Genomic DNA, 72,089 nt, shown 5'->3' with positions numbered 1-72,089 from the left:
CAAAATGGCTTGCATTTTTCATCTAGAAATTTAAAAAAAATTCCTAAATCCAAAACACCATATAATTAACGACCCTTAAGAATAAACTTTAATCATACATACATCCATCCATTCATTCACACATATTATGATAACATAAGAATGCATATTATGCCCACACAGTAATTAATGTATGCATATATTAATGACCGCTATGGTACTAATTGTTAGGAACGAGTTTCCTAATATGCAGCGGAATGGTGGTGGGTTGGCCCAGTGTACAACAAAATTTTTTGTAACATATTTAAACTGCCTTTAAATATGCAGATCCATTAATGTACATATATTAATCATAAGCAAGAAAAGAATAGGAAATGTACCTCTTGATGTCTATCAAGTGTCCTCGCTATCTTTTCGTAAAATGATCAAATTTCCTATCCAAGCTGCTCCCAAGTACTCACACCAAGATCTTCCACAATATTCTCTACATCTCAAGAAGTGTGTGGGCACTCAGAAAATAAATGATGGTTTATTTATGATTTAACTTGATGTACTCAACACATGAGATCAAGATAATAGGCTTGAGATTGGTTATGTATATTTTTCAGGGAGAGATAGAAAAGTATTGTTCTTTTCTTAGAGCGAATAAATTTAGTATTGAGTATTCTTTCTTTTTATTTTCTAATAAGTCTAACTTAAATAGAAAATAATTTAAATTTAAAAAATAAATATGTAACCAATTTATTATTTATCTTTTATTTAATTAATTATCTTATTAATGAAAATATCAAAAACTAACTTTTGAATTTTCCATTAATTAATTAATTAAATAAATAAAAGTGAAAAATATATCCCTGATTTTTTTTACATTGCTCACGTCACACAAAATCCAGGGACTGTGTGTGTCGTGTAGCACCCTATAAATTAGGGATATTTGATTTTTCCACAATTATTTAATTATTTATTCAAACTACCTCATCAAATAAAATCCAACAACCTGATAATTAATTAAAATTTGAATTTATTATCTTTTTAACTAATTATCAAATATAATTAATTATTTGAATAAATATCAATCTTTTAAATTCAAATCCAATTTGAACTTATCAGATTATTATCTCTCACTAAAATAGAGATATTTAATTAATTCTACCAATTAATTAAAACCAATTTTAATTAAAACTAATTTCGAAAATTAAATATTAATTTTATTATAATTTCGAAAATTATAATTAATTATTTAATATAATTTCAAAAATTATATAATAATTAATTATTAATTAATTTTGTTAATTACAACTAATTTGTAATTAATTAATTAATCAGTATTATCACATAATTGCATATTTGGCCCGAAGAACAAATTTCTTCTTAAATATGTCTTTTAACTATTTTTCCATTTATATCAACTATTGCCTTGAATAGTGTTGATAGAGCCGTTGTGGGGACCTTTGGACCTATAATTTCAAACTCCAATATATTTGATATTATTTATTAAACTCTTTAATTAAATAATCTTAATTTATTAATCTCATTATTACTCCACTATAAATATGAGACTGTACTCTTGTAATTATAGACATTTCATTTACTGAGTACTTTATAATAATAAAGCATCCATTGATATAATCATTACATAGAAATTTACCCTCTAATAATGGTTCATAATTAATCAGGAATAAAATTACCATTTTACCCTTTTAATTATATCTTTTTTCCTTAAGTATTATTGACTTTACTAGTGAAGGTTAATTCATAACTAAATTATGAATTTGAGCTCAATAACCTTTCAGTCCCAAAAGTCAACCCTTAAGAGAACCATTATTCAATCTCTTACGAGAAGGTATAGATTCCATATATATATACTATGTCCCTAGCCATTTACATTAATGAGTTCCCAATACAAAAGTTTCTAGCCTGATCATTCTGTTAGACCCTAACGAGTGAATCAAATACCTCATATAACATAAACATGAGTTCATAGTAACTTCAGGATTAAGATCTATTTGTATATGATCATGAGTTGATATATTTAATTAATACTTCAAAACGGTATTTAAATAAGTATTAATAAGCATATCTGGTCCAGTTCTATATATTCTCTAATATATAAAATGCCTCCACTAAAGTGTCCTACTACACCAGTGATTCGGATCAAGATCACATATATTAATAATACTAGTGGACCGTACTTGCAGTAATTAATCTAATGATTCCATAACTTTATTTTTCTGCGAACTATTCAAGTTTATATATATCAAACACAATCATCCCGTACCAATACATGGTTGAGATCACATATATGAACTTAGGAATTTTCATGATATTTACTTAATATTATCACAGAATAATATAGTCCGTAAAATATATGCATAACAAATTCAACTTATTTATTTATTTCTTAAGACAATGTCTACTACATATGCTTTCAGGGCACAATTCCCAACATTAACTTGGAGCAAGAGCCTTCGATAAGAAGTGGAGGATTTCTTCCTGGCCGAGGAGCATTCCTTTGTTAACAGCCTTGTTGTTTCGACAGAGCTCCCAGATGCTCCCGAGCTTCCCATCAACCCGGCCCTTCCTGGGGAAGAGGATTCAATCATCCTGGAGGAGAGAATGAAGATGGTGACCAGGGTCTGAGACAAGGGGTGCGATAAGAGAAACGAGGGAGCTTGGACCTTGATCCTCCATCAGAAGGTGGAGTTTTCTGAACATCCGAAGGCCTTCAATGCCCTTCAGCAGATCGTGGATCGGCTGGCAGTCGAGATGGGGTTTCGGCCTAAGTTGGGGCAAGACACGACCCCACTCGCTGCGGACTTGCTGGCCCAGGTGGGGTCTACCATTTCTACTCTTCGGCTCAAACGCTACGCCACCTTGACAAGCAAAGAGGCACTCTTTGTCTACCAGTCCATTCTTCATCAAGTCATTGTGATAAGCCACTTGTCTATCTTGTTTCTTTGATATCATTGTTTTTTTGTGTTTTCTAACTCTATTTTGTTCCACGATGCCTTGCTGGCTCACAGGAACGCGGAGTTGATGGCTGAGCTTGCGATGAAGTTAGAGATGAACCAAATGGAGATGGAGGGGGCTGTCAATCAGTGAGAAGCTGCTGAGGAGGCCCTCGCCAAGGAGGCTGCCCGGGTTGAGCCTAAGCATGAGGAGGCTCTGTCCCAAAGAGATTCCAAACAAAAGAATTTGGTGAAGAACCTAGAGGCGGAGCTATCCCGTGCTCGCAGCTCAAAGGCTTCTACCAAGGTGCTCTTGGAGGCGGCCACAGCCCAACTTCGCCAGGAGCGGGAAAAAGGGGTATCTCTTGGGGCACATAACCAGTCTTTGGAGGCCACGACCTAGAAGGAGATGAAGCAGAGCGAGGAGGCTCGTAAGGAGAAGGAGCAGGCTAACTGTAACGCCCTGGTTACCCCAGAACAGTTACGGTGAACGGTGAACCGGAAATTTGACCCGCTACCCGAGTCCTTTGGTTAAAAACGTGATCTAAGTGTTATTATCAGGTTAAGGTAGAAAACCAGTAAAAAGGAAAGGGTACATTTCATTAAGTAAATAAACTGCTCATGAGCCTTTCAAAATATTTACAAGTGGTTCGTAATACAAAAGAGTCGCTACAGTTCCAAATTTACAAACTCTGCCGGCCTAAGCGGCAAAAATAGGGTAAACCCCTAGTCCCTCCGAGAACTCCTTGACCGTGGTGGTCAAGCGGCCCTGTATGTACACAACACCGCCCAAGCTCTCCACTCAGGGCTGGCCAAGTTTTTCCTTTCCTTTACCTGCACCACATAGCACCCATGAGCCAAGGCCCAGCAAGAAAACATAATAAAACGTGATATAGTACCAACAGCGATCATAGTAACCATTCAGGACTATCAGTCCAACAAATAGGTGACAATAGCCAAAAGTCACAGTAATGAGCATCATTCCCTCTAGCCATGTGACGATAGGGTCACCAGGGCTTGACGGTTAAGTGATTCTTTCATATGTTCGATCAGGACAGGTGCATGGTGGTTAGTCACCAACATAACCCTCCTCACGACTCTAGAGTCGAAGCTATGGACAACGTCCCTTAGCCACGTGACTAACGGTCACCAGGGTCGTATACCTTGGCTATAGACATCTGGTCGTAGACCAGGCAAGCGCTTATAAGTTCTGCGACCTTAGGGTCGGTCCCGCATTAATGCCATAGAGCCATTCAATGTGTGATCGTCGACTTTAGAGTCGGTCCCTGACTAGTCAGTGTCTTAAACAGGTAATCAGCATTCGTTAGCATTTAATATGCAATCCACGTTCACATATATCAACCAACAAGCCTCAATATCAAACCATGCATGTCATATACCTGTACAGGGTGCAACTGTATCCATACACTGTTTTCTTACCTCAAGTTCGAGTGAGAAGTATGATAAAGACGACCCCTAAGAACGATCGATCTTTTAGTTCCTTAGCGGTTACCTAATCATAACCAATTATAACCTCCATTAATGAGAATCCACAATAATAGGGTCTTAACCTAAGCACCACCCTCGGGACCTCGAAACATGCCCACACGGTGAGTAGAATCGATCCCGGGCCTTAAGGATTGAAACCCCAAGTCAAAAACCCTTAAAAACACTCAAAACGGGGTTTGGAAGGAACAGGGTAGCGCTACAGCGCTCAACCCCTAGCGCCACAGCGCTCTACTCAGAACCTCCCAAAAGCCAAAAACCCTCCTGAGGAGCGCCATAGCGCCCTAGGGTGGGCGCTGTAGCGCTACCTCCAGCCCAAAACACCCCTGAACCGACCTTCTTCATCTCCTTCATTTCTAACTCGATCTCCAATCTTCCAAAGCCTATTCTTGATGCCAAATGAACCCAAAAACCATCCCAACACACCCCAAACACCACAAGTGTAACGACCCAAATTCGCTAATAAGGCTTAAGGGCCTTGATTAGTGTGCCAGGAGGGCATGTTGGGATTTATGTGTGATTTTATGAGTTAAATGCATGGTTATGATTTAAAGCGTGTTATGTGACTATTTGATTATTTGAGATGCATGACTATGTATATTAGTATGCATGTAGGCCCGGATTGTGTTAGAAGGGCATAATTGTAATTTTGGCCATGTTGGGCATAACTGTATTAATATGTGATGATTGTTGAGACCACAGTGGTATGTGGGTATATCCGTGATGTGTAACTTTCGGCACGAGGCGATCCTAGAGAGCAAATTAACTTAAAAGTCACAACGGGATTTTATACCCGGCTCGGGAGGAGCCTAGGGGTACCTTGGGAATTTTATGGTTAAGTTGAGATTTAGCGGGTAATGGTTATTGGAGATTTAGTAACCTGGGTAACCATTAGTTACTGCTGAGAGTAACAAGTTTTAGAAAGAAAATGGTAGAAATGAAATAGAAATGAAAGGACTTAAGTGCCCTTGAGGTTTAAGTAGGAAAGGATAGGCAAGGAGGGGCAAAATGGTCATTTGGTTGGGAAATAGATAAATGGCAGCTGGGATTTGGGGGTATACGGTTTGGGGCATTTATGCCACTTGAGGCTGGATAGAAATTGAAGAGAAGAAAGAGAAGGAGAAAGAAGGTTAGGGCAAGAAGAAGAAGAGAAGGAGAAGTGGGAGTCTAGGAGGAGATCAAGGACTTTGTGTGGGTTCTCCATTTGAGGTAAGGTTTTTAGACACATCTAAGTTTTGATTGGTAAAATCTAGAGCTTGAGTTGTTTTTGTTGAAGTTTTGAGTTAGTTGTTTGAGTTTTGGTTTGGGTGGCTGAAAATAGGAATCAAGGGGTGGATTCTTGGGTGTGTTGATGCTTTGATCTTGTATATAGCGCCTATAAGTTGTTAAGTTGTTCATATGAGGTTTGGAATTGAGTTTTGAGATTGAGATATGTGTTTGGGATGGTTTAAGGTGAGGTTTAGAGATTAAAATGGTGGGTTTTTCAGGGTTCGAAGGATCGGGCCGCGGCATGGTTCTTGGAGGGCCGCGGCCCTTGAAGGCTAAGTTGTGCTGAGGATGGAGGGCGGGCCGCGGCATGGTCCTTGTAGGGCCGCGGCCCTTACCTGTTTCTGGGCATTTTGTGGCTCTGTTTGGGGGCCATGCCGCGGCGCTTAAGGAATTTTGGGATTTTGAGAATTTGGGCTTGGGAATTTAACCTAGGGTGCTCGAGGTTGAGTCTTTTACAATGTTTGGTGAATTTCAACGTTCTGAGTACTAGAACTTGGTTTAGAAACTCATTTGAGATTAATCTTATTGGTATCCATTATCTTGGTTGTGACTAGGTGTTAAGCTAGTGCTCGGGAAGTGGATCGTGCTCGGGGGCCGTCATTTTCTATTTAAAGCATTTGGAACTAAGGTAAGAAAACTATAACACCCGTAGGATAGGGCATGGGCCCATAGTGTGATTGCCGGGCATGGCCCTATATTGCATGTTGCATGATGAGATGATTGCAGGGCATGGCCCCAGATTGTGTTGTGTGCAAATGTTTAACCTTAAATGAATCATGATGTGTGAATGATTATTTTGAATGTAGTATATGTGTGATTATGATGAAATGAACGGCAAGTGCCGAGAACGGCGTAGGCCGGGGCGGCCGTGGGCCGAAAGTAACACCTAGCACATGGGATGCTATATTCAGGGTGGGGCCCAAGGGATACATGAGTTATCCTCGCGGTGAGAACCGATACCCCAGGGCTTTGGTAAGGTTCTGGGGCGGCATGGCCGTGTTTGCTTAGTCTATTGATTGACTTGTTTATCTGTGGATTATCTGTTATGATAAACTGTATTAACTGCATATGTTATGTTCTGCATGAGTTTTCTTGCTGGGCTTCGGCTCACGGGTGCTCCGTGTTTCAGGTAGGGCAAAGACTGAGTCAACCAACCATGAGTACGGAGAGCGTGAAGCGACGCGTACATGTTTGGCCTGCCCGATTGCTTTGGTTGGGGGATTATTTGAAATTGGCTGTAATAATCTATGATTTTATAACTGATCAACTGTAAACTTACTTCAAGATGAAAATGGTTTTCAAACCTTATTTTTGGGATCCCAATTGTTTAAAACTAGAAGTTTTTATTGAGTCAACGCATTTTCAAGGATTACAGCCTTAACTTTTATTAGTCACACTTTTGCCTCAAAACCTCGGTTAGCGAGTTCATTGCACTGTTTTGTCTTAAAAATTCACTTAGTAACGGCTCTAAGGGAGTAGGGCGTTACAACAAGCATGGGAACCCTAGCTAAAACTCCCAACAAAAACCACAAATTCACCCTAGAAATCTCAGCTGTAAAGTAAAACCAAAACAGAGCAAACCAGAGAAAATCATGGTCAAAAACTTACCCAAAGCTCGGCTTATGAAGCTCTTCAATGGTGGAACACACTCCCAATCTCCCAAGGCTTGCTTCCTAAGCTTGAATCCTCAAAATTGGTTCAAAAACCACAAAGAACAGTGAGGAGAAGAAGGTACGGGAGAACTCTAAAATACACTCTGTTTTTCCACCATTTCCTTCAGTCAACAAAGGTTATATCTATCCTAGGGGTGAAATGTCCATTTTACCCCTAGGTCAATTAATACATTCTAAAGGCTCCCAAGGGCATTTTGGTACTTCCCTCCTAACTCGTTAATCATAATTAACGCTCTCCAATTCCCGCTATTCTCAAAAATCATAAACACCAATAATTCACATCCCGTTACCCTTTATCTTCCGGTAACGCTCTAATCATCAAAGTCACCCCGAGACTCAACCCAAGTCCCGACACTTAAACCTGTTGTGAGTAAACCGCTAATCAATATCCTACGATCGTCTCATGTCGAATAGCTCGAACAAACCCACATCATAATGTGGTCTCAACATATATCATCGACATGCATACAATTAACATTATATTATAATATAATTCTCATAAACATGCGTAAACACATTTAATGGCATAATTAAACAATTATGGCCCTCCCAGCCTACAAATCCAGCCGTTAAACCACATTAGGGAATCCGGGGCATTACACTAACGAATTGTTGGTGGCCGCTTTTGACGAGGTCGTTTACATGGCCCATCTCCAAGATAAAAATACAAATCTCCTCCTCTATCTAGACCCGATTGCGAAGAGGGCTGATTTTGAAGCCAAGGAAAAGGACGATGCAGAATTTCTTGCTGGGGATTAGCAAGATGAGAACACTGCAGACGTCCCAGACCAAGACGAAGCCCAGGCCTAAGCCCTTGTACTTTAATTTGGGGCACCCTCTTTCATTTTTTTTTTTTTGTAAAACATATTTTTTTTATGGGTGCAAGTGCGTCTAAGACAAGTTCTTATTTGTTTGTAGTGTTATTATATTGGTTTTTTGTCTTTGCACAATGATTCCCGCTGTACATTCATTTATTTTTCCTCATAAATTCACTAAGTGTTTTACCACTGTGCATGAATTAGGGTTAGATGTTGAGTCCTGGTTCCAATGGCGAGGACCATCAGGAAAAATTGTAGACGATAATTACTTTGTCCTAAGACCAAAGTCTAGGTCTCGACAGCCTGGATCGTCTTGAACTTACCAAATATAACTCCACTAGTTTAACCATACTCTACGGTTCATATTCCAACTTCCTAGACCATTATGGATTTATTAATTGTCATCTGTTTAATCGGTTCTGACTATGATGTTCAGGTTCCAACGGCCTGGACCGTTATGGACTTTTCAGACATGACTTAAGTTTAACGACCTTTACCGTGAAAAATATGACTTAGGTAGAAATTAGTTTATTAACTTAACTCGAACCCGAGGTTTAGGTTCTAACAGCCTGGTGATAACTCTACAAAATAGAGTAATTTTACCACTTTTTATGTGCTAATTGTTGCTTAATTCTTGAGTTTTTAATTGATTTATTAAGTTTTAAAGTAATTTTGAATTTATTGGGTTTATTTTGATTTTATATATTTTTGTGTGTTTTTATAGTTATTTTGTTGTAAAATATTGTAGTTAATTATTTAAATTATTGTGTCTAGTTATAAGTAAAAAAAATGTGTGTTTTATTGAAACTAAATTTTAAATTAAATTAATATTTTCAATGAATTAATATGATTTATTGGATAATTGAAAATATTTAATTTTGATTTAATTTATGTTTATTTTGTTAGGGATATTGGTATATTTTTGCTCTTGAAAAGCAAGAATAATGAAGAAAAAAATGGCATTTCAAGGAAAAGAAAGTAAAAATGTGGCATTTTCTCCAAGCCCACAACCGAATCCAGCCCAATTTGGCCCAGCAGTCCAAGGTTACTCTTCAGCTCAAGCTCCCCAGCTGTACGCCTGCTATCATCTCCACAGCAGCCAGCTCCTTCTGCGCCTGGGCTTCCTCCTCACCAATTGGGCCGAACCATCTGAAGCTTCACTCCTCAGGCCCAACCGAGCCCCACGGTTCCAGCTGCCTTCAGCAATCACTCCTACCACCCAGCAGCTCCTACGTTCTGCCCCCTGCTCCACACAGTCGTCCCAATTGCCTGCCTCCTTCAGCTCTTTAGTTTCCAACAGCAACAACACCAAAGCTAGTCACGGCCCATCGCTCTTCATCAGCCCAGCTGAACCCAGCAGCCAAATGCTGCATTTTCCCCATTTTTTTGAGCCCAACAACATTTCTTTGTCCCCTTTGCCAAAAATACCACTTTTTACCCAAACTTTTCTACACATTTTACCCCAAAACATCATCATTACACCCTAAAATATACCCCTATTTGCCATATTATTATTAACTTAATTAATTTAATCAATTTAATTAATTTAAATTGCTTCTTTTAATACTCATTTTTGGCTATAAATAAGGGATTTGGTGTGCATTTTGAAAGGAGATTACCATACCACACTACACATTCTACACTTTCATGACCTCTCCATTTTCTTCTTCTTCTTCTTTTTCTTCTTCTTCTTTGTTGTAAATTTTCTATGTGTTTTTAGAGGAAAAATTTGGGGGTTCATCCTCCAAATTTTCCTATCTATGTTTGTAATTTTTTTGTTTGTATTTTCTATTCTAGTTATGAGTTTCTAATCTTTATAAGATTATTAAGGTGATGATGAAACAATTTGTAACTAGATAGTATTTATTGTGTATGTTGATTTCCCATTTTGTGCAACAAAGTTTATGGAATTTTCTTCTTCAAATATCTTCTTTCATCTTAAATATCATGTATTTTTTATTGTTAGCACATATTTACAGTTTGTTCTTCATTAGTGCAAAAACATAATATTCTTTGTGTAAGATGTGTCATTAAATTGTACACATCCATGCTTAGAACAAAATATTATGTTTTGCCTTATAAATAATGTTCATTGATTTATTTGTTATTTCATTAGATTGATTTACACTAATTGCTTTGATATTAGAATTTTGAAAAGTAAAGAAAAATCTTATCTTTTCAGAAGTAATTTGTGCTTAAAATTATAAATCTATTTAGAAAATGATAGTTTGATTTATTTTAACTATCACTAAAACTTGGGAATCAATGTACTTATAAATATTATTGAACTTATATTTTGTGGATTCTAATCCTTAATAATCTTATTTTACCATCTTGATTTCTAATATTAATTTATTTTTATTTATTGTCTTAATTTTCTTTATTATTGTCTCTTATTAGATTTTATTGTCACAAATTATCATCAATCTTTGGAGCTAGGTTAGAATTTATTAATTTTGGTTTAAAATAGTTTTCTTTTTTATTTTAGACAACTCCTTTGGGTTCGATCTCATGCTAACACGAACACCATATTCCATATACGATTCGTGCGCTTGCGAGTTATAAATATTTAAAACATACTCGTTTTGGGTCCATCACCTGGACCATTTACAAGACTGAATTTAATTGATTTCAAACCAAAGATTTAAGTTCCAATGGTCCTAGACCGTTCTAGGGGAACCATGATTAGATTATCCTAAACCACGTAAGGTCTGGACCAATCTTTTGGGAGTTGGGTTTTGAACCCCCCAAACCATATGGATCCGAGTTAGGACTGGGCTTTGAGCCTTGCATCCTTTTTTATGAGTTGGGATTTGAACCTTTTGGACAATATGGGGCCGAGCTAGGACTGGGATTTTAGCTTGCGTCCCTTTTTTGGATGAACCTCCCGGACCACACGAATCCGGGTTAGGACAAGGCTTTGAGTCTTGCATCTTCTTTTGCTGGGAGTTGGGTTTTGAACCCCCAGTCTATATGAGTCTAGATAAGGACTAAACTTTGAGCTTTGCATCCTTTTTTGTTCATAATCCTGGACTTGTATAGATGGTCTTACACCTCAAGTGATCAAAGAGTGTAGTCTTAGGTCACTTGTTCGTGTAAAAATTAAAGACGGACTTGAAATTTTTATTTTCTTAAAACATTTCTTATGGTGTTTTGTCCACACCATTTTCATTAAATAAGAGATGGCCCTGGGGCATACTATTATCCCTCAAAATTCAAGAGATGACGTGGCGAATGAGAAAGCAGCACGTGGCATCACAAGTCATGGAAAAAAGACAAAGTATTGAAAAAAGGCCGATGAACAAAAATGGGTAGGTCTGGGACCTATATGAAAGTCGACTAGGCTAGCCCTAGCCACTAGGGGTGGTCGGCCTGACCCCAACCCTTACGGGTGGTCAGCCTGACATGCTCAAGGACTAGATGAGATAGTCGGCCCACCCTTTTCTTCATAGGGTGGTCGGCTTAAACTCCCAAATACACTTAACTAGATAAAGTTCACGCTCGTTCAAGCTGAAATCAATAAGCCTGTCACCCAAAAGATCCTCAGGCCTATCACCCAAGCTCTAAAGGGTCATCGGGCCTAGCACCTAAGTCTCATAGACATACCGAGACTTAGCGTTTTCCCGAAGGATTTAATCGTGCATCGTCAACAACGATCCAGAGAAATGACGAGAAGGCCCATGATCTCATATTCATGGGGAGGAGGACACGTATCTCCACTACCCAATGATCGTGTAGCAAACCCCGATCACCAGACTTGCTGACCATGTAACAGCTCCTGGGTACTATAAATAAAGGACCCAGGGCTTCATAAAAGGAGAATTCTTTGACTAATTTTTTTGGAGGAAACTCTGGGGAAATTTGTGACGAATGAACTCTTCAGTTCATCTTTGTAATTGTCAACTGAGAGATTCAATACTAAAGACTAAGTGGATTAGGCTATTATTGTTCATCAGAACACGACTGAACCACTATAAATTTCTGTGTGTTTGCTTAGATATTCGCACTCTGTCATGCATTTATATTTTTCTTGTTAAAAAGGTGTCGTATACCATACATATGACCATTGGCCAATTTCACAGGTTAACATTTTGTTGCTTTCATTGAGAGAGCGAAACTAAGAAACACATTTCCATAAGTTTTACCATGCCTCCAAAACCAAGTCAAACGAAGAAGATGGATCCCAGGACTTCCACCACTTAGGATCTCGTCAATCCCATTAACGCACCTCAGGTGGAGGTTGGAGATCAACCTGATGCGGAGAATCCACAAGACGCTCATCAGGAGGAGATGGCACAATTTCTGGCGAGGAAGGAGGCCTTTGCTGCAGAAATTGCCCTCCAAAAGGAGACTATGGAATGAAAACAGTGAGAGATAGATGAGCAGGTCCAGAGGATGATCAAGGGGGAGTAGGAAGCTAACTGGAGACACTAGGAGGCTACTGTGGCCCTGGAGGCAGCTACCCAGTTAGCCCGAGCTAACGCTGAAGCTGCTTCTCAGGTGATGAGGGAAGCTCGAGCCAAAGCAGTTGGGATGCGAGACAGCAGTAATAGGAAGTCCTAGGGGAGGATTCGAACCCCAAGGATGCTCTCAGAGCCACTTTCCCAGAGACAGGATGAAGAGGTGCAGTCCAAGATGGCCTCCTCCATGACTAAGAAGAATAACACTTCCTCTCGGAGTAAGAGTGTTACCAACCCGAAGGACCCCACCCAAGGGATAGATGAAATAGCACAGGAGAGGAAGGACAAACATCTTAGAGGCGTGACAGGATTGGAAATGGCCGCTCAAAGTCTCAAAGTAATGTAGGAGGAGAGGCTCGGGGGCAAGATCGCACCAAAAAAAGCAAGGCGGACCTACCACCCCTACACCCTCAGTCCCGTAAGGGAAAGGAACCAATGAACAACACAAATACCATGTTCGATAGGCTTGGGAAAGATGCACAACCTTAAGATATTAGGGAAGTCATCAACAGGAGGACCAACGCTCAGGTGGGGGTGCTAGGGACATCTACCCCACCTGGAGCAACGATCCCCCCAGTAGTGCAAGCTCAGATAGATGCACTCACCATGGTTGTTCAGGGCATGACAAAGAAACCTTCTAATATCAAGCAGGCTCATAGAAGTGGGAGTCCCTTCAGTGCTAAGATCCAAGCTACTGAACCACCACCGAAGTACAAGACCCCGAAACATCCAACATACACTGTAAGGATGACCCAGTGCGACACATTGGAAAGTTTGAGGATAAGATGGAGTTACTTGGTCTGGAGCATGATTATAGGTGCAGGGTATTCCCTGCCACTCTCTCTGACTCAGCTATTGGAAATTCAAACCTAGATCCATCACTTCCTAGGAGCAGTTTAGGAAGGAATTTCGCAAGGTCTTCAATGCCGGACAGATTCAACCAGCTTTTACCAATCAGCTAGCTGGCATAAAGCAAGGGAAGGATGAATCCCTGAAGGACTACATCCAAAGATTAATGAGAGAAGAAAATCTAGCATCCACAGTAGGATATGAATGGATGTTCATTTCCATCTTGACAGGAATAATTTATCGTAGTCCCTTGTGTGATAGCATCCACAGGAACCCCATCAACACCTTGCAAGAGGTCCTGGACCAAGCAGACAAATACATGAAGCTAGATGACGCTATCATGAAGGAAGAAAAGGCCATAAACCATCTGACCACTATCAACGCAGGCAAGAATGACACAAACCCTCAGGGCAGCAATGGGGGCAATGGTAAGAAGAGGAGCACCTCAGGGACAGAGTAGAGTGGAGAAAAGAAGGCTAAGTCAGAACCAACTGACAAACAGCCTAAGCATCAGCCTTACCAACTCAGGTTCAAAAACTATACTGTCCTGACTGCAACAAGGACTGAGATTTACTTGGCAACATACCAGGAGGTACCATACCAAAAGCCACCACCCTTGCGCTCAGAAGGAATGAGGAACAAAACAAGTTTTATCATTTCCATAATGATTATGGGAATGACACAAACGAGTGCAAACAGTTGAAGGATGAGACTGAATTTCTCCAACTATCAAGAAAACTCTCGAGGTACTGAGTCAAGACTAAAACCCCGAGCAAGAATCTAGAGTTCCGAAGGCAGAGGAGTCCACCACTGGAGCCAGCGGTCGTGGACTTCACATTGCACACCATATGTGGGGGACCCCACATAGCAGGCAACAGTAACAACGCTAGTGAGCAATATGAAAGGACCCTAAGACATGAGGTAGGGGAGTCTTCCCAGTGCATGGTAGTCAAAGAGCGGTCTCCAAAATATTTGAAGTATGAAAGTGAAACTCTAACTCTTACAGAGGATGATGTCAGGCACGTGAGGTACCCCCACAGTGACCCTCTGGTCCTTACCATTCAAATCACCAATGCTCGAGTGAGGAGATTCTTGGTGGATACGAGAAGCTCAGTAGATATCATCTACAAAGCATCCCTAGAGAAGATGAAGCTCACAATCAAAGTCCTGACACCTTGTTCCCAAGTGATATATGGGTTCATAGGAGAATGCCTAGCACCAGCAGGAACTATCAAGCAATCGGCCACTATGGAGGATGCCCCTAGGCACGAGACTGTGATGACAGAGTTCCTAGAGGTAGATTGCTCATTTTCTTACAACGTAGTGCTAGAGAGATCCCTCCTCATGGCATTACACGCAACAATATCCATCTGGCATCTGTCTCTGAAGTTCCCCACAAGCGCAGGGCAAGAACGCATAAAAGGTAACCAAAGGGAAGCATGGGAATGCTATAATGCATTGGTGGTCAAAGCCAAGAAAGGACCATGCGTAAACGACATGGTGGTGACCGGTTTTGAAGGGAACGAAGGAATAGATGAGGTTGACAACATGGAAGTTGACATTGAAGGAAACACTCTATTGGAGTCGCGAGCTCCTTTTAACAAAGATTTGTTATTGTAACAAGTTTCCCAAAGCGAGGGCAACATCATCAATCCTCGCTTTGGGCATGACGTCATGGCGATAGGACCAGTCGAAGATCTTGACTATGTCCTACTAGATGAGGAGGACCCGACTAGAGTAATCAAATTTGAGAAGGAACTAAAGGTGGAAATTAAGGCACGATTGGTAGAATTTTTGAAGAAGAACCAAGAGGTCTTTGCTTGGTCACGGAAATGGTTGGAATTTCTCCGTCTGTGATAAGCCATGTCCTCAATGTGGACAAAAACTACCCACCAGTGCAACAAAAAAGGAGACTACTTGAAAAAGACCGATCTCAAGCCCTGAAGGAGGAGGTCGAGTGGCTCAAGAAAAATGATTTTATAAGGGAGACCTACTACCCAGACTGGGTATCAAACCCTGTGCTGGTCCCAAAACCAATCAGGAGGTGGAGGACATGTGTGGACTTCACTGATCTGAACAAGGCCTGCCCCAAAGACTTCTTCGCACTACCCAGAGTAGACCAATTGGTCGATGCAATTGCAGGACATGAAATACTCTCGTTCATGGATGCATATTCTGGGTATAATCAGATAAGTATGCACCCTCTTGACGAGGAACATACTAGATTCTGAACAGACAAGGGATTGTACTATTATAAGGTAATTCCATTCGGCTTGAAGAACGCAAGAGCCACCTACCAGCGTTTAGTGAATGGCATGTTCTGAGACTTGATCGACAAAAATATGAAGGTATATGTCGATGACATGTTTGTCAAGTCCAAAGAAGCTGGAAGGCATGTTCAAGACTTGGATGAATGCTTTGCAATACTAAGAAAGTATCACATGAAGTTAAATCCTCTCAAGTGCTCGTTTGGAGTTGGTTCTGGTTAGTTTCTCAAATACATAGTCAATTCACGTGGAATCGAGGCTAACCCCGAGAATATCAAAGCATTGATCGACATGAAGTCACCTACCACAATCAAAGAAGTGCAAAGATTAACAGGGAGAGTAGCTGCCCTCAGTAGGTTCATATTGAAGTCTACAGACAAGTGTATCCCCTTCTTTAACTTACTGAGGGGCACCAATAAGATACAATGGACCGAGGAATGCGAGGAATATTTCCAAGCCTTGAAGGAACATCTCGCTCACCCTCCTATCCTAGCAAAGCCAATAGATGGTGAAGTGCTAATCATCTATTTGGCAATCACCGAGCATGCAATCAGCACTTCTTTGATGAAAGAAGGTAATAGGGTACAACACCCTGTGTACTTTATCAGTAAAGGCTAGTATGTGCAAAGTCTAGGTATCCTCCTCTTGAAAAGCTAACCTACTGTTTAGTAATCGCCTCTTGGAAGTTGAATCCATACTTCCAAGCTCACTCGATCTGAGTCATAACCGATCAACCGCCACAAAAATTTCTTCAGAAGTCAGAGGCCTCAGGACGATTACTCAAATGGGCGGTGGAGTTAGGATAGTTTGATATCACTTATCATCCGAGGACAATGATAAAGGAAGGAGATACTCCCGTATGGATGCTATATGTTGATGGGGCATCCAATGAGCACAACTCAGGCACATGAATCATACTGATCAATCTAGAGAATCATCGAATCCACTACGCTTTCAGATTTGGATTCAGCACTTCAAACAACAAGGCTGAGTACGAGGCATTGCTAGCAGGGTTGCGCTTATCTTGGGACATGCATGCACAATCCCTGGAGATATTTAGCGATTCCCAACTAGTAGTGTACTAGGTACTTGGGAAGTATCAAGCCAAGGGACTTAGGATGGTGCATTACCTGAACAAGGTGGAGGAATTGTTGAAACAAATCAAGAGATACTCGATTACACAAGTCTTGAGGGAGAAGACTGGCAATGCTAATGCTTAGCTAAGCTTACTAGTACCAAAGATGTGGACACCCTAAATTTTGTTCCCGTGGAATACCTGGCAGAAAGAAGTATAACCGAGCAGGAGGCACTACCTGTTGAGTTAGGACATACATGGATGACCCCTATTATTAATTATCTAAACCAAGGAGTAGTACCCAGTGATCAGAACAAAGCAATAAAGTTTGTGATACAAGTTGCACGATATATGATAGTCGAAGGAATCCTATACCAACAAGGGTACTCCCTATCACGGCAAAGGTGTGTTACACCAAGCCAGTCAAAGTTGTTAATGATCAAGGTACACAAGGGGTTTTGTGGAGATCACACTGGGGGGGCAGAGCCTATGAATGAAAAATTTAAGGCAAGAATACTTTTGGCCGACAATGAACGAAGACTCGATGGAGTATGTCAGAAGATGCCACAAGTGTCAAATGTTCTCCAAGATACCCCGGGCGTCACCTAATGAATTAACACAAATGCAAAGCCCTTGGCCATTCGATGTATGGGGAAATGATTTGATCGGGAAGCTACCCACAGGAAGAGGAGGAGTCCAATTTGTTGTTGTAGCTGTAGACTACTTCACCAAATGGACTGAAGCAGAACCGCTCGCCACCATCACCTCGAAGAAATTCTTAGACTTTGTGGTGAAGAATATCATATGTCGATTCGATCTACCAAAGAAGATAGTCTCGGACAATGGGACTCAATTCAACAGTGATATGTTCACCGACTTTAGTACAAGGCATGGAATCACAAAGAGCTTTTCCTCAGTAGCACACCCCCAAGCCAATGGTCTAGTAGAACCAGTGAAGAAGAGTATCAAAGACACTATGAAGAAATGCCTTGAACAAGCTAAAGGATCCTAGCCAAAAATACTTTCGGAAGTCCTATGGTCACATCGAACAACAGCTCGAACAACAACGGGCCATACACCATTCTCTTTGGCATTTGGTTATGAAGCCATGTTGCCAGTTGAACTCCCTTCCCCATCGCATAGGTGAGAGACATGTGATCAAGGGAGGAATCGTTAACTAATAGAAGAGTCATTCTATTTAATCAAAGAAAGACAAGAAAAGGCAAGTCTCGGAGTACCAACACACCAACAAAAAGTGGCCAGATACTTCAAATCCAGAGTGAAAGATCAAAAATTCCTTGTTAGAGACTTAGTACTCAGGAGGGTGTTTCTAAATACTAAGGACACTGCAGCAGGGATACTAGGACCTAATTGGGAAGGGCCATACCTTGTGGAGGGGTGATCCCACCAGGGACATACAAGATTGCTTAACTAAATGGAGAGCTAATAAAAAACTACTGGAATGGCGAACACCTCCGTTGGTACTATCAGTGAAGTTGTTCAGCGGCAACACAAATTTTAATTTGCAAATGTATTATTTTTTAATTATCTATGTTATAGCCATTGTGCTTATGAAAAATGAATGGATTTACTTTCTTAAGTTTTGCATATTTCTTTAAATTTATTTCAACAAGAGACTGGTCTGAGGACATGTCCCCATTATGGATCATGTTCGATCCTGGTCCTTGAGGGACCTATCGAAACAAGAGACTAGTCTGAGGACCTATTTCCATTATGGATCATGTTCGATCTTGGTTCTTGAGGAACCTATCAGCCCATAAGATCCAAACAAGAGATTGGTCCGAGAACCTGTCAGAATTATGGATCATGTTCGATCTTGGATCTTGAGTAACCTATCGACCCATAAGATCCAAATAAGAGACTGGTCTGAGGACCTGTCGTCATTATGGGTCATGTTTGATCCTGGTCCTTGAGGGAACTATCAACCCATAAGATCCAAACAAGAGACTGGTCCGAGGACCTGACTCCATTATGGATCATGTTCGATCTTAGTTCTTGAGGAACCTATCAACCCATAAGATCCTAACAAGAGACTGGTCTGAGGACCTGTCACAATTATTGATCATGTTCGATCTTGGTTCTTGAGGAACATATGCCCTATAAGATCCAAACAAGAGACTAGTCTGACGACTTGTCGCCATTATGGATCATGTTCGATCTTTTTTCTTGAGGAACCTATCGACCCATACGATCCAAAAAGAGAGACTGGTCATAGGACCTTGTCGCCAAATTATTTTATCATGTTTGATCCTGGTTCTTAAGGAACCTATCAACCCATAAAATAAACAAAAGAGACTAGTCTGAGGAGTAGTCACCATTATTTGATCATGTTCGATCATGGTTCTTGAGGATCCTATCGACCCATACGATCAAAAAGAGTCTGGTCTGAAGACCAGTCGCCATCATCAGATCATAATCAAATCTGGTCCTTTAGGGACCGATCGATTATTTGATCTAAGACGGCTCGATTAGCCCATCAAGACCCGATTGGTCCAAATTAGACATTTCTGTCTACAATCATTATAACGAGTACACGAGAGATTACATGAATCATGATTGACATTTGCTACACAATCTGCATCTTGTAAAGGTATAATTGCTATTGAGTATGAAACCATCACCCGACTACAAATGAGGGACAAGCATTTGTTGCTTGCATCATTGGGTGAAAAGGACAATACTGTGTCTAAACGCTCGAAGCAAGACATGGTCAAGTAGCAAGTGACCAAGGCTTTTAAACCCATGATCACTTGGCGGGCATATAGTACATACCGATCGGGGTATACACAAGCAATGAGGACGTGACCTTAAGTACCAAGCAAGCCTAATTTTTTCTAGGATGTTTATTCAACATATGTTCTGAAAGTACAAAAAACAAAAACAAAAAAGGAATTGGTAGGGAAACTCCTATCCATGTCCTTTATAGGGTGGTTGGCTAGTCCATCAGTCCTATAGGGTGGTCGGGCTATCACCCATGGGCTGGTCGACTTGACCGTTTTGTTCATGGTACTTGGTAAAGTATCGTACTACTCACATTACCATGGTTGTTAGCATGAAACATGTAAATGAGTAAGGTTAGTATGGCGCATGAAATACATGTGCTCAGAGTATACTGATACCTGAACCAAGGAGGGTTGTGAGTTGATATACTTAGTAAGCATTGGAAATAAAAAATTTCAATCAATACACTGAGTACTCATAACAAAAAAACATAAAGGCATAAAATGTCATATGTAAAAACTGTCAAGTACAAGGTTCCCATCAAATGGCACAAGAGAAAAGACAAAGAATAAAAGACCAAAAGAAGAATAACTAGGGCGTGGAGTATCATCTGAAAGACCACCCTAAGTCTCGGCAGCCTCACAAACCAGACACTTCTTAAGCTCCTTCACTTGCGTCTTCTCGGGAAGGAAATCAAAGTTCAGATTTTTGTTGGACTTCCAAATCAAGTAGAAGCAAGAGAAAGTAGTTTTTGAATACTCCACTCGAGCCTTGTCCCGAGCAGTCTTGACCTATTGCTCTTTCTCGACAATACATCCTTCGGTAGTTGGTCCATGTTAGCAATCAGCTTCTCTTTCTCAGCTTCAGATTGTTTGAGCTGATCGGCAAGTTTCCCCTCAATCTGAGTTACCCTGAGAGTCAACTCAGTCACTTTTTATTGTTTAAGCTCCACAGTACGGCGAAGAGTGCTGATCTCTTCATCTTTCAAAGCAATGTATGCATCCTTAGAGCTTAGAATGTGCCTAAGGTCCAGTACCTCTTAGCGGACAGCTTCATACTCAAAATGAAGGTTTGATAACGTAGATGTATACTCTATAGATCTATCACGGACATGTGAGACCAACATCAACACCTGAAAAAATAACATACAAGTGTTAGATAACATCAACACACAAACTAACCAGACAAAAAGAGAACTTTAGACGACTTACACTCTGAACGTCATGGAGTGACTTCATGAGGATGGTGCTCAAGTATTCATTCTTAATCCCATTAAAGGTCATTGCTGTCTGCTCCAGATGGGTTGCTTGGTCCATGATGGCACCTGAATTTCATATGGCAGACTGGTATGGCTCAGATAAAGGAGCAGGCGCAAAGGAAGAGGCACCCGCATCAGTGACACTAGGAGGAGCCGGCATGGGCAAGGATGGCTCTACCTCTGAGACGGGACTAGACGCCAGTGGAGCCGAAGGAGGTACCTCGGGAGGGACCTCCGTCATCGACTCAGGCTCAACCCTGGCCCTCTTGGCTGCTAAGACGGAAGGGCTGGTCATAGTTGGAGTCGACCTTTGTTGGGTGTGAAAAAAGCCGAACATATCTAAACCTGCAAAAGAAGATCCCCCGGTGGGTATGTGCGCTTATGCACACTGTTCCATTAAGTCTGGCACCCTACTTCCTCTACATTCATGTTTACAGAGCATGTTAGACTACTTTTGTATTAGTCCCTCTCAATTGGTTCCCAATTCTATCTTGGTGTTATCTGCATTGTACATAATCTATCATCATAGAAAATGGGCTGCTCTAGTACCTCATAAGATCCACTACTTATTTGATCTGAAGACGAACCCTTCCATTGCAACTCAGGGTACTTCAACTTCCACCATTATACGAGCAAGGTTACCGACACCTTCTTGGAAGAGATCTCAGGAAACAGCAAGGCGTTTGGATATGATGACAACTATTTCTTTACTAAGGATGTAGAGGCCAACTACTCCAAGTTTAAGCACGTCGGGCCTTTTTATTGACCGCTCCCGACCGTTGCCATGATTATTAGGAATAAGGCATTGATTTCCATGACCCCTAAGGAGAAGAATGTCAAGGTTCTTGTTACTTCAGAGAGCCTTAGTAAGGTCAGGCTGTTTCCTTCTACTGTCACCGATGTTCTAGATGAAGATGGTATCGAGGCCGTGAATGCCATAGACTCCTTAGGGCCTATTCATATCGAGGAGGTACTCTCTTTGCCTGTGCAAGCCAGATAGGAGGGTGATGAGGTGGGTGCATCAGCGCACTCACTACTTGCTTCAGATGACTTTGATAGTAATGGAAATGTCAGTAAGGTCGAAGGCCTTCCTTAAGCTCTTTACCTTCTCTTCAGTCATGTCAGAGGCAACCTCTTTGAACCAAACCACCTCGTAATCAGCAGGGCAAGGCTTCTCAACTGGTTTCCATATGATCTCACTGGCAATGATGGCCCAAGAATCTGATGAATGGAACTCTTTTTGTTGTCTCTTCTTTTACTGCATAACTGGCGAGACTGTCTTGCTCTTGGGAGAAGGGCGAACCACCTTAGGCCGTAACTTGTGAATAAAACGCTCTAGAGGGTGAGTAGCCTGGCGATGAGAGCCCTCAGTATATTCTTGCTGAGAATAAGAGTGATGGGGAACTCGACTGGTATTCCGGTGCAAAGGGCGTTGCAAGGAGTCTCGCTGACCAGACAGGCTCTGCTGAGAAGAATGACTTTGCTGAGATATTCCCTGAGAGCTATGGGGAGAACTATGCTGAGAAGAGAACTGAGAGGAGCCAGGCGAAGAGCCTTGAGTGATGTGCCCGACATGTGAGGATTATCTTTGGAAGGTTGCCAAGTTGTCTATTTTACTCTATCCATTTTCCTATACTTTTTCTAGAAATCTTTGTCACTGAATAAATATAGAGTGGAATGGGGGAGAGTCCTTTTCACCATTTCCAATAGCTCATGGGGAGTACGCTCACTTAAAGACTTGTCAGGACATCTGCAACAAAGAAATGGAAAAAAGTAAAGTTAGTATATCGACATAATTAAGCTCCCTACCATGAACCATATAGGCCACTAGTTGGGGGCACATCCATTACTAGGGGAGCAAAAGTGAAGAAATCCAAGGAAAAAAATTAGGGTCCCGGGTGGTCGGCCTATGATTGGACCGACCACCCTAGATCTTGGATCCCTGGAAATCACCCAGGGAATATAGTGGTCAGCTTATGCTAAGGGTTGGGCCGACTACCTAGGCCTCGGAACCCTAGAAATCACCCAAGACATGGGAAATGCAATCTAGACTCCAATTTCTAACCCTGGGAGTCGCCTATGCCTGGATTTGTATCCTTGGAAATCGCCTATGCCTGTATCTGAAAGACTGGAAATCGCCCAGGCTAAAAAAGCCCTAAAGGTGCTCGACCCATGATGAGATCTACAAGCCTGGAAATTTTCCAGGTTAAGGAAGCCTTAGGAGTGCTCGGCCCATGATGGAAGCCCTAGGGTGGTCAACCCATGGTGAAATTCACAAGTCTGAAAATTGCCCAGGCTAAGGAAGCCCTAGGGGTGCTCGACCCATGATGGTATGTGTAGGCCTAGAAATCATACAAGGCAAGAGAAATCCTAGGGATGCTTGGCCTATGATGGGAATGGTAGGCCTAGAAATCGCCCAAGCCCTGAAAATCTATGGGTGGTCAGCCTACATGCCTCTAAACCCTAAAGTATCACTCTAAAATGAAACATAGATCAAGCCATTAATTAAAAACAAGTTTCTTTGATTCAAACAAGTCAGTAGTTTTAAATCAAAATAGAGCAAAGCAAGGAAATTCAGACAGATTTATCAGAGATGTATAGATTGGCAAAGAACGCTTACCCAAGAGAAGATGCGCAAAGTTGATGAAGGCTTGGAGAATTTCACAGCTCAGACTTTCTCTAAGGTAGGCGCATGGGTCTGGGATGTGATGAGTGAGTCCCTACTTATAGCCTCTCAGGCTAACCATATTTTTAGGAATTCAAATTCCTTGAAAAATATCTGGTATAGTTAAAAATTCAAATTCCTTGAAAAATATCTTATATTTTTAGGAATTCAAATTCCTTGAAAAATATTTGTATTTTTAGGAATTTATATCCTTGAAAAATATAATATATTTTTAGAACTTCAAAACTCCTTGAAAAATATATCATATTTTTAGGACTTCAAAATTCCTTAAAAAATATACTAGATTTTTAGGAAATTAATTTTTCTTAGAAAATATAATTATTTTTAGGAATTACAATTATCCTTGAAAAATAGGTGTTGAACAAATTATCAGTAGTTGATAAAAGTACTAAGTAATGTCCCGAGGGACTTTGCTATTAGAGTACTGCTACAATATGTTTCTCGGGCCAGATCAAGCTTAACGTAATGTTGAACACATTACGATAAACTTGGAGGGGAAAATGTTATCCCTTAAAATTTAAGAGATGATGTGGTGAATGAGAAAGCGACACATGGCATCACAAGTCATGGAAAATGACAAAGTATTGAAAAAGGACCGATGAACAAAAATTGATAGGTCCGGGACCTATAGGGAAGTCAACCAGGCCTAAACCTCCTAGGGGTGGTCGGCCTGGCCCTAGCCCCTAGTGGTCGGCCTGTCCCCAAACCCTAGGGATGGTCGGCTTCGCATGCTCAAGGACTGCATGAGGTAATCGGCCCACCCTATTCTTCATAGGGTGGTCGGCCTAAACTCCCAACATCTGAAAAAGGTATGTATGGCCCACCGCCGACCAACATTCTCAACAGCCTCCTAAGCAACAGTCTTAGCAGTATCAGAGCAGTCAGCCTATCCTACCACCACCAGTTGTTGGTCGACTAGATATGAACTGCAGCGGGCCACATCTGGCCGAAAACTCTAGCAAAGCTCGAGAATGATACGCTCGTTCCCTTAGGCACGAGTAGGAGAAAGATGTACTAGATGTCCAGGAGTGTACTCCCAAACAACCTCACTATGAGTATGATCCCATCACGTTCAGCGGGGAAGACACAAGTAATGTACATCATCCACATAATGATCCTTTGGTGGTAGAAGTACAGATAGCTAACATGATCGTAGCCCGAACGATGATTGACCATGGATCATCTGCCAACATCTTGTTCAAGAGTACCCTAGTAAGGATGGATTTGAGCATTGGAGATCTGGAACAATACGAATAGTTGTTGTATGGATTTATAGGGAATTGCATGACCTCGGTAGGAAGCATAAGATTTCCTTTGACAGTGGGAACGACTCCCAATAGCAATACTATAATGGCCTTGTTTGTGGTAATCGACATTCCATCTCCGTATAATGTCATGATAGGTTGACCAGCCCTGTATGACCTCCGAGTAGTCACTTCAGTCTTCCATTTGCTCGTTAAATTCCCAACCTGAGCAGGTATAGGATGTCTTAAAGGGAAGCAACTGGTGGCCAGAGAATGTTATAACTCGTCAGTAAAAAAGGCAAGGCAGGCAACCTACATCGCGCAGCCTGCAGAGCCTAGTCACCAAAAATAAGATGCAACCCAAAAGGGGGGAGGGGAGACATAGACCCTCATTTTGGGGATATTAATATAGGAGTGGGCCTAGTCGAAGAACTAGAAGAAGTACCACCCATTTTCTCGTTAAATTCCCAACCCAAGCAGGTATAGGATGTCTTAAAGGGAAGCAACTGGTGGCCAGAGAATGTTATAACTCGCCAGTAAAAAAGGCAGGGAAGGCAACCTACATTGCGCAGCCTACAGGGCCCAGTCACCAAAAATAGGATGCAACCCAAAATGGGGGGAAGACATAGACCCTCGTTTTGGGGATATTAATATAGGAGTGGGCCCAATCAAAGAACTAGAAGAAGTCCCGCTGGACCCAAATCACCGACCATGGTGGTCAAGGTAGGGAAAGGATTGTTCGGGGACATAAGATCTGCTTTGATCCAGTTCCTATGGAACAACCAAGATGTATTCGCCTGGTCTCATGATGATATGGTGGGGATATTCCCAACCATTATAAGCCATGCCCTCAACATCAATACCGAACACTTTAAGACAGTACAACACAAAAGGAGATTACTGGATCCAATGAGGGCAAAGGCATTGAAGGAAGAACTGGAGAAGCTTCAAAATAACAACTTCATCAAATAAGCTTTCTACCCAGTATGGGTTTCTAATCATGTATTGGTGCCAAAGCCTAAAAACAAGTGGAGGGTGTGCGTAGATTTCACCGATTTAAATAAGGAATCCGTGAAAGGCTGCTTCAAACTTTTGAGAATTGACCAATTAGTGGATGCTATAGCCGGCCACGAGATCTTAACTTTTATGGATGCCTATTTGAGGTACAACCAGATAAGTATGCATCCACCCGACCAGGAGCACACCAGATTCCACACAGATGTGGGACTGCACTGTTATAAAGTTATGTCGTTCAGTCTGAAAAACACTGGAGCCACGTATCAGTGGCTGGTAAACCATATGTTCAAAGACCAAATAGGAAATAACATGGAGGTTTACATGGATGATATGTTGGTAAAATTTCAAAAGGCTGGGGGGCACATTGAAGACTTTGAGGAATGCTTCAACATCCTGAGGTAGTATAGAATGAAATTGAACCCCCTAAAATGCTCCTTTGGTGTGGGGTCGAGAATTTTTTGGGGTTTATAGTGAACTACCTGGGAATTGAATCAAACCCCGAAAAGATAAAGGCACTAATGGACATGCTCTCACCAGCCAGGATCAAGGATGTACAGGGTCTGACAGGATGCATAGCAACACTCAGTAGATTCGTGTCCAAATCTACTGATAAGTATATTCTGTTTCTTAATATCCTTAAAGACACAAAGAAATTTGAATGGACTGAAGATGCGAACAAGCTTTCCAAGCCCTAAAGCAGCAGCTGGCACAACCCCCGATCCTTTCAAAACCTCTGGGGTGAATAACTGTGCATATACCTGGCAGTAACTCGACACACTATCAGTGCAGTCATGTTCAGAGAAGAAAACAAGATCCAACATCCAATGCACTATTTCAGTAAAAGGTTGGTCGAAGACAAGAGCATGTTTCCTCTAATTGAAAAATTAACTTACTACCTACTTCTGTTGTGACAGTCAGAATTCTGTGATCCATAAGGGGAAAGACCTGGTAGAGCTGTGCAATCCCACACCTCCTGGGGAAGGTCAAGTGTGATGATTCTAAGACTGTGTAGGTATGGGAGTACACAATTGAAGAGGGCTTAAATGGATTGATGGGTACTACCTACATCAACAAGATGCATCTTCTTTTCGATAGCCCATCACTTAAGAACTCCAAAGTTAAGCATGCTTGACCTGGAGTAATCTCAAGATGGGTGACCTCCTGGGAAGTTTTCCCAGGAAGTGTGCGAGTGAGGACAAAGCACGTTGGAAAGACTCATGTTGGTTTGTAGGGCCAGTCGTCATTCCCGGAAGCAGCCATAGTGACGTGGGGTGTTACAAAAGGTATCAAAGCCTTAACCCAGCCGGAAGTGTGGCTGACGGGTACGTCAAGCCCGTAAGGGGGGGTTATTGTGACAGTCAGAATTATGTGATCCGTAAGGGGAAAGACTGAGTAGAGCTGTGCAATCCCAAACCGCCTGGGAAGGTCAAGTGTGATGATTCTAAGACTGTGTAGGTATGGGACTACACAGTTGAAGAGGGCTTAAATGGATTGATGGGTACTACCTATATCAATAAGATGCATATTCTTTTCGGTAGCCCATCACTTGAGAACTCCAAAGTTAAGCATGCTGGACCTAGAGTAATCTCAAGATGGGTGACCTTCTGGGAATCTTACCCAGAAAGTGTGCGAGTGAGGACAAAGCACGATGGAAAGACTCATGTTGGTTTGTAGGGCCAGTCGTCATTCCAGGAAGCAGCCATAGTGACGTGGGGTGTTACACCTGTCATCCAGAAAACTTCCAAGCTCATACCATAAAGGTTCTTACAGATTAACCATAGCGCCAAGTCCTGCTAACACCAGACACCTCTGGTTGGTTACTAAAATGGTCTATAGATCTCGGACAGTATGAAATCACTTACCAGCCCCGAAAAACAATTAAAGGCTAGGCTCTCGCAGATTTTCTAGCCGAATGTACTGGTATACCAAATACGGACGAAGAAATGGCCAAGCAATCACAGGAATCTAGACCACTGCCCAATACAGAAGCTGAGCAGAGCATCGAGCACCCAGCATCCAACATTGTTCATTCCAAGGAAGAACCCCAATTCTGGAAGCTGCACGTTGATGGCTCATCTATCGACCAGTTGTCTGGGGCCGATCTCACACTAATCACTCCTGAAGTGCAGCACCTCCATTGTGCACTTCGTTTTGGATTTAAAGCATCCAATAATGAAGCGGAGTGCGAAGCATTAATTGCGGGGCTAAGTTTAGCAAGAGAAGTGAAGGCTAAAATTTTGGACATATACAGTGATTCGCAATTGGTTGTCAATCAAATCCTCAGTGAGTACATTGATCGGGGAGAAAAAATGATGGCCTATCTTGATAAGATCAAAGACTTGCTTGCTCAGCTCAAGAGGTACAATATCTAACAAATACCAAGAGAGCAAAATCCCACAGCAGATGCACTAGCTAGACCAGCCAGCAGTGCTGTGATAGATAAGACCAACCTAGACCCTATTAAATACCTGATGGAACCAAGTATCAACCTGCCAAAAACAATCTTTCTTATAGGCAACACTCAATCCTGGATGATCCCAATTGCAACTTATCTGGAGCACGACATCCTGCCTAATAGTTGCAATGAATCCAGAAAATGAACAAGGAAAGTCACTCGATATATAATCCTGGACAGAGTTATGTATAGAAGAGGATTCTAAATGCCATTACTCAGGTGTGTCACCCAAACAGAATCAGGACGGCTGCTGGAGGAAGTACATGAGGGTTTCTGTGGGAACCATGCAGGGGGGCAAAGTCTGTCTAAGAAGATTTTAAGGCAAGGCTACTTTTGGCCAACTATGAACGAAGATGCTTTTGCATATGATCGAAGATGTGAAAAGTGTCATAAATTTGCAAAGATACCCCAAACAGCCCCGAACGAGCTTACCCAAATACAGAGTCCATGGCCCTTTGCTATTTGGGGAATTGATTTTATTGGTCGATTACCCAAGGGAAGGGGAGGATTTCAGTATACATTTGTGGCAAATGATTACTTCACCAAGTGGGCGGAATTCAAACCATTGACAACCATCACTTACAAGAAAGCACTGGACTTTGTGGTGAAAAATATAGTCTGCAGATTTGGTCTACCCCAAAAGATAGTGTCCAACAACGGCACCCAGTTTGACAGCCAACTGTTTATTGATTTTTATTCCAAGCATGGCATCATAAAAAGTTTCTCAGCAGTCTCGCACCCTCTAGCATATAGGCAGGTCGAAGCAGTTAACAAAACTCTCCAAGACACCCTGAAGAAGCGTCTAGAACTGGCTAAGTGAAACTAGCCTGAGAAAGTGCATGAAGTACTCTGGTCATACAGGACTACCGAGCGAACAGCTACTGGTGATACCCCATTTGCACTCAGGTATGGGTATGATGCAGTGCTGCCAGTCGAGATGATTCCACCTTCTCACAGATGTACGGTGTATGAACAAGATCGTAACCACCAATTTCTGGCTGAGTCCTTAGACAAATTGAATAAAGACGAGAAAAGTCCAACATACGCCTGGCTGCCTTCCAGGAAAAAGCTGCCCGGTACTTCAATTCTATAGTTAAGGAATGAAAGTTTGATGCGGAAGACCTAGTCCTGCAAGAAATATTCCCAAAAACTCAAGATCCCTCGGCAGGAATGCTAGGGCCAAGCTGGGAAGGTCCTTACCAGGTCACAGAGATAGTACCCCCCATCACGTACAAGCTAGCACAATACGACCAAGATCTCCAGTTAGTACTTGTCCCCCGTTATTGGAATGGGGAGCACCTAAGGAAGTACTACAAACAAAGATCACTTTTAAGTGATTATTGACTGGCTGGTACAGGCACGAACTGCCCATACCACTGACCAGCTCAAGTTAGCTATATTAATTATGCACATGCATGATTTCCCCATTTATTCTAATAATTGATATTTATGAATGTAAGCTACAAATGTAGCGACACAACTTGTATGGTTAACTTTTAATCAATAAGACACGTTTTTTGTCCATTTTTACAAGCCTTACTTTTACAATGATCATCTTGCTAATTAGTGATTTATATTACGGATTGTCGGCAGTGTATGAAACCTTTGTAGGGTTTGGTGAACCCAAGTACCCCTAATCAGGTTATTACGAACAGCTCTTATCAGTTAGCAAGTGACCAAGAGGATAACCCAAGAGTTATGAATCCTGCTCGGTCACTTGGGGGGCACCATATTCATACATGGACAAGTAGAGAGAAAAGGCATAATTAAAAGGACTTAGAAATAGTAATTTTTATTAATGTTAAACTGCTTGTGTGTTGCTCGATATGCACCGAACAACAAAAAGAGCCATAAAACAATTTTCGTAGATAGGATTGAACAATTTTTGTTTACAACTCATTCTCAAAAATTGAACAGCTTCGATTCTCAGAGCCGTCCAAAAATAGTATATGTCGAGTAGCAAGAAAAAATAAAAGCACGAGCGGATATATAGCTTAAACGAGAAGCATTTTATAAAATGGTAAAATATTGCTCGAGATTAAAGGTTACTCATCTCAACCATGTTGTTTTGATCAAACTAAAAGATTGCTCGAGATTAAAGGCTGCTCGGCTCAACCATTTTTTCTTTGTAACAATAAAAATAAAAATAACATGTAAAGTTTATTAAGAGCCCTGGATTTGTTGGTTAGACTCGGCAGCAGGGATTTCGGCAAGGAAACTGGTAGACTGGTCAGTAGGGGTCACAGCCTCAGTTAAAGCACTCGGACTAGAGGGCAAGGCATCTTTCTCAGGGGTCATTATAATCGGCTCGGTGGGTGGCACAACAAACTCTAGCTCAGAGGTTGGAGGTTGCTCGATATGAACGGTCAGAGCCTCGTTCTTCTCCCACTCAGCACAGTATTGCATAAGCTCATCATAGGCCTCTCCCAGATAGCTAAAGTCTGTCATCTTGTTATGAGCCCATAAATCATAGAAGGTGCTCATACCAAATTCCTCCAAAGCTTTCGCATCAGCGGTCCTGTCATTTTTCTCTTGCTTAAGAGCCTCTGCCAGCTTATCTTTTTCCTCCTGAGTGGCCCTCCCATCGGCAGCGTTCTTCTCCTTTCACTCCCCAATCCTCCTTTCCAACGAGTTAAAATTGAGATTCCTCTGCTCCAGGCACAGAATTGAGCCCCAGGGTGCTCGGTGGTTTGTACAGCAGTAGGCTTGGAAATGGAAACATCTCCGAGATTGAAGTGCTCTCTGATGTTCTACAACTACTTGTCCGAAATCGTGATCTTAGGAGCTTCATACAGGGGGCATCTCAGTGGAAGGATTAACAACAACCTCAGTATGGATCTTCGTGGCATAGTCGATCCCAGCTTCCCCCTCTTTCCCTGAAGAGCTCGGCTCTTCCTCGGTGGATGGGACCCCTTGCGTGACCCCAGTGGTGGCACGGTGTGCCATATGGGGGGTCTTCATCCTCTTTACCATGGTTAGTGTGTTTCATGTGGGCCATCGGTCATTGCGAACGAAGTTTTACAACACAGTTTGATGGTTACCTTCCCTCTGCGTATACAAGAAAAAGGGAAAGGTGAGGTGAGAACACCGAATAGTGCTGGTTGGTAGGGATTCATAAGTTATATCGACCAGCCCAAAACAAACATAGGACGAAATGCTGAACAGAGCAAAGATCAAATTTAAAACAAAATAGTCATCTATTTATGGATTCAAGCAACATACATTCAAGAAATCAAGGGATTCATCAAGAAAATTAAAATGTAACAAGCCCAAAGAGAAAAGAGAGCATCTTGCATGGGTTACAGAAATGACAAAAAGAAAAGCCTAGAAAACTTACTTGTTACATAATTAAGGCATCAAGGATGAGTTTGTGATGAGAAGGTGGTGCGACGAAGGGATCAGAATGTAGGCTAGCTCTCTCGGACAAACTAGGAGATGGAGATTTATGGTTTTTCCAGGACGACCTTGGTTTGTTTGAAGCAAAAACAGAAGGTAAAAGAAGAGAATAGGAAAGGGCATCCCTATTTATAAGCTAGGAAATATGAGTTCCTCCTTGCAGGAATTCAATGCGTCCGACCACTCAGCAGTCCCCTCAGCCACCACAGGCACATCTTCCTAGACACGTCAGCATGCTTATCCAATCACTTTGTCTCAACCACAAACTACATCAGCCACTCTTCGATAACTGGGCGGTACACTAAATGATAGACTATTATGGTGCTTTATGGTTCCAAAACGTGGTGGGAAGAACTGAAAGGTCATTTCTTGGAAATACTAAGGCTATTAACTACACCAGGTGTTATACCACTTAGCAAGGGGTGTGTACCTCTGACCAAGTTGGAAAGTATGGTCCCCAGAAAGAAAGTTTCCATGCTGCTTAGCACCATTGCAAACTTGGGGGCAAATGTTATCCAAAAAATTGACACGTCTAACGTGGCATTAGGTTTGGACACGTGGGACAGACTGGGCAGATCTCCCCTGACAAGGTGATCAATATATACTTGCATACTATACGACAAGTTACTGCCCGACATACTATGACAGAGGCTCAGCTGGTCGGATTATACACGGCAAATGAATAACAATCACTGCTCGGTACGTTTTGTAGAGAGTGGCTGATCAGTACGACATACAGATGGACCTGGTTTGTAGAAGGCAATTATGCTAACCATAACAGTTCCCATGAATCGCCCAACCACCTACAAAGAGCGCCTAACAGCCCTAGAAACTTGGTCAAGGCTCCTGAAGAATGGGATAGCAACTACCTATAAGAAGAAAGGGATATTTCCCCATAAGTTATGCTCAGGCGCAACCCTTGGATGAGAGGGACAGTACAAATACAAACTCTCCACCACAGTGTGGGGGGGGGGGGGAGGGGTTCACAAAAATATCCTATCGACCAGCACCAGAAATATACCGAGCAGCCTGGCTTGGTACTCAACAGCGATTCTGCCATATTGTATTGTCTTTTACACATAGAAATCCACTTGTAATCCCTTGTGATCTTGTGTACACCTTCAAGATTAATACAAATCTAAGAGGACGTAGGTCATTAACAATCTTTGGAGTCGAACCTCTATAAATCCTAGTGTTCTCTATTATTTATTGCTCATTAGAACTAGGTTCTTGGCTCATTTATTGTTCATTGATTGTCTAATTGAAAGCTCTCTAATTAATTATCTGACTCCACGTCACTTGGATAAAAAACCAGTCAAAAAATACAAATAAATGCATTAATTACATAATATCCCATGATAATTGGGATTTAATATCATATAACAACAAATCCCTAAGGAATAGGGATCTCCTAACAGTTGTCGTATGAAAAATGCGTTGCTGACTTCGAACGCAAGGTTTATGCGCTTTCGAGATCGACCAACACTTCGAGCTCGTTATTCTAGTCAGCCTCCTCCTTAGCCAGTGATTCCATCGAGCTTAATCTTTAGAGCTTGCAACTAAGGCTCTAATAACACCCATATGCATCGGAGAAGATTCATTCTTTCGAGCTTGATGCTCAAGCTCTCACCTTTTGAACTTGTGCTCGATCACCAACGAGAACATGTCAGGAGTCATGCAAATTTATACAAGTGTCCAGCCACTGCTTGTCATTTTCGAGAACATGCTTTATGAGCCCACATTTCGAGATTCATTTATGATGGTATCGAAATTTGGGTGTAATATTTTGCCCCCTCAAAAGTGTTGGTTCGATTCCTATGAGAAGGAAACTTTTGAACTCCACACACTCGAGTGTGGACACACATCACTTAGTGATTGCACACCAAGAGTACTCAAGTAGCCCTTATTCTTGCACATGTCCTTTCCTAAGATCCGTTTTAGTCGCCAATGTCAAAATTAAATGTGATCCTTCATATCCTCTTTTAATTCAAATCAAGGGCCCCGACCACTTCGACCCTTGACAACCCTCACATGGGTATATATATGTGCCTTCTTTGTCTTCATTACTTCTTATTTTCACCCCCCCCCCCCCCCCCCCCCCCCGCCCCCAAATACAGGAACCAGAGGGAAAAAAGGAAAAACGAGGTTTTACTTGCATGTTCTCTAAACCAAAGAAGCAAAAACATTCCAGTACATTCGGCTCTGTGAAATCATTCTTGCTTCCACTACTCCAGTCAACGATCTCACCATATCCTCAATCCAATTTGTGTAAGTACTCTGATCTTTATTCACATATTTTTTTCTTTTTACGTGTGTTTCTTATATTCGTAAATATGTCATTTATGGTTTTTACCAGATTTCTAAGGCTTCATTCTTGCACTAGACAAGTTTTCTGATGGCAATAGCTTTGACATGCTTAGAATCACAATTTAGACTAAAAAAATTTCTTGTAGGTATGTTAAAAAATGGAGTTTTTCTGGTAATGGGGGTTTATTGGGTCATAGATTTCAGGTGGCTTAAGAAATAGGGTTTTGAATTAGGGTTTTAATGCATGAATCCCAAAAATATAGCCTTTTTGGGTAACTGCCAACTATTTCCCTGGAAATCCAGGATCCTCTTGTTTTAAATTGGTAATAACCATCCCACTCTCGTGTGGGTGTACTCTCGATGCCTAAACTTTTCAATAGTTTGGGACAGACATCCGAGTCAATCTTGCCCTTTCGAGCCTTCATTCTCGATTGAGGCAATCTCGTTATCTCCATCTTTTGAGCTTGAGTGATCAAAATTTTAATCCCCTCTTATTATTTTCTATATGACAGGCCGTCACCTTTTTCTTCCTTGTTAGATGTCACAGTACTCTGAGAATCGGTGGGGGCCCAAGTTTGCTATCCTTTATCACCCATCAACTCCCACTCCTGAATCTCCTTTCACCCAAAACCAGCGATTGATCTGCAAGCACAAAGAGTGGTGTGAGAAATAAAACATAGAAGATTGTTTTCGATGTTAGATACATGAGGTCGAATAGAGAAAAAGGAAGAGACTCCGAGTGGCAGCTTATCCTGACCCAAACCCCGAGATCAGGCCTATTCCATTAGATCCCAAACTTAAAGTCACCATCGCCTTTCCACCTGGTGAGCTTTCATTCACTCTAATGGAGGCTTCTTCAACACGTCCAACCACCTCCCAAGGTCTCTCAGTCCATACCTCGAAGGAGGAGCTTTTCGTGGCTGAGCATTATCGGAGCTCGGTTACTTCCACCAATCACATCACTGAGCTACTAGCCTGCCATGACCTTAAGCTTTTTGCTACATTGATGCAACCTCCAACGAAAGGAGTTTCTATGCCCTGGGAGATTGCAATCCCAATTGTAAAGTCAAGCTCGCCACCTGGATCCGCGAACATATGAGGGCTGGGGCCCTGCAACCCCTGAAGAGCTACTTCAAAAAAAAAATTTGGATTATGTTGGCCTCGCCCCTTCCAACTTCAGACCAATTCTTTCTGGGTCTTGTCAGCCCTAAGGTCACTATACCATGAAATGAAGTGGGACAAGCCCTTAGCACAAGAGATATTATATCTCTTTTGCCTTAAGAGCAACCCTTCTTAAGCTCACGGAGGAGATGGGTTCTACTACCTGTCGAGCTATCCGAAGGAGAAGTGATTATTCGAGGACATCCCAAACCATCTTCCAAATTTCAAGACGATATTCTTTTGGATAGATAGGCTCGCTCCTTCCCAATTCTACTCCTTCCAATGCATCCATAAGTAATTCAACACGTCTTTTCTATTTTTCTTTGAACAATTGAGCTCGAAATATTTACTCCATTCTTGCCTACAACCAACTACCATCGGCCTACTCCAACAAAGGCCATGAAGGAACATAGGGCAGCAATTCTCCAGCTCCCTTATGGTCGAAGGCCCCTCACTTATCTCCTCCATGAAGACAAGCTCCGAGCTTCTGGCCTTTTAGGCGAAGATGAGTACACGAATGATTTGGGGATTCAAAAATAATGGAGGTGGGAAGATGTCCCAATCCCCACAGCTAAACTTCCCCCCAGGACAAGGCCCTCGAGCTCACAATTATGTGCCACTACCTCCTGTCTACACGAGCGACCAGTCTCGAGAAATGAAGCCCACGATGAGGCCTCAACGAGCTCGGAAAATGGAGGTAAAGTGGTGTTGGATCAGTCCATGTGGTCTCCATCATCACTTAATCACAAGCCTAACATGATGATCATATTCAAGGACCCTAAGGATAACTTCTTAGCATGGTTGAGGGTTGACCATAGAGTTCGTAGGTGCGATAGCTGGTTAGGAAAATAACCAACCATGTATAGTTTAAATGAGGTCTGGGATGGGGTAGCTGTACAATATGGGACCAATGTATATAGGTACCTTTCGAGACTATCCCCCACTTATAGAAAGGGGACTCCCCTAGAGTCATCAAAAGATAGGGGAATTTCTTGGTCTCCGAGCTCAAGCTCGGCCGAAAGTACTAGTTAGGTTTCTTTTATCTTGGATTCTTGTATCTTACAATAACATTTTTCCGATTGCTTGCATACAATCTTTTGTTTTTCAGGTGACATGGACTTGGACCTGGACAATGTCCTTAACAAGCTTGTGGCCTCGAAGGCGAACAAACGCCAAAGAGTGTCCCAAAAGGTAGGTCATCCCTCCAAACTATCCAAGAAGAATGAGGCAATCCCCCCAACCCATGTGCCACTATACCCAATCCATGCCACTGAGCCCACAACGCCTTTTGAGGTTGGACCGAAACAAGCCACCGAGCCCACGACGCCTTCCGAGGTCATGCCTTCCCTTGTAGCCTAAGCAAGATGAATCCAAGCTCCCATATGTGACCGTTTCTTGTTGATCTCGACTTATGTGCCCGAGTTTGTGGTCAACAATGCTGGTGGAAATCCTGGAGTCAATCTCGATTCTGATGCTTTGACTTAGATGGGTCAAAGTTCCAGCAACCTCGGGGCCCCTCAATGCGAATTTCTGACCTCCTTCCGAGATGCCAACACTCTTTTCGACAAGAATGGCGAGCTATTTTCCTCAGTTAATCATTTTTGCTTTAGCCCCCCTTCTTCTGTGCTAACTTTGACTTATACTTTGCTAACCTTTTTATTTTTTTTTGTGTTAAGGCATTCATATCCTTTGTTCAACACAATTTCTTGCTGAATAACGAGGTTACAGCGAGCAAAGCGCTTGCACAAGAGGCCTGAGAAGCCCAGTTGAGGCTCGAGGACGACCTCAAAGAAGCCCGACTGGAAATCGCAACTAGGGATGCAGAGATCAAGAGGATTCCTGAGCTTGAGTCAAGGCTAGAAGAAGCCTTGAAGGATGTCCAAAGGATTCCTGAACTTGAATCAAAGTTGGAAGCGACCTTGAAGGAGGTCGAGGCTAGGGACTCCGTGAATAAGATGACCTTCAAAGTTATCGAGGGTGAGAAGGCTCATCTTCTTGAGGAGTTTAAGACAAAAAGGATCGCGCTGTAGACATGGTGATGTATTGAATTTGGGCTAACAACCCCGACCTCGACACCAACTTCCTTGCCAGCCTAGAGACCAAATTCATTGCTAAATGGCAGACTCGTCTTGAGGAGGGAGAGGCCAGGCTCGAGGCTGAGGAGATGGCGAAGATTTTTAAGACTATAGTTGAAGAGGCATCTAACCCTTGAAACAAAATTATGGGCTGCGACCCATTATAACTTGTAATTATATTTTTTGTGCCCTTGTGGTAAAGAAAATTTACAACTTGATTCTGAGCAATTTTAATTTGTTAGGATCGAGTTTCCTAATACGCGGCGGAATGGTGGTGGGGTTGGCCCAGTGTACAACAAAAGTTTTGTAACATATTTAAACTACCGTTAAATATGCATATCCATTAGTATACATACATTAATGATAAGCAAGATAATAATAGAAATCATACCTCTTGAAGCCTATTAAGTGTCCTTACTATCTTTTCGTATTTAGAACGCTCTTCCTATCCAAGCTGCTCCTTAGCACTCACACCAAGATCTTCCAAATCGTTCTCTACACCTCAAGAAGTGTGTGGGCACTTAGAGACTGAAGGATAGTTTATTTGTGATTCTACTTGATGTACTCAACACATGAGATCAAGAAAATAGGCCTGAGAATTGGTTCTTTATTTTTCATGGAGAGAAAACTATCGTTCTATTTTTCACAGAGCGAATAGATTGAGTTATCTCAGATATCTCAATATTTCCTGATTAGTCACACTTAAAAGAAAATATTCAAATTTAAAAAATAAATCTGTAACCAACTTACAATTTACTTTTTAATTAATTAATTATTCTATTAATGAAAAAAATCCAAAAAACTAAATTTTAAATTATCCATTAATTAATTAATTAAATAAATAAAAATTAAAATCCTATCACTGAAAAATAGTCCTACACACCACAGTCCTGGACTGTGTGTGCACGTGTAGCATCCCTATTTTTAGGGATGTTGGTTTTTTCAATTTTTATTTAATTATTTATTCAAACTACTTTGTGAGATTAGATCTAACAACCTGATAACTAATTCAAATTTAAATTAATTATCTTTTTTACTAATTATCAAATATAATTAATTATTTGAATAAATATTAATCTTTTAAATTCAAATCTAATTTGAACTTATCAAATAAAGATATTTAATTAATTATGCCAATTAATTAAATATAATATTTTCAAAAATAAATATTTAATTTATTATAATTTCAAAAATTATAATTAATTAAATTTTGAAATTAATTTAATTATTTAATATAATTTCGAAAATTATACAATAATTAAATATTAATTAATTTTTTTAACTACAACTAATTTGTAATTAATTAATTAATCACTACTATCATATAATTGCATATTTGGCCTGAAGAACAAATTTCTTCTTAAATATGTCTCTAAACTATTTTTCCATTCATATCAACTCTTACCTTGAATAGTGTTGATAGAACCGCTATGGGGACCTATGGATCTATAATTTCAAGCTCCAATAAATTTGAGATTATTAATTAAACTCTTTAATTAAATAATCTTAATTTATTAATCTCATGATTATTCCACTATAAATATGAGACTGCACTCTTGTAATTATAGACATTTTATTTACTGAGTACTTTATAATTATAAAGCGTCCATTGGTGTAATCATTGGATACAACTTGACCCTCTAATATATGAACTTAGGAATTTTCCTGATATTTACTTAATGTTATCACAGAATAATATAGTCCATAAAATATATGCATAACAAATTCAATTCATTTATTTATTTCATAAAACAATGTCTACTACATATGCTTTCAGGGCACAATTCCCAACAATTTCCCACTTGCCCTAAAACAAATGAGGCATCTCTCTCATTACCATGTTTCTTACATGCTCCTTAAAAGAATTTATGGATAAAGTCTTTGTGAAAGGAACTGCAAGAATATGCTCTGAAGCTATCTTCATAACTGCAACATCTCCTCGATGAACTATCTCTCTTAGCAAGTGATATTTCCTCTCGATGTGCTTTCCCCTCTTGCGACTCCGTGGTTCCTCTGAGTTAGCTACCGCCCCACTGTTGTTACAGTATAGGACTAGTGGCTTATCCACATCCGGTACAACTTCCAGATCATAATAGAACTTTTTGAGCCACACAACCTCCTTAGCTGCTTCACAAGCGGCTATATACTCGACTTCCATGGTGGAGTCTGCAATGTTGGTTTGTTTAATACTTCGCCAGACTACTGCTCCTCCAAGAGTAAACACTGATCCAGAAGTCAATTTCTGACTATCTCTGTCTGATTGAAAATCAGAATCAGTGTAACTAGTAGTGTTCAGGTCTCCACCTGAATATACAAACATATAATCTCTAGTACTTCTAAGATACTTAAGAATATTCTTTACTGCAGTCCAAACGGCTGACTATCCCTACTGCATAACAAATGTCAGGTCTTGTATACAACATGGCGTACATTAGACTGCCTACTGCTGAGGCATAGGGATATTGTCTCATGTCTTCCTCTTCCTGAGGTGTTTTAGGACACTGCTCCTTGGAAAGGAATACTCCTAACGGGTTGGCATATCACCCATTTTGGAGTTTTGCATATTAAAGCGTTCTAGCACCTTATCAATATAAGTTTCTTGAGACAATGCCAAAGTTTTGTTCTGTCTATCTCTGAGAATCTTAATGCCCAGAACATACTTGGCTTCTCCCAAATCTTTCATTTGGAATTGTTCAGCTAACCAGTTCTTTACTTTTAATAATGATGTTACGTCATTTCAAATCAGTAAATATATCATCAACATAAAGAACAAGGAATACTACTATAGACATAAGGTTCGTAAACGTTTTGTTCAAAACCAAACATTTTAATTGTGTCATCAAATCTAAGATTCCAAGATCTAGAAGCTTCTTTTAGTCCATAAATGAACCTAAGAAGCTTGGAAACCTTTTGCTCTTGACCTTTTAACTCGAACCTTTCTGGTTGAGACATGTAAATGGTTTCGTCAAGATAACCATTCAGAAAAGTTGTTTTGACATCCATTTGCCAAATCGCGTAATCCATGAACACAACTATGGACAAAAGTATACGAATGGATTTTAGCATGGCTATAGGAGAAAAAGTTTCTTCATAGTCAACCCCTTCTTTCTGTGTGTAACCTTTGGCTACAAGCCTTGCTTTGAAAGTCTCTACTTTCCCATCCACTCCTCTTTTCTTCTTGAATATCCACTTGCAAACAATGGGTTTGATATTCTCAGGTGGATCTTCAAGAACCCAAACAAAATTGGAATACATCGATTCCATTCCTTGGTTCATGGCCTCTTGCCATTTGTCCTTGTCAGAATCATTCATTGCATCTTTAAATGTCAATGGATCATCTTTGTTTGTGTCAGACACAAGCATTTGAACTTCGTGTTCATAGCGTGTGGGTTGCTTACTAACCCTCCCACTACGACGAGGTTCACTACTATTCTGACTAGAACTAGCAGTTTCCTCTTGCTGTTTTTCATTGGTTGTTGCTGGTGACTTTGCAACTTCATTCGAGACCATCTCCTCCAGAACAACCTTACTGCGAGGTTTGTGGTTTGTCAATACAAAGGTTTTATTTTCTTTTAGACTATAGAATATTCCACCTCTGGTATCTTTGGAATAACCCACAAACATGCACACTTCAGAGCGTGATTCCAACTTCCCGGCCTTTCCTTTAAGTACGTGTGCAGGACACCCCCAAATTCAAAAATTGTGTAAACTAGGTTTACAACCATTCCATAATTCTAATGGTGTCTTTTGGATAGAATTATATGGTGACATTTAATATGTATAAAGCACATTGAATCGCATAGCCCCAGAATGATAGTGGTAATGATGAGAAACTCATCATTGATCTAACCATATATAATAATGTTCTATTCCGTCTTTCTGAAACACCATTTTGCTGTGGCATTCCAGGTGCTGTGAGTTGGGATTGAATGTCATGCTCACATAGATGGTCCTTGAATTGAAAATCCAAGTACTCTCCTCCTCGATCAGATCGAAGAGCTTTTAGTGACTTACCTAATTGCTTTTCAGCTTTTGGTTGAAATTTTTTGAACTTTCCAAAAGTTTTAGATTTTCTTTGCATTAAGTATAGGTAACCATATCTTGAATAACCGTCAATAAAAATGATGAAGCATTCATAACCTCCTCTTGCTTGTACATTAAGTGGACCACAAACATATGTATGTACTAGCTGAAGTGGTTTTGTGGCTCTTGAACCTTTAGCAAAGAAAGGTCTCTTGGTCATTTTTCCTTCTAGACAGGATTCACAAATAGGGAGAGATCCAATAGATAGTTCTCTTAAAGGACCATCCTTTACAATCACATTTATTCTGTCTAGACCAATATGGCCCAATCTCAAGTGCCACAGATATGTATCACTATCGAAATCAGTCTTTTGTCGTTTAATAGATCAAGGATTGGCTGTTTTAAATAATTCAGAATTATTAACAGATTTCTCTTTAGCTAGCAGTTTATAAAGCCCATCGATAGATTTTGCAGAACATATCTTAAAACCATATCTTGAAATAACAATCGAATTATTATTAAAAGAGATTTTAAAATTTTGTTCATGCAACATAGAAACAGAAATTAAGTTTCTAGAAAATCCAGGAATATAATAAACGTTCTCTAAGACAAGAAATTTATTATTCTCAAATTCCAAACGGGTTGTTCCAACTGCTGCTGCAGAGACAATCTGGCCACTGCCTACCCTCATAGTCACCTCTCCATCAGTAAGCTTCCTCGTTGAACTAAGAATCGGAAGAGAAAAGTAGACATGGTTAGTGGCTCCTGAATCTACTATCCAGGATGAGGAATTATCTTCCACTAAACAAGCTTCTAACACAAGTAAATCAAAGTTACCTGTCTTTTTCTCTTTGAGGTTAGCGATATACTTTGGACAGTTTCTCTTCCAGTGACCATTTTCTCCACAATGAAAGCAAGTCCCTTTTGGGGTCTTCCTTTTGGAGGTTTTAGTGTTCTTGTTCTCTTTGCTTTTGGATGACTTTTTAGGCTTCTCACATATTAATACAATGTTCAAGTTTGATTTCCATTCATGTAGTTTTCACCAGTCAACTTTTCATTAGCAAGTAAAGAAGATACATGATTTGAGCCAGACATAATTGCTGAAAATAAACAAAATGAATGTATGCATATAATAAATATCAGTTATTTTCGGAATAGTAAACGTGATGCATGAATGAAACAATTAAAAAACACATAAAAAATAATTACTAATTCCATGATTAATTAATTTGAACATTAATGGACCAGTCTTAGGGTAGGTCAGACTAATTCCAAATTAATTTTGAGACAAGTTCTCAAATTTATTAGTGAAAACTTAATTCAATATTTCTCTTTTGACTTATAAACAACCGCTTGTTTGGTCAAGAATACATTAGTCCGCTCGAAAGCCTAATGTACCTTGTGAGTGTTACCCATTATTTTAGATCAATGACTTAACTCAAGAGTGTGCCTTAGGGTCAGTCAAACTTGAAATACATCATTAAATCCTATTCTTTAAAAAGAAGTTTGCCTTGAGAATAACACAGTCGGAAGCCTTCCTTAGGGGGACACAAGAAATGGTGTCGCGAGGCCCTCTCCATGTTACCTCGGTGCTAACTAATAATGGAGACCATAGGACTTATTGTCATAACTCCCTCTCCCACTCACTATTTTAGAATATGTGTTTTCTCAAAACATCTTATGCTTTTTAATTGGTTGTAAAAATAAAGTGATCTATTTTTACCAAATGATATTCAAATAATTACTAATCAAATTAAGCAAAATTAAAATTATAGAACTATGCCCTAATTAGTTCAATTTTATTTTGCTATAATTACTAAGAATATCATTTATAATTTAATTAAACAATTTTATTAAATACTAGAAATTAAACAACTTTTAAAATCTATTTCCGCTCTTGAACTAGTTAAAAACTAGATTTTATTATTATATGGACCAGCATATAATCACATAGGACAACCCTAAGGCATTTTTCTACTCATATGAGATGCATGCACAATTTTAAATACTGTGTGGGTTATATGTATGGCATGTCAAAAAATGCATGATAAAATATTAAACAATTTAATTACATTCAAACATTTAAATAAATAAATACTAACTAAATAAATAAATAAATGCGGGCCAGGTGTCTTGGGTATTTCTAGAGAAAATGACAATACTTGCAAAATTATACACAAAAATGTAAGATACTAAATAAGACCCAAAGAGATCTCTATCTATAACTTTGGGCCTTCACAAGTAGTCTTGATCCATTCAGCCACTTATCCATTTAATTCTGAATTAAAATAACTTTTAATTATCTTAAACAAATTTTAAGAATAATTAACTTGGGCTTCTATGCCCGCTAAGTTATTAGGCCCAGTTGTGAATTTGGGCTCATACAATTAATTCAAAATAAAACAATTTTAATTATGGGTTAACTTAATTAAGCCCATAATTTAAATGGATAATTTTTGGATGCAAGCCCCAGGGTTTAAAACCCTAGGGGCGGTTGCATATGGTGGCTTGGCATGGGGCACGGCTGGGGTGCACAGTGGCTGCTGGGTGCGACATGCAGGAGTACGCGGCTAGGTGCAGCAGCAGCAGGCGCAGCGGCGCGCTGCCGAGACGCGCAGGGCGCGCAGGCGAGGTGCACAGGGGCGCGGCCACACGACTGGGTGTGGTGTGCATGGCGCGCTGGGTAGGCAGCACGCAGGGGTTGGGCTCGCATGCGACTAGGTGAGGCCCAGGCTTCGAGGCTCGGAACCCGGGGCTTTGGCCTTACAGAATTTTTCGAATAATTTTATCGCAAAAAATTAAAATTACAAAAATTCCTATGCCCCAAAATGGCTTACATTTTTTATCTAGAATTTTAAGAACATTTCCTAAACCCAAAACACCATATAATTAACGACCCTTAAGAACAAACAATAATCATACATACATCCATCCATTCACATATATTACAATAACATAAGAATGCATATTATGCCCACACAGTAATTGATGTATGCAGAGATTAATGACCGCTCTGGTACCAATTGTTAGGAACGAGTTTCCTAATACACAGCAGAATGGTGGTGAGGTTGGCCCAGTGTACAACAAAAAATTTGTAACATATTTAAACTACCTTCAAATATGCAGATCCATTAATATATTGCTTACCCAAAAAACGGTTGTTGATGACGTGGTAGGGATTTCTCACACGGGGTTGACACGTGGTAGAAGTGTTGTTCGACTATCGATCAGAGGCACATCGTTTCGTCAGGGCTTAACTTTTAGATACGACCAGGCTGGTCGTATAATTTGATTTGTTTCCTTCTAAAATTGTAATCTTATAATAATTGCATTGAATATTTCCTCATTATTACCTTGATACGTAGTTATTAAGGAAAGATATGGTCCGTTGGCCCATGTAATCCTCCTTGAGCCTATAAATATGCATGAAATAGCTCAAGGAGGGGACTTTTGATCCCTGAATCTTTTTGCTAAGATAGAGAGAGAGAAAGAGAGCTATAGTGCAATTATCCATCATTTCATTGTATTTCTTCCAAGGTTTGTGAAACTCAAGAACCCTAGTTCTTTGATCACGGCTTTAAGATTCAATATTAATAATAGCACTAAGTGGACGTAGGTCATTACCATTCTTTGGGGCCGAACCACTATAAATACTTGGTGTTTTCTTCTTTTCCATTGGATTAAATTCTTAATTGTCGTTTTATCTTTTGTTGTACATTTGACTCTGTGTCGTTGGCCAAATCAAGGGTCAACATTCTAGTGCTTTCGTTGAGAGTTGAACTCAAGAAACTGTGAGAAAATCTAATGGTGAAAACATCGAAGAAGACTGGACAGGCTACTGGCGCTGCACCATCCCAACCTCCTCCCCCAAATGTGGTCGAGAATGAACCACATTTGGAGTTTGATGAGGAGGAGTTAGATTCTGAAACACTAAGGGCAGCGCTAGGGGTGTTGCAGGATGAGTTGGCTAATCTGAGGGCCAATCAGGAGAATGCTGCAGAGACAATGGCGCTGCAACAAAGAGAAATAGAACGCCAGCGCCAGGAGCTGAGTGAGCGGCAAGTGAAAATGGATCGTCGGCAGAGGGATACCATGGGCCCCCTTGAAGCAGCCATCCAACTGGCTAGGAGTCAGGCTGCGCCAACCTCCCAGCCAGATCAGCCATCGAATGTACCACCTCAAAGAGGTCCCAATCTAAGCCCTCCGCTGCAGCCAGCAAGCCCTCAAAGGCCGGTGCACCCGCCTGTGGCTCAGGATGATGTCCTACCTAGGGATCCTAAGCAGCAGCCTCCATCTCAGGCTGGTCGAGGCAATCCCCAGCGCCCAAGGCAGAATAGGGCAGGGCAGCCACCCCGTAGCCCTAGACGCCCTGGGGATGAAAAGTCAAATCTATCGAGCAGTGGGCAGCGTCCTTCTGCCAACAGGAGGAACACTGAGTCAGGCTCTGCAGTCAGGGGCCCCCCATGGCATAACAAGGCACGGGGACCCAACGACCAGTGCAGGCCTCCCCCTGACGCTCGGGAAATGCCAGCCCGAGGAGGAAATAGCGTGAATAGCGGGTCACGCCGTAGTCAGCCACAATTCAGAGATGGGCACGACTACAATGAAGCTGATTCCAGCAGAAGAAATGTTGGTCGGAGAAATGAGGAAAGAGGTGGAGGCAGAAGACCCCCACCTAGAGAAAATAGGCAAGCTAGCCACAACGTTGGGGACAACCCAGGTAGCAGAACATCTTTAGTCGGCTAAGAGCTAGCGAGCAGAGACGTAGAGACGATGATCTAAGGGAAGTACTTAATGACTACCGTGAGAGGCACGACGAGTATGCTTCCCCGGCACCGGTGGCCCCAGCAGTCCCAGAAGCTGTTCAGGCTCAGATTGATGCCCTGAACCAGGTGGTACAGCAACTGGTCGGGGGACAAACATCCCATATTGAGTACGATAGGAGGAGGGGCACCCCCTTTGTACAGAGGATTGTTACCCCCAGTAAGTTCAAGATGCCAACATTTCCGAACTTTGACGGGTACAGAGACCCGGTATCACATGTTAATAAGTTTGAGAAACAAATGGATATACAAAAAGTGTCAGAAGATGCCCGCTGCCGGATCTTCCCTGAGACACTGTCTAACACTGCCCAAGAGTTGTTCTTCAAGTTCCCTCCTGCTAGTATAGTATCTTGGGAAATATTCGTGAAGGAATTTTACAGACAGTTCTACGCGGGTTCCGTGAACCCCACAGAAGCCAACAAGCTGGTCGAGATACGCCAGAAAGAGAGAGAGCCCTTAAAAGAATATGTCCAATGCTTCATGCGAGCAGCAGCTAGAGCCAAGATAGTGGGCGATGAAGCTAAGATGATGGCTCTAACTTCTAGGGTTAGGCGCCATTCACCCCTCCGGAGTAGCCTCAGAAAGAATGGGGTAAGAAGTACCAAGGAGTTTTTAGATCGGGCTGATCGATATATCAAGCTCGAGGACGCGATTGCCAATGAAGGAAAATCGCCAACAAAAGACAAGGGGCCCAAGGAAGTGTTGGTTTTTATTGATCAAATCAGAGATTATACGCAGCGGAAAAACAATCAAATTGTCAGATTAATCTCATAAGATTTCTAGATCTACTTCTTCACACTCATATATATATTGAACCAAGGACAAGAATAGAAAAACTACCTCAGGTCCTTCCTTGCTGCTATCTTTTCGTATGGTTAAATCCTCGAGATCTCACACCAAGATCTTCCAAAATGTTCTCAGGAACACAAAGAACGAGTGTGGGCTCGCTATACAAATAATAGGCAATAAACTATTTATCAGATGTTCTCAACACATGAGATCTGATAAAGTTTGGACCTAGGTTTTTGTGAAGAACAATGACTTTAGTTTTTGTCACTGTTCTCTTTCTCTGAGAGAGATTCCTAGATATTTTTCTATCCCTGAAAAGTTACGTTCTATGAAAAACTGATATCCAATATTTTATATATCCAATATATTAAAATATTTGTTATTTTAAACAAATTCAAAATAACTTATCAGTTATCAGATTTTTGTTTAAATAGTAATATTTTAATCATATTAAAATATCTCATTATTTATTTAATAATTAAATAACTAAAATTGTGGAATCAAGAGACTGAGTACATCTCTTATGCGTGTAGCACAGTGCATGTGCACTGTGCCACACGTGTACCACATGCCTGTGACGGCATGTGATTTTTCCCAATTTTTAATATTATTTAAATACCAAAAATCCCAAAAATAAATTAATTCAAAATTAATTATATTTTTGTTAAATCAAATAATTAATTAATTCTTATTTAATTAATTACACATAATTAAAAAATAATTTTGTTTGATACATAGAAAAATATTTTACTTATCACATAAGTCCTTTTTGCCCATTTTTGTATTTGCCTTTGACAGTGATTGTTTGAGCCATTTTGGGGACCATGGACCTATATCATTAAGCTCCAATAAATTGAAACTAAATAATTAAACTCTTTAATTATAATAGTTAATTTATTAATTCTGATATTACTCCACTATAAATTCAAAATTGCACTCTTTATGTTATAGATATACTTTTACAGAAATCTTTTTCTTAAGTCGTCCATTGATATAACCATCTTACAATAGTTCAACCCTCTAATTAATTAGTTCATAAATTAGAATGGGAGAATTACCATTTAACCTTTCTAATTTACTTCTTATTCCTTAAGTACCATTATTTCACTAGTGAATAATTAATCTATAATCTAATTATAGATTTGAGCTCAAAATCATTCAGTTCCAGAATTAACCCTTAAGGGAACTAATATACGATCCGTTAGGAAATATTAGATTCCGTATTGTTGATACATGTTCCCAGCCATCCATGATATTAAATCTCCAAAACAAAAGTCATTAGTCTCATTCTTTGAAGAGACCTTAACGAATGAATCAAAAGATTTAATAAACATGAGCAGGAGTTCATGAACACTCAGGATTTAGGTTGATCTATAAATGATCATCAGTTATGATATGAATTACAAGTCTTTATTGTTAAATGGTTTTTGGATAAAGACTCTAATTCATATCGGTCCATGTCATATATAATCATATTATATAAAGCACCTTTACCGAGATGTCTTTCCACATCAATAATCCGAATCTAGATTATTTGTATCATTATGATACTCAGTAAACCGTACTTACAACTCCAATTAAAGAATTCCATAACTTTAATTTGTTGTTGTTGACAATTTTTATTCATTCATGTGATCTTAATTCTCTCGTACTAATACAAGATCACATCCTCAATAATGAATATGGAATTTTTCTGATATTTACAAAATTATTCAAACAATAATTTAACAATCTAAATATGACAATAATAATAAAACATCGCATTTATTTATTCACAGAAAAAACAAATGTCTTTACATGCTTTTAGGACACACTCCTAACAATCTCCTACTTGTACTTAAAGCAAGTGAGGCATTTCTCTCAATCCCATATTACGTACATGACCCTTGAATTGCTTTGCTGGAAGCGTCTTCGTGAACGGGTCCGCCAGGTTGTGTTCTGATGCGATTTTCAGAATGGTCACATCTCCTCTATGTACGATTTCTCTGACTAAGTGGTATTTGCGCTCTATATGCTTTCCCCTCTTGTGGCTTCTTGGTTCTTTAGAATTGGCCACTACTCCACTATTGTCATAGTAAAGAACAAGTGGTTTCTCCACTTCTGGAATTACTTCCAAATCTGTGTAGAACTTTTTCAGCCAAACTGCTTCCTTAGCTGCTTCACAAGCTGCTATGTATTCAGCTTCCATGGTTGAATCAGCTATACTGGATTGCTTTATGCTTCTCCAGACAACTGCTCCACCACCAAGAGTGAATACTGACCCAGAAGTAGACTTTCTACTATCCTTGTCAGATTGAAAATCTGAGTCAGTGTATCGAGTAGGCTCGAGGTCACTACCCAAATATACTAGCATATAGTCTCTCGTTCTCCTGAGATACTGTAGAATATGTTTCACCGCAATCCAGTGTTCCAAACCTGGATTTGATTGATAACGACTGACAATCCCTACTGCATAACATATGTCAGGTCTAGTACATAACATTGCATACATTAGGCTCCCTACAGCTGATGCATAGGGATACTTTGTCATATCCTCTTGATCTTGTGGTGTCTTTGGACACTGATCTTTGCAAAGAGAAATTCCATGTCTGGTCGGCAATTGACCCTTTTTGGAATTCTCCATAGAGAATCTTTCAAGCACTTTATCAATATAATTTGCTTGTGAAAGTGCTAGGAGCTTGTTCTTTCTATCTCTTAGAATTTTAATTCCTAGAACATAGCTCGCTTCTCCCAAATCTTTCATTTGGAATTTGTCAACCAACCATTTCTTTACATTTGATAATGTCTCTACATCATTCCCAATAAATAGGATATCATCAGCGTAAAGAACTAAGAAAACCACAATTTTTCCTTTGATGTATTTATAAACACATGCTTCGTCAATATTTTGTTCGAAACCATATGTTTTAATAGTTTCATCAAATGTTAAGTTCCAAGATCTTGATGCTTGTTTCAATCCATATATGGATTTCAACAATTTGCATACCTTTTGATCTTGATCCTTCTTTATAAACCCTTCTGGTTGTTCCATATAAATGGTTTCATCAAGGTGGCCATTCAAAAAGGCTGTCTTGACGTCCATTTGCCATATCTCATAATTATAAATGGCAGCTATGGATAAGAGTATGCGAATGTACTTGAGCATGGCCACAGGAGAAAATGTTTCTTCATAGTCCACACCCTCTCTGTGTGTGTATCCTTTGGACACAAGCCTTGCTTTATAGGTTTCTACCTTTCCATCTGCACCCCTTTTCTTCTTGTAGATCCATTTGCATCCAATGGCATTAACATTGTCAGGCAGATCTACAAGTTCCCAGACTGAATTGGAATACATTGATTCCATTTCTTGATTCATGGCTTCTTACCACTTATCAACAACAGGGTCTTCCATTGCTTCTTTAAAATTCAATGGATCGTCCTTTTCAGTATCTGATACAAGAACGTGTGCCTCGTGTTCGTAGCGAATAGGTTGTCTCACAATCCTCCCACTACGACGTTGCACTGGTTTTTCCTTTTCAGGAATTGTGGTTTCTTTGGTTGTTTTATCATTAACTGATGAAGAGGATGGATATGAAATATTATTTGTCATTAGTTCCTCTAAAACTACTTTGCTCCAAGGTTTAAAATCATTCATATAGTCGTGTTCTAAAAAGGTTGCATTTGTCGAAGCAAATACCTTTTGATCACTTGGGCTATAGAAATATCCACCTCTTGTTTCTGGACCATAGCCCACGAATATACACACTTCAGACCTAGAATCTAGTTTTCCTGATTTAGGTCTTAGCACATGAGCAGGACAACCCCAAATACGGAAATGTCGTAAACTAGGTTTACTTCCATTCCATAGTTTCAGAGGTGTCTTTGTCACAGCTTTGGACGAAACTACATTCAAAATGTAGTTAGCCGTTTGTAGTGCATATCCCCAAAACAATAAGGGAAGTGAAGAGTAGCTTAACATAGACCTGACCATGTCCAACAGAGTCCGGTTTCTTCTCTCTGAAACTCCGTTCTGTTGTGGCGTTACAGGTGCTGTGAGTTGGGATAGAATTCCATGCTCCAGCAAGAAATCTTTGAATTCAGAATCCAAATATTCACCACCACGATCAGATCGGAGTGTTTTTAAAGATTTACCTAATTGCTTCTCAGCTAAAGCTTTGAAGTCTTTAAACCTATCAAAAGTTTCTGACTTCTTAACCATATCTAGAATAGTCATCAGTAAATGTGACAAAATATTCATAACCACCTCGAGCTTGAATGTTAATTGGACCACATACATCACTATGTATTAGCTCTAGTGGTTCTTTGGCTCTATTTCCCTTCGAAGTGAAAGGTCGTTTAGTCAATTTTCCTTCTAAACTGGATTCACAAACCGGTAGGGTTCCAACTGTTAGTTCCCTTAGAGGTCCATCTTTAGTTAACCAGTTTATCCTATCGAGACTGATATGACCTAATCTTAAGTGCCATAGATACGTGTCATTTTCTTTAGAAACCTTTTGTCTTTTGTTACTTTGCGGAACAGCTACTTTAAACAATTCAGAATTATTGAGCGATTTTTATATTGGATTAAGCATGTACAGTCCGTCCTTTTGTTTTGCATGACAAATGTTGTTCCCATTCCTTGAAATAAAAATCATATTATTATTAAAAGAAATGTTAAAATTTTGTTCATGTAACAAAGATAAAGAAATAATGTTTCTAGTAATTTCAGGAATAAATAGCACATTATTCAAAACTAGAAAATTGTTCTTAAAATTTAAACGGACTGTTCCACATGCTTTAGCTAAAACAAGCGCTCCACTTCTCACTCTCATAGTCATCTCTCCTTGCTCCAACTGCTTTGCGGACTAAAGCATCTGCAAACAAGAAAAAACATGGTTAGTGGAACCAGAATCAACTATCCATGATAATTTATCTTGTTCCACCATACAAGCTTCGAGTACAAGTAAATATGATTTACCTTTCTTTTTCTCTTTTAGCTCGGTGAGATACTTTGGACAGTTTCTCTTCCAATGACCATCGACATTACAATGGAAACATTTTCCTTTGGGTGCCTTTTGTTTGGGGTCATTGTTCTTTTTGTTCTCAGGCGCCTTGGATGACTTCTTTGCCTTTTTCGAATTGTCCTTTTTAGGTTTGTTGTCATTGTTATTGCCTTTTCTTTTCTTCTTTGAAGAAGATGGTTTTGCTTCAGCAACATTTGCTTCAACCTGACTTGAGATGGTCTTATTCAAAGACTCAAAAGTTTGTAATTCATTCAGCAATTGCTCACAGCTCTAAGGAAAGATACTAGCTGAGATTCACCAACTACACGACCCTTGTGGAAAGCCAAGCTGAAGTCTACCAGGCGACCAGCTCAAGTGTTCCTTACAAACGACCCGCAGCTATAAGGAAAGATATCTCCATGAGAGATACGACAAAGTTTTGTCGTTTTCACAACGACTACGGGGACAACACCAATGAATGTAACCAGTTGAAAGATGAGATTGTGTTCCTGATCAGACAAGGACATTTAAGAAGATATGTTCAAGCCGCAGGAGGGTTTCAGCGAGAGGCTCAAGGTGGCAACAAGTAGGCACCTGCACGCCAACGCTCACCACCTCTACAGCCAGCTCCTGTGGCAGGCACTTTACTCACCATCTGCGGAGGCCCACATCTTGTAGGAGACAGTGGGAAGGCAAGGGAACGATACGCTCGAACCCAGCGCCATGACCAGGACATCGAGATGATGAGTGTGGAGGATCAAGCACCGAAAAAGGCTCGAACAGAGGAGGAATTGATAGCCTTCTTTGAAGACAATGCCCAACACGTGCGATTCCCACACTCTAATCCGCTGGTTGTAGACGTACAAATTTCCAACATGATGGTGACGAGGGCATTGGTCGACACAGGAAGTTCGGTCAACATCCTGTACAAGTCTTCACTGGAAAGAATGAAGTTGTCCGTCAAAGACCTGGAGCCATGCAACCAAACCATTTATGGTTTTTCTGGTGAAGGGCTCGCCCCAACAGGGTCGATTAGGCTTCCACTTACAGCAGGTACTGCACCTTCTAATAGGACATTACTCACTACTTTCATAGTAGTTGATTGTCCTTCAGCATACAATGTTGTAATTGGGAGGCCAATTCTAGTCGACCTACGGGTCGTCACTTCAATATGACACCTTGCTATGAAATTCCCAATAGATACAGGGGTAGGATGCGTATTGGGAAATCAGCGGGAAGCAAGGGAGTGGTACAACGCCTCGATCACCAAGGCAAAGAAGGGTGTGTCAAGAGATGTTCCTGGAAAAGAGTTGCAAGTGGAAATTGAAGCTCAGGCCCACTTAGGTGATAATGTCACCAAATAGGACGCTGGATCCTCGCTTTGGGGATTTTGACGAAGAAATTGGACCCATCGAGGACCTTGAAGAGGTCCAACTCGATGAAGAAAATCAGACCAGGGTTGTGAAAGTCGGTAAAAACTTAGAGACAACAACAAAACAAGCACTGGTGGAGTTTTTAAGGAGGAACCAAGAAGTCTTTGCCTGGTCGCACAAAGACATGGTCAGAATAGACCCTGCAGTCATCACCCATGTCCTAAACATCGACAGAAGCTTTCCACTGGTGCAACAAAAAAGAAGGCTGCTCGACAAAGATAGATCAAAGGCCTTAAAAGAAGAAGTCCAAAAGCTGAAGGAGAATGGATTCATCAGGGTGGTGTTTTATCCATCATGGGTCTCTAATCCCGTGCTAGTTCCCAAGCCAAATGGTAAGTGGCCCACGTGCGTGGATTTCACAGACCTTAATAAAACCTGCCCCAAAGATTGTTTCCCACTCCCAAGAATCAACCAGCTAGTCGATGCCACTGCAAGACATAAGATTCTCTCATTCATGGATGCATACTTCGGGTATAATTAGATTAGTATACATCCCCCTGATGAGGATCACACTAGCTTTCAGACTGATACAGGGCTTTACTGTTACAAAGTAATACCTTTTGGTTTGAAAAATGTTGGTGCGACTTACCAACGCTTAGTCAACCACATGTTTAAAGAACTGATCGGCACAAACATGGAGGTCTACGTCGACGACATGCTGGTCAAGTCAAAGAAGGCAGAAGGGCATATAAAGGATTTGCAGGAGTGCTTGAACGTCTTGAACAAATATCAGATGACGTTAAATCCCCTTAAATGCTCCTTCAGAGTACGATCAGGGAAGTTCTTGGGATTTATAGTTAACTCGAGAGGAATTGAAAAATTAAAGCCCTAATCGATGTGAAATTGCCATCAAAGATTAAGGATGTTCAAAGTTTAACTGGAAGAATTGCAGCTCTCAGTAGATTCATTTCGAAGTCAATGGACAAGTGCGTCCCATTTTTTAATCTACTTAGAGGCAACAAGAAATTTGAATGGATGGAGTAGTGCGAGCAGGCTTTCCAAGCATTGAAGACTCACATGGAGCAACCACCCATCCTGTCAAAGCCGGTCGATAAGGAAATTTTGTTCATCTACCTGGCAATCACGGAATATGCTGCTAGTGCCATTTTAGTAAGAGAGGAAGAAGGCGTGCAGAAGGCTATTTATTATGTAAGCAAGAGGCTAATTGGAGCGGAGCTGCGGTACCCACCTATTGAAAAGTTAGTCTATTGCTTAATTTTTGCCTCCAGGAAGCTGCGACCTTACTTGCAAGCTCACCCAATCGCAGTTTTGACTGACCAGCCTCTACGGCAAGTCATGCAGAAACCAGAGGTTGCGGGTAGATTGTTAAAGTGGGTAGTCGAACTTGGGTAGTTCGATATATCTTACTTGCCGTGAGCAGCGATAAAAGGGAAAGCCCTAGCTGACTTCATTGCAAAGTTCACTGAACTTACAGATAGCGAGCAGACTGAAAAGCCTAATGAGCCTGAGTATCAAAACCAAGCTCCCTCATGGAAATTATTTACAGATGGTTATTCTAACGAGTGCCACACCGAAGCAGGAGTGATATTGATAACGCCGGAAGGGCATTGATTTCACTCCACAATCAGGTTTGACTTCACTGCTTCTAACAACGAGGCCGAGTATGAAGCATTACTCACTGGGTTGCGGTTAGCCAAGGACATGAATATAAAGGTGCTCGACATCTACAGTGATTCTCAGCTGGTGGTGAATCAAGTCATGGGAGAATACCAGGCGCGAGGTTTAAAGATGGTTGCCTATTTAAACAAAACAAAAGATCTATTGGCTCAGTTCGACAAATACACCCTCCAGCACGTACCTCGCGACCTGAATTCCAATGCTGATGCTTTGGCCAAGTTAGCAAGTGCGAAGGATGCTGATACTCTAAATATAGTATCGGTTGAGCGGCTGTCTATGCTAAGCATCCGAGCAAAGGAGACCACTATGGTGATCCAAATGGCAGATACATGGATGGCACCATATATAGACGCAAGGCGTGTTACCAACTGACAGAAACAAAGCTAGGACCCTTCAGTAGCAAGCTGCTAGGTATATCTTGGTCGATGGAATCTTGTACCGAAGGGGATACTCAATGTCACTCCTCAGATGTATTTCAAAAGAGAAGGCCAAAGAATTGATGAAAGAGGGACACGAAGGCTTTTGTGGAGACCAAACTGCGGGCCAAAGCTTGTCAAAAAAGATCCTGAGGCAAGGATACTTCTGGCCCACGATGAATGAAGACTCAATGGAGTTTTTACAGAGGTGCGACAAGTGCCAGAGGTTCGCCAAAATCCCACTAGCATCCCCTAATGAGCTTAAACAGATGCAAAGTCTGTGGCAGTTTGCAGTTTGGGGCATAGATCAAATCGGATCTTTGCCCATAGGAAAGGGCGGCGTCAAGTATGCTGTGGTTGCCGTCGAATACTTCACTAAATGGGTCAAAGCCAAGCCGCTCGCAACCATAACGACCAAGAAGGTGCTAGATTTCGTGATCAAAAACATTGTTTGTCTCTATGGATTGCCAAGGAAAATCGTCTCGGATAACGACAAACAATTTGATAGTGATTTAGTCACGGACTTTTGCGAACGACATGGGATTATCAAGAGCTTTTCTTCAGTCGCTCATCCCCAAGAAAATGGACAAGTTGAAGCAGTCAATAAAATGCTAAAGGATACTCTGAAGAAAAGACTAGAAGAAGCTAAGGGGGCATGGCCAGAACAATTGCCTGAAGTCCTTTGGTCGTATAGAACTTCCCACCGAACAACGACAGGTCATACCCCGTTTTCCCTGGCTTATGGGTATGAAGCTATGCTGTCAGTTGAGTTAGATCCGCCTTCGCATTGCAGAATAACGTACGATCAAGACTTGAACAACTAACGATTGATGGAATCCCTAGACTTGGTCGATGAGAAACGTGAGCAAGCCCAACTCCGAGTAGCTGCATACCAGCAAAAAGTCGCCCGATATTTCAATTCTAAAGATTTAATGTCAGAGATCTAGTACTTTGAAGAGTTTCCCTCAACACCCGCGACCAAGCTGCTGGAGTACTCGGACCTAATTGGGAAGGACCTCACCAGATTGAAGAAGTCCTCCATCCAGGCACCTACAAACTTGCTCGCCTAAATGGAAATCTCATTCCTCGCTATTGGAATGGAGAACACCTACGCAAGTACTATCAATGAACAATCCTTCTTAAAGGATTGGCTTGTATTGATTTTACTTTTTACAAGTTATGAAAAAGGGTTGCTCATTTTACGTGACTAATCGCTTATAAGTGTAAGATCTTTTTGATCACTTGTACAGACACGTTTTCTCCATTTATTACGAGAAATATAAGGGACTGTGCGCAGCCAGTCATTCATGCCAATTATTGTATTTTATACAAGAATTTGCTCATTACGTGTGTTGTTTTGCTGTATTACAATTTTAATTATTTTGCTCCGAGCAGTATTGTTCGAACAGGTTTTGGTCAAGGCAAGTGACCAAGGACCTAAAGCTCCTCGATCACTTGGGGGGAACATAAGGTATCTAGTAAGCAAAGCATATCGAAAGGTATGTAAACACATGACCTAAATAAGTGAAAGCATGCTAGAGTACTTAGAGTATTTTTCAAAATTTTGTATTTTGTTAAATCAAACCAAAGTGCTATGCTAAGTTCGGTCATGCGAACAGATGTTATAATAAGATGCAAATATATTATAATATCAAAATGGATCCTTTTACACCGCGAGCAATCACTGCTCGGATGTAATTGTTCAATTAAAAGTAAAACTGCCCGTGCAGCAATAAATATTCAACTAGAAAATAAGTGTCTTTACATCACGACCCGTAGGCCGTGTACTTAAAAGATTAAAGAGAAAGAAAAATAGTAGACTACGAGGCTGAAGGATCTTTAGGGGTGCCCTGGTCGACGACAGTTATAGCTTCATTGTCTGGCCCGTCCATGCCAGTGGCCAAGGAGATCTCGGGCGAGGCAGGTACCCTTGCTCTCTCTTCTTCCACCAATCGAGCAATGCAGTGGGCTATCTTAGCAGGCCTTGCGCGCTCGGGAAGATAGCTGAAATCATCCTCTTGGTTGTGTTTCCAGAAGTCATAGAAACACTTAACTGTGGCGTTCTTATACCTTTCCAAATTGCTGGCGTTAGCTTTTTCAAGCTTCTAGATCCGGGCCTCCAATGTTGCAGTCTCCTGTCTGCTCGCGGTCAAGTCCTCTTCAAGCTTTTTAGCCTCGCGGTAGTTCACCCGATTGGACTCCTTCAACTTGCCTCTTTGCTCGATAGCCTTATCCAGAGCAGTCTGCTTCTCCCTTAGTTCCTCAGCTAGTTTGTTCTTCTCCTCAAGCACTGCCTCAAGCAGTTCAGCATATTTCGCTTCAGCAGCTTTGAGTTCTTCAGCGTGTCATTGCTCCAAAGCCCTGGACTGCTCGGTGGTTGCACCCGAGCGGAGCCAGCCGACAGTAAGGGTCAACATTGCCTGCGATCAGAGCGAAAGTTAAACTGACTGTAGAGTATAAAAGGCCTGTCTCCACAGAAAAAGATAACTTACACTAGCAAACTCATATAATGCGCAGGTTAAGATCTGGTCGACGTCCATCGTCTCCATCGAAGCCATCGCCTCTCGGCAACGTTCGTGCTTCAAAATTTTGGCCACCCTGTCTTTGATCGATCTTAAGGCACGACTCGATATGTTGCCCCCTGTGGAAGCATGCCTGTTGAGTCTGGTCGGTTGGGGCCGATGGAGAAGGTGTTGACCCAACAGGAGCAGGAGGAGTTTGCTACTCAAAAGGAGAAGGAGGTGGTGTTACATTTGTTGAAGGTCTGTCTGTCGGAGGGCCTGCAGTACGGTTTTCTTGGCCTGAGGCACTTTATTGCTTTCCCCGGGGTGCCGCTTGCTCATTTTCTTCTTGCTCGAGGGAGCTTCAGGAGCCTCGGGGGCACTGTATATGTCGAACACATTCTCGGAGTCCATGTCTAAAAGAAAAGCAAATACACGAACAGTGAGATAGTATAAACGATTGAATATGTTATGTTAGGAAAAGAAACAAAGAAAATTGTAAGTGAAATACTCGAGCTATCATTACTGGTCGCTACATTATATACTCTACTAGTGTTACACTCACTCTCTGGCATGAAGAATTCTGAATCTAAATTGGGAGCGTACTTAAAATTGTCGTCCCCGTCAAATAAGTGACAGGGAATTGGCAAACTATCTAAGAGCGAGAGATCAGTACCATTCTCATCCAAAGATTCGTCGAGGGGCTCAAGAGGTTCAGTGGCTTTCTTTTTTCCCCTTCCCGTTGGGGCGGGGGGAGCAGCAGCCCGCGGGGTGCTGGAGGGTTCCCTAATTGTCACTCCAGTTTCCTTCCTCGGGGGGGTTGTGATGTCTGGGTGCTGCTTGGGAACCTCTCCACCTGTGGCACTTCCCACTGTTGACTCCCTCACATCCTGGTGAGGAGCCAAAAGGCCGACCAGACTCAGATTGGCCTCTGTGACCAGCTGTTTGACACTTTTCTCCATGTCAGTCATGCTGGCTAGGAGGGCTCGAATCTCCATGTCTAGAGTAGGGTCTGGTTGCAACATTGGCCTGAAACGCACAAAATTTCTAAGGGAAATGCAACAATAAATTGAAGAAAGATAAACGACCAGTGGTACAAAGACTTTACCTCCTTGTGTGAAGGCCAAGTTTTTCGCGACCATGTCAGTCGTCAGGAAATACTCCAGATGGTACTTCCCCACGTTCGAGATATAAGTGGTGTCAATCAGGAAAGTGTGACCTGTTTCCTAGTGACAGAAGTGGAAAAACCCCGTGTTCTCCTGGTTGGGGTTAGATTTTAGGTTGAACAGGTAGTTGACCTCATGTGGCATGGGGACGGGCCATTTCTTATGGTTATAGAGGATATAGAGTGCAGCAAGCATTCTATATCCATTGGGAGTTATTTGAAAAGGGGCGACCCCGAAGTAATTGGCCACCCCTTGGAAAAAAGGATGAAGAGGCAGGATCGCTTCTGCCTCGATGTGGTACCTCGATCAGGTGCTGAAAGCGCCTCCTAGCAAGTTCGCCCGTTGGTCTTGAGTGGGTTCGACTAGTGTCACCCCAGGAAGTCCATATTTTTTAATATAATTAGCGATCATCCTAATCGTTACCCGGCTAGGAGGGGTGGCGTACCATTCAACATCTGGTTGAACGGTGTTTCGAAGCTGAGGACGAATTTGAATGTTGGGGTCAGGGATATTTCTTTCCCGACCACTGGTCAAGGGAATTCCAGCCTGAGGAGCAGGCTGATTTGAAGGGTTGGAAGGTTTCTTTTTCTGGGCAGTGGATTTTACTCTACCCATGGCTGAAAGGTTTGACTGAGGTCTATTGGGTGGGGTTCGAGAAAAAGGAATTTCTGGTGTCAACAACGACAGTTACTCCTCGTCTTCAAGTAATTGGGCAAGCAATTCATCGTCGATAGGCATTTCACCTCCCCACGGATCTTACATGAAAAGCTGCGAACAGAGAAAGGGGGAGGTGAGAACGTAAAGCCTAAAAATCTGTGTTGAGAGTTAGAATAACGTTGCTCGCATATAAAAGTTAAGCTTTTATACGGCCAGCAGCATTCTAGCAAAAACACTAAGTTCTATATGAGCAGTTTGAAAAACAAATTGAAAAGCGGAAGTAAAAAGTTTTTCAGGAAAAAAGCTTTTTCAACTCCAAAGGGGTGGGAAAACCCTAGTTTTTCAACTAGCCTAAAAATCAAATTATTTACTTCGATTTTATGCCCTAAATCTACAATCTCGACTACCAAACTGGCTCCTAACTCCTATGAAATGTTACTTCACTACCCTATCAAGCATCTATTGATATACACACAATCTCCATAACAGTTTCAGCCAAGAACATGCAAAGGTTCAGAGATAAAAATAAGTGTGAAACAGTTTTGCATGGCAACTCAAACGTCTAAGAAGTTCGTGAAACTTACTTAGATGAAGAACGGAGTTTGAACACGAAGTCTGAACACAAAAGCTTTTGAGCGTCCGGATGTGAGTTCCTGGGAATTTCTGGGCTCTGAAGACGGAATTTCTTCGAAGTTCTTGGAGAGGAGATGGAAAGTGAAAAGTAAAAAGTAAAAATGTGGATTTGGGGTATTACTTATAGTGACTGCGACACGGTAGAAGAAGTAATCATGAATTACCTTTTCAAAACATGGGAAAGTGTAATGGCCGTCAGACAAGTTATTGGGAAACTGAAAAGACTTGATTGGACATGATTGATCACTTTTTCCAAGGAAGCACGGGCAGCTTTCACAGATTTCGTGGGGTATTCGAAGGTTCAGTTTCCTAAGTTTACTTATTGCTGGTCGCAATAAATAAACTTGGGGGCAAATGTTTACCCAAAAAACGGCTGCTGATGACGTGGTAGGGATTTCTCACACGTGGCAGAAGTGTTGTTCGACTATCAATCAGAGGCACATCGCATCATTAGGGCTTAACTTTTAGATACGACCAGGCTGGTCGTATAATTTGATCTATTTTCTTCTAAAATTGTAATCTTATAATAATTGCATTGAATATTTCCTCATTATTACCTTGATACGCAGTTATTAAGGAAAGATATGGCCCGTTGGCCCATGTAATCCTCCTTGAGCCTATAAATATGCATGAAATAGCTCAAGGAGGGGACTTTTGATCCCTGAATCTTTTTGCTAAGATAGAGAGAGAAAAGAGAGCTATAGTGCAATTATCCATCGTTTCATTGTATTTCTTCCAATGTTTGTGAAACTCAAGAACCCTAGTTCTTTGATCACGGCTTTGAGATTCAATATTAATAATAGCACTAAGTGGACTTAGGTCTTTACCATTCTTTGGGGCCGAACCACTATAAATCCTTGGTGTTTTCTTCTTTTCCATTGGATTAGATTCTTAATTGTCGTTTTATCTTTTGTCGTACATTTGACTCCGTGTCGTTGGCCAAATCAAGGGTCAACATATACATACATTAATCATAAACAAGATAATAATAGAAATCACACCTCTTGAAGCCTATCGAGTGTCCTTACTATCTTTTCATATTTAGAACGATCTTCCTATCCAAGCTGCTCCTTAGCACTCACATCAAGATCTTCCAAAGTGTTCTCTACACCTCAAGAAGTGTGTGGGCACTTAGAGAATGAAGGATAGTTTATTTGTGATTCTACTTGATGTGCTCAACACATGAGATCAAGAGAATAGGCCTGAGAATTGGTTCTTTATTTTTCAGGGAGAAAAAATATCATTCTATTTTTCACAGAGCGAATATACTGAGTTATCTCAAATATCTGAATATTTTCTGATTAGTCACACTTAAAAGAAAATATTCAAATTTAAAAAATAAATCTGTAACCAACTTACAATTTACTTTTTAATTAATTAATTATTTTATTAATGAAAAAATCCAAAAAACAAAATTTTGAATTATCCATTAATTAATTAATTAAATAAATAAAAATGAAAATATTATCCCTGAAAAATAGCCCTACACGCCAACTGTGTGTGCACGTGTAGCATCCCTAATTTTAGGGATGTTGGTTTTTTCAATTTTTATTTAATTATTTATTCAAACAACTTTGTCAGATAAGATCTAACAACCTGATAACGAATTCAAATTTAAATTAATTATCTTTTTAACTAATTATCAAATATAATTAATTATTTGAATAAATATTAATCTTTTAAATTCAAATCCAATTTGAACTTATCAGATTATTATCTCACACTCAAATAAAAATATTTAATTAATTCTGCCAATTAATTAAATCCAATATTTTCAAAAATAAATATTTAATTTATTATAATTTTGAAAATTATAATTAATTAATTATTTAATTAAATTTCAAAATTAATTTAATTATTTAATATAATTTTGAAAATTATACAATAATTAAATATTGATTAATTTTGTTAACTACAACTAATTTGTAATTAATTAATTAATCATTATTATCATATAATTGCATATTTGGCCTGAAAAATAAATTTCTTCTTAAATATGTCTCTAAACTATTTTTCCTTTCATATCAACTCCTACCTTGAATAGTGTTGATAGAGCCGCTATGGGTACCTATGTACCTATAATTCCAAGCTCCAATAAATTTGAGATTATTAATTAAATAATCTTAATTTATTAATCTCATGATTATTCCACTATAAATATAAGACTGCACTCTTGTAATTATAGACATTTCATTTACTGAGTACTTTATAATTATAAAGCGTCCATTGATGTAATCATTGCATACAACTTGACCCTCTAATAATGGTTCATAATTAATCGGGAATAAAATTATCGTTTTACCCTTTTAATTATCTCTTGTTTCCTTAAGTACCATTGACTTTACTAGTGAAGGTTAATTCATAACTAAATTATGAATTTGAGGTCAATAACCTTTCAGTCCCAAAAGTCAACCCTTAAGAAAACCATCATTCAATCTTTTGCGAGAAGGCATAGATTCCATATTTGTATACTATGTCCCCAGCCATCTACATTAATGAGTTCCCAAAACAAAAGTTTCTAGCTTGATCATTCTAATATACCCTAACAAGTGAATCAAAGAACTCATATAACATAAACAGGAGTTCATATTAACTTCAGGATTAAGATCTATTTGTATATGATCATCAGTTGATATATTTAATTAATACTTCGAAATGGTATTTAACTAAGTATTAATAAACATATCTGGTCCAGTTCTATATATTCTCTAATATATAAAGCACCTCCAGTAAAGTGTCCTACCACATTAGTGATCCGGATCTAGATCATATGTATTCATAATACTAGTGGACCGTACTTGCAGTAATTAATCTAAAGATTCCATAACTTTATTTTACTGCGAACTATTCAAGTTCATTTATCTCAAACACAATCCTCCCGTACCAATACGTGTTTGAGATCACATATATGAACTTAGAAATTTTCGTGATATTTACTTAATATTATCACAGAATAATATAGTCCATAAAATATATGCATAACAAATTCAGTTCATTTATTTATTTCATAAAACAATGTCTACTACATATGCTTTCAGGGCACAATTCTCAACATAATTATCTTATGATTTTATATTTTAATAGTAGTTTTTATGCTTGAAACATTCTAACTTGAAAGCCTTTTTGCGCACCATCAACCTTTAGCTTTTTCCTTTAGTATTATACATCACATTTATGGATCGAAATATTTCGAGCATGCTACCTAGGACTTTCTTTTATACTTGTTTATTCGTACAGATATACATTGGGTTTAAGTTTGAATTTCAATATATTCATGCATAGTTTATCCAAACTACCCATATTCAACTTCGTTATTATCAAGGTCGAACTTTACTTTTACCATGTATTTGAAAAATACTCAACTGGTATGTAACCTTGTTAGTCTAGTTATTTTTTATTTTTTCCAGTTACTTTTTCTCATCCTCGAGTCTTACCTCGAGGTTGCGAGGTCGAAACTTGTTTGCAAAAATTTCCAGCCCTAGTTTCGACTTACAGTTTATAGTTGGGTTGTCTAGAATTCCAACATTTTACGTCGATTAGGTCTTGTTGGTTTGTTCCAGACTTGTTTAGTTCACGTGTTTGGTTAAGATCCATACACTTATTTTTTTCTTCATGTCGGGTTAATAATGCAAACATGTTTAGTCTGCGTGTTTGGTTAATGATCCATACACTTATTGTTTTCTTCATGTTGGGTTAGTAATCCAAACATTTCTATTAGAGTTACTTTTTAATTATGTTATATTTTTTCGAACCTATGGTATGATTGTATACCACTTATGCCCCCTTAATATCCTATGATTGCGATCTTAGGTTATTGAATTTCGAGGGTTTGCAAAATAGTATAATAATAAAAATACAACGTTTGAATGAAATGCAGTACTTTATTGATAAAAGGAAAAAAATCAAATACACGCTTAGTTAAAATGAATAAACATCATTCCTACATTAATGGTAATAAGGATGTAGATGTCCACCATTCCAAGCTCGCAAAACTAGTCCTCCATTCAGCCTTGCTAGCTTATAACTCCAGGTTGAATAATGGACTCGATCTGGTAGGGTCCCTCCCAATTAGGCCCAAGCACCCTCAGCAGATGGGTCTCGTGTGGCCAAAAACACGCGCCTGAACAACAAGTCTCTCAATCCAAATTTCCTATCTTGGACCATCTTGTTAAATATATCTCGTAGCCCTCTGCTGGTATGCAACATTTTTCAACTGGGCTTCATCTCGTCTTTCTTCGATGAGGTCCAAACATTCTTCGAGCTGGGATTGGTTCGATGTTTGGTCATATGTGTCATGCCTTATGGTTGGGATTTCAACCTCGATGAGCAACATGGCCTTGCACCCATAAGCGAGGGAGAAAGGGGTATGCCCTGTCGAGGTTCTTGTCGTTGTTCTATATGCCCACAGAACTTGAAGCAGCTCCTCTAGCAATCTCCCCTTTGCTTCTTCTAGCCTTTTCTTCATATAACTTTTTCAAGTTTTGTTAACTGCTTCGACCTGGCCATTTGCTTGGGGATGGGCCACGGAGGAGAAATTTTTATTATCCCATTCTTTTCGCAAAAGTGTGTAAACAAATAATTGTCGAACTAGATCCCATTATCTAATACAATCTTCCTAGGCATCCCATATCTACATATGATGTTTTTCACTACAAAATCTCGGAATTTCTTTGAGGTGATGATTGCTAAGGGTTCGACTTTGGTCCATTTTTTTAAATAGTCGATAGCGATTACATCATATCTTACTCCACCTTTTCTAGTTGGCAAGGAGCATATGAGGTCGATTCCCCATATCTCAAATGGCCATGGGAAGCTCATCATGGTAAGTTCTATGGGTGGAGCTCGTGGTATCGAAGCAAACTGTTGACATTTATCACAACGTTTGACATACTAGAATGAATCTACCTTGACTGTTGGCCAGAAGTATCCTTGCCTAATCACCTTTTTTGACAAGCTATGCCCCCCGGTGTAGTCTCCACAAAATCCTTCATGGATTTCTTCCAAAATCTTCGTTGCCTCGGGAGGAGTTACACACCTAAGTAATGGCATAGAATATCCCTTTCTATACAATTTTCCTTCCAACATAGTATATCTTGGTATCTTGTACATAAGATTTCTAGCCTCGTTCTGGTCTGCTGGGAGACTTCATGTTTTGAGGTAGTCAACTATCGCGGTCATCTAGGTGGGTTACGAGTCAATCATGTTTATACCTTCTTCCTCAGGCTCGGTTATGCTCGGAGTTGGTAAGAATTATATTGGGACCACGTTGAGTGTGTTCACTTTGTTAGTCGTGGCAAGCCTAGCCAATGCATCTACATTTAAATTTTTTTCTCGATGAACTTGTTCTATAGTGTAGAACTCAAACCCCCCATATGTTGCTTTAACTTTCTCTAGGTAAGCCACCATGTTTATGCCACAACCCTGATATTCAGCCAGGACCTGGTTAACAACCAATTGTGAGTCTCTATAGCAATGAATGGCTTTTACTTTAAGCTTGGTGGCTATCTGAAGACCCGCTAACAATGCCTCATACTCAGCCTTGTTGTTCGATGCCTCAAAGCCAAACCTTAGCGTCGAGTGGAAGTGATTTCCCATTGGGGTGATTAGAATGGTCCCTGCCCCTTATCCATTTTCATTGGAGGACCCATTGACGTAAAGTCTCCACAGCTCACGGACTGGGGTTATGACTTCCTCGTTGGAGATCCCTGTACATTCGAAGATGAAATGTGCCAAAGCCTATCCTTTGATCATTGTTCTAGGATGATAGGTAATCTTAAACTGTCCCAGCTCGACAGCCCATTCAACAATCTCCTTAATGCTTCGGGATTGGATAACACTTGTCATAACAGCTGATTGGTCAACACATGGATAGGATGTACTTGGAAATAGGGTCAGAGCTTTCAAGATGCGTACATTAGGCTCAAATTCAGTTTCTCCATTAGTGGGTATCTTGATTCTGCCCCCAGTAACATCTTGTTGACATAGTATACATGCTTTTGTACTTTCTTATCCTCCCGTACAAGTACTGCACTAATGGCATGCTCAGTTGTGGTGAGGTATAAGTATAAAACTTCTCCTGGGATTGGTTTAGACAAGATCGGTGGCCTAGCGAGGTGTTTCTTAAGATTCTAGAACGCGAGTTCACACTCGTCCAACCACTCAAACTTCTTGCCCCCTCTCAAAAGATTAAAGAATGGAAGACACCGGTCCGTATATTTTGAGATAAACCTACTTAAGGCTGCTATTCGTCCATTTAAGCTCTGAACATCTTTATGTTTTCAAGGTGAGGGCATGTCAATTAACACTTTGATCTTGTCGGTATTAGCCTCTATACCCCGAGCATTCACTATGAATCAAAGAAACTTACCCAATGATACATCAAATGAGCATTTTTGTGGGTTGAGTCTCATACTGAATTTTTAGAGTATTATAAATCATTCATCGAGATCGTCTACATGGTTATTGTTATGTTTGAATTTGACTAACATATCGTCCACATAAACTTCCATGTTATTCCAAATCTGCTCAGTGAACATCCTATTTACCAATCTTTTGTATGTGGCTCCAACATTTTTGAGCCTGAAATGCATTACGTTGTAGTAGTAAAAGCCCTTGTCAGTCACGAAGCTCGTATGTTCTTGGTCGGGTGCATGCATGGCTATCTGGTTATATCCAGAATAAGCGTCCATGAATGACATGATTTCATGGCCTGCAGTGGCATCTACGAGCTGGTTGGTTCGAGGCAAGGGAAATCAATCCCTTGGGCATGCCTTGTTGAGGTTTGAATAGTCGATGCAGGTTCGCCATTTTCCGTTGGGCTTCGGGACCAGCACAGGGTTGTCTATCCAATCAGGATAGAAAGCATCTCGGATAAACTAATTTGCTTTTAACCTTTCGACCTCCTCTTTTAGGGCTTTCTTTCTATTGTCATCTAGGAGCCTTCTTTTTTGTTGCTTCGGGGGGAAGCTCTTATCTATGTTGAGTGCATGGCTCATAACACTTGGACTAATCCCTACCATATCCGAGTACGACCATGCAAACACATCCTAGTTTCTTTCAAAAAGCATGTTAATTGCTATTTTGCATTTCCAGAAAGATTTTTCCCTATTTTTACCACCCTCGTGGTATTATTCTCCTCGAGCTTTACTTCTTCAAGCTCCACCAATGGTTTTAGATTGGCCTTTTCTTCCACCCTAAGGTCGATATCTTCTTCTATCTCGAAGATGGATCTGTCCATCTCCCGAATAACTACAAGTGCATGTGCACTTGTTTGGTTTTTCCCTTTCATGGAAATGCTATAGCATTCCAGTGCGGCGAGTTGGTCTCCCTTCAGCGTCCTGATGACACTAGATGTTGGGAACTTGATGACCAAATGCCTAACAGACGACACTGCCCCCAGCCCAATCAGGGCTGGTCTCCCGAGTAATACATTATAGCCCAACGGGGTGTCCACCACCACGAACTCCATCATCTTGGTTACCGAGACTGGATAGTCTCCCAAGGTTATGGGGAGCTCGATGGATCCCATACAAGCAATCCCTTCCCTTGAAAATCCATACAACGTTGTTGCACAGGCTTTGAAATCTCGAAGAATGAGTTCCATCTTTTCTAGAGTGGCCATATAAAGAATATAAACAGAGCTCCCTGTTATCCCTCAAAAATCCAGAGATGATGTGGTGAATAAGAAAGCAGCACATGGCATCACAAATCAGGGAAAAACGACGAAGTATTGAATAAAGACCGATGAGAAGAAAAGATAGCTCCAGTACCTATAGAAAGTCAACCAGGCCTAAACCCCCTAGGGGTGGTGTAACACCCTGGATAGCCAAGACCGTTACACTGTGTGTTTATAAAGTGCCAGACTTGCTAATCAAGTCATTCAGTTAAAATCGTGTTACCAAAACTGTAAAGGAACTAGGGTTTAAAATGGTTTGGTCTCGAAAGCCACACTTTCATTAAGAAACATTATTTGTTTACACGGGATCCCAAAAATACAAGTTCAAAGATCATTTACTAAAGTTATAAGATTCAGATACAATAACCAGCCATACTAAGGCAAAGCAAGCGGTTAGGTAATCCCTGTCCTGATCCACTCCTCGACCATGATGATTGAACGGCTGGCTATGTACATTCCACCTCGGAGCTCTCCATCTAAGGCTTGGTCCAGCTTGGCTTTGCCTTTACCTACACCACGTAGCACCCGTGAGCCAAGGCCCAGCAAGAAAACACAACAACAGAGCATAAGCAATCAACAGACAAATCCATAACCCACATTGCATCACAAGTTCTCAAACATGTAATCATTCAGCATGACCAAGTATTCAAGATACTAAGCATATCAATTCAATCCACATATTACTGCACAAATGATAACTAGGGCTGCTCCCTCCTTTATCCCACAGACTCCGGCTCGCTTACGCCGAGCTCAGTGAATATTCTCGGCTACCAGTGGCCAAGCCGCGCCCTGTACGCAAATGCTATGTATGGCATTCTTAGGCCGCCTTACATGTCCCATGGCATAATACCATCATTGACACGATACAATTCTCGTGAGCACTTAGTCCCATCACAAACATATAATCGGGTGCAGTTTTCTTACCTTTCAATTTACTAGCTTTGATCCCTCGACTCCGTGAGCACGATCCCCCTCGAGCCCTAGCGTTCACCTAATCACAATCATGGCCAAAGTCATTATCAATCCCCAAGTTCAAAACCTAGCCTCGGGGCCAATTCTGAGCCCCCGGGAAGTCCTAGTTCCACCAAACAAGATGGTGGAACCAAACCCCAAACCTTAGGTCAAAAACCCTTGCAAACAACCCTAAAATCCCCTTCAGGAAGCAGGGTAGCGCTACAGTGCTCATGGGCGGGCGCTACAGTGCTACAAACAGAGGCCAAAATCCCTTCAGCATCATGGCCTAGCGCTACAGCGCCCAAAGGCTAGCGTTGTAGCGCTAGTCATAGGTAGACCAGCTCCAATTTTCCTCTTCTGTGATTTTCTCGAACCAACCTCAACCAAACCTCTTCCAACTCCTTCCCAAACTCAAAAACATCCTTATAACCATAATCCACTCATCTCAAGCACCCCAAATACCTAGAACTCAAACACATGCATCCACAAACACAGAATTTACCATAGTCACTCCTAAACTCTAAAACCCAACAGAAACCAGCTGAATATCAAAGTTAGAGTTTAGACTTTATACCTTTGATAGGATTTCGACCACAAGCTGCCTCTAGACCACCTTGGCTTGCTTCTCCCTAACCTTTGCCCTAAATTTCCCCAATGTTCCCCATCAAACTCAGCTTATACACCATAATTCAGAAACCAAACCAGCAACTAAAGAGATTACAGAACCTTACCTCAAGTGATGGCCTAACCTTTCTAAACCCTTGTCAAATCCTCAACCTTAGCTCAGTAACCTTGTGGCTTAATTGGACTAGCTCCCCTCTGAGTTTTACTCCAGAAATCCTCAAGAAATTGGTGAAGAAAGCTTGAACCAACTCAGAAAACTCCCTCTGTTTTCTCTCTTTCTTTTCCTTCCTTTTTCTTCTTTTTCAGACTTCTACACCTTTCTACACTTCCCACTAACATAAAGCCTTGGTAATACTTAACTCCTATAAAGCAAATGACCATTATGCCCTCCATATTAATTCTAATCCTTTAGTCCACTTAAGGGCATTTTAGTCGTTATACTCAATTCCCGCTATCTCCTCGAGTGTCTCTAATATTTCCCGCTTAATTCCCGATACCTAATTAACCACCAATAATATTCCTCAATGTCAAAATAGACTCCAATATATTCGCTAAACTCCCATTTATACCCCTAAACTCACCCCGAGCCGGGTATAAATCCCCGCCATGACTTTTTCGCTACTTTGCTCACTAGGATCGTCTCGAGTCACAAATCACAGATATATCCACATAATAATGTGGTCTCGACAATTATCACATATATCAATAAAGTTATGCCCATAATGGCCAAAATTACGATTATGCCCTTCTAACCTAATCAGGGCCTATATACATACTAATACTCATAGTCATGCATCTCAAATAGTCAAATAGTCACATAACATGCTTTAGATAATAATCATGCATATTAATCATTAAAACCACACATAATTCCCATTATGCCCTCCAGGAACACTAATCAAGGCCCTTAAGCCTTATTAGCAAATTTGGGTCGTTACAGGTGGTCGACCTAACCCCAACCCCTAGGGGTGGTCGACCTAAGCATGCCCAAGAACCCCTTGGGGTGGTCGACCCATCCTATCCTTCATAGGGTGGTTGACCTACACTCCCAAAGACACTTCACTGGGTAAAACTCACACTCGTTCAAACTAAGATCAACAGGCCTAGCACCCAGCAGATCAACAGGCCTAGCACCTAGAAGATCACAGGCCTAGCACCCAGAGGACCAATGGTTCTAGCACCCAAGCTCCAAAGGGTCGTCGAGCCTAGCACCTAAGTCTCATAGACCAATAAAGACTTAGTGTTTTCTCGAAGGTCTCAATCGTGCATTATCGACCACGAACCAGAGAAGACAATGGGAAGACCCACGATCTCATAATCATGGGAAGGTGGACACGTATCTCCACTCCCAATGAGCGTGTACCAAACCACGATCCCACTCTAATTAATCATGTAACAACCCTTGGGTACTATAAATAAAGGACCCAGGGCTTTGTTTCAAAGGGACTTTTTCCTGGACATTTTGGATCGATCTTTTGGACGAACTTGTGAAGAGTGAACTCTGAGTTGATCTTTGTAATTGTTTATCGTGAGATTCAATACTAAATACTAAGTGGATTAGGTTATTACTGTTCAGAAGAACATGGTTGAACTACTATAAAATTTCTGTGTGTTTATTTAAGATATTTGTACTCTATCGTATATTAGATTCATTATGTTCAAAAGGTGTCGTATATTGTACATACGACCATTGGCCAATTTCACAGGTTAACACTCTTGTTATCTATTAGGACTCTGCGCACCCTTTTGTTCGCGAGTTGAAGTGTGATGACTAGGGGATCGTTATGGGGAAACTAGATATGTGAGGCATCCGCTTCTGTAAAAGTAATGGGTTGAGATTCAACCCTTTGTTGTTTTGGAGCTCGTGGTTTAGGTTCGAAGGGAGAACCGTTTCTAGTCTTGAGCTCATTTTCATATGTCTTTTGGGCATTTCTGCCCGATCCGACAAGGTGCGGTCCCTCGGAGATGGTTACCACATCCTCCCTATTTATCGGGGGAGGTCGATAATCCTCCCTTGCTCGAGAATTGTTATTCTGCTAGACAGGTTGCATAGACGCTGCCCTCTATCCAGACGATGATTGATTGGTATTTCAGTTTATTACATATTGTTTGAAATATCCTCTCAAGATCAAGCCTTCAATATCATCTTTCAGTTGTCGGCACTCATCAGTGGTATGTCCGATGTCCCTATGAAATTTTCAGTACTTGTTGGAGTCTCTCTTTGCCTTCTGATTTCGCATTGGGTCAGGTCGTCTAAACGGGACCTGATTCTCATTTGCAAGGAACATATTTTCCCGAGTTTCATTGAGCTCGGTGTAAACCGTATAAATGGAGAAATACTTGTCTCCCTTATTCTTTTTCCTCACGTCTGCCTCAGAGTTATTCCCTTCATTTTTCTTTCTTTTTGAAGGGTTATCTCCGAAGGGTCGTGACATCGATGGGTAGCATAGGTCGAGGCTTTATTAACATCATTTTAGTTATGGGTTGAGGGGTCAGTTTTAATGCTGACCTTACCTCCTCTACATTGAAAAATATATGGGCCCTTTTGTTGAACTCGGTTATTGTCCTTATCGATTTTCTCTGCATATCA

This window comes from Humulus lupulus, chromosome 3 (genome assembly GCF_963169125.1).
Source record: "Humulus lupulus chromosome 3, drHumLupu1.1, whole genome shotgun sequence".
NCBI classification, from domain to species: domain Eukaryota; kingdom Viridiplantae; phylum Streptophyta; class Magnoliopsida; order Rosales; family Cannabaceae; genus Humulus; species Humulus lupulus.
Note: the sequence above shows the minus strand (reverse complement) of the source record.